Source organism: Vipera berus (assembly GCF_964194415.1).
Source record: "Vipera berus genome assembly, chromosome: 5".
Taxonomy (NCBI): Eukaryota; Metazoa; Chordata; class Lepidosauria; order Squamata; family Viperidae; genus Vipera; species Vipera berus.
The window spans coordinates 29,824,032-29,896,120 of record NC_138207.1 but is presented as its reverse complement, the minus strand read 5'-3'; the positions used below and the strand labels follow the sequence as shown (position 1 = coordinate 29,896,120).

The following is a 72,089-nucleotide window of genomic DNA, read 5'->3' as shown; positions in this document are numbered from 1 at the left end:
ATGCCATGTTATAACTTCATATAGCTTCATAAGTGAGTGCTAACACCATGTCTAGGACTGACATTCCTTGTTCTAGCCAACAAAATTTCCTTTTCAATCCACCCATTTTTGTCATTTTTACCACTGATTTATCACTCTAAAAACAGCTGAGAGGAGTGGGTGGAATTGCTAGAAGCAGAGGATCTTTCCCACTTCATCTGACAATCCTTCTGTGCCTGTCTATTGCATTTGAGTTACTGTGAAGTTTAGGGCTGTACAGAATCGTGCCCTTCCAGAGTTAAACAACAACAATAAAAATGAACTATTACAGTTAAGCAATTTCGACAGCATAGTGTATAACAGTATTTATGTCCTTGAAATGTTCACTTAATATAGGAAGGCAGCAACAATTTTGTTAAAAAATTTGATTTCACTTCTCAATAGCAATGACTATGCCAAATTTTTAAAGGGACTGAATATCAATGACAATGCATTTTGTTAAAAAGTGATGGCACTGGGGAGGTAATACTATCAAAGTTATAATTCTATTCTTTTACATATAAAACTTCAATGAGGAAGAAGCCAAAGTTTCACAAATTCTGAAATGCCTAACTCTTTATTTGTGGAGTGTACCAGTGGGAAATTGATAGCAAGTGACAAAAACTGTTGGCAATTTATTTTCCCTTCCTGAGAAAAGGGTTTGGCTCACTGTGATTTGTCTGTCTCTGTGAAAAGCCAGTTCTTGACATCCTATAATTAGCACTAAACAGCACTTGAGGCAGAAAGAATGTAATCGGCAATAATTACTTACAGGAGAACTGAGAAAGCCTTCCTATGGTTATTACTGCCATTAAGTCTTATTGAGTCATTTAAAAGCAGGTTTGACTTTAAGCAACACAATAACAAGGGAAGGCAAGGGGAAGGGGATGCAACCAGGGAATGAAAATAAGTCAAACCTCAAATACTGCTAGCAATTTCCTCAAGCCCTTTTAAAGGGGAAAAGCTGCCTTTAGATTAAAGGATAAATGTTAGAAGGCAGGATAAGCCAAAGTGGAGCCTATCTATGGACAACAGAGTCTATATGGCTTATCTTAGCAATTTGGGTATTCTTGAATGTTTTCTCAGCAATATTGAGATGTGTGGACACAGGCATTAGTCAAATTCTAGGAGTTGAAGTTCATGTATCTGAAGGGTGCTTAGGTTGAAGAAGGTATTTATTTAAAAAATGCTCAAGCAAACTGGGATGTAATGTGATGGGCTGTAAAATTTCCCAACTAATAATTATGTAGGTGCTCTCCCCTATGTATTTAGAAAGTGCAAAGAGAAAAACCACTTACACTTACAGCATAACTGTATACATGACATTATTTCATAAAATTGTTTTCAACTCTTAGTGACCACATACACAGGTAGAATACATGATTATTTAGAAATAAATTGTAATGAATTCTATGGGATATACTGTAATTCAGGTTAACTGCTCATTCATTCAATTCCTATAGGTGCCAATCTTAGTCAATGACTCTGGGTGGCTAACAGCTCAAAAATAAATTATAGTTAAAAGGGAAGGCAATTTGGAACAAGGGTGAAAAAAGATTTGATACCCATCTTTTTCCAATGGTGCTTCTAGTTTAATTGTTCTGCCAGCAGAAATGGCCTTTCCTGTTTGAAAATTACCTGCCTCTTTAACTTTACTTGCATTTATCTGGAATAATTTGCTTGGCATCTTACTAAATGTGATGAATGGGCAAAAGACCAAGAGCCTTTCAGGAAAATCTCCTCAGCTCATAATGAAGTGATGTGTGAAGTTTGGAATAACAGGAATCACCTAGGTTGAAGGGTAGAAAATTAAAAATCTATTCTCAGGAATGTTCTGGATGAACTGAAATTGGCAAGAGTAAATATTAATTTGGGGGCATTGAATCTGTGCTAGGAAGAATGCTGACATTTATTTGGACATTTTTTTGGTTTTGCGTGCTGCCTGCATCCCATGGATAGGGCTTCACTTGTTTGTGTGGCCCAGTTTCTGGCATGCGACAGTTCTCAGACTGGGAGTTGGGGACCCCTGTTATAGAGAAACAATCTACTCTGGTATAGCAAGTAAAGAAAAAATACAGTAAAATGTTGCTACCTGGAGAGAAGCTGTGATAAAAGATCTGAATGAATTGCTAGTATTAAATTCTGTTTAGCTGCTACTCTGTCTTATCTGTCAAGTGTCACTTCATGCTTTCAGAGCAATGTGGTTGCTCAGCACAGTAAGACTCACCACAGAGTAAGTTTTAATTAATCCAGTGGGAATTATATATCTGGTGAAAATCACATAACATCTTTCTCAATTGTGATATTTTTGATTCTTAGAGCTAACACACAAAAGAAGTGAGTGTGAAATATGAATATTTTCCTTAAGTGCTGTGAATATGACTTTAAAAAAATTGATAGCAAAGCTAACATAGTCTGAACTTTTTCTTTACTTCTCTAATGTTCAAGCTTTTATAAGACACTTCGAGTTTTTAATTACTTTTTAATGAATCATTATTAGAATTTTGAATAAAAATAAAATAAAAGCCAATTACATACAGTTTTTTTTAAAAAACTTGATTCAACATTATTTCCCCCAAACATATAAGATGGCTACACTTTTGCCTCCTAGCTTGTATTAAAACAAAATAATCAAGTCACTGGAATTATCACTAGGGATTTCATCACCTTCTGTGAGAAAGGAAAGCAACAACAAAAGGAAAAATAAAATCAGTTTCAGAGAAATAGGAAGGGCATTCCCCCTTAGGGAGAGGGGCGTTATATAAATCCAAATAGTAAATAAATATATTTCTGCATGGGGGATGGGGGAGGAAGAAAAATCATTCTCCAAAATGGGGATAGAAGGAAAACTTATTTTGTGAATCATTTCAGCTGGTATCTACAGTATACTGGTTGGGTGCATATATCTTATTCTAATTTGATACCAGCCAAGTTACATGATGTCTTATTACAATGTGTGAATCCACCAACTGGCTCTAGGAAAGCAGGAAACACTGCCTGATAACCATCTACGGTAATTAGCAAGACCAGGCTAATTGCTTCAATGAGTCCTTTATTTTCTGTTGGAAGGGCATTGCATGAAACTGCCTTCTTATACCACTTAGAAAAAGTTAAAGAAATCAGCTGTTTCTTTTCCAAGCCAAAAATCTGTCAAAACTGCATTTTTCTTCTTCACTTTTGAGAATACAATCATCTCCAGGTTCCTGGATGTTGTCTAATATTATTCAGGATTCATCAGGCCACTTTATATCCTGTTATGTATTAGGAAATTCAGCATATCTAGCATTCTCATCAGCTTGAATTACATGCAGATCATTTCAGAAATTCTACAAAAATTATTGTAGGGTAGCCAACAAACCACTCAGTAGACTTTCTTATTGATCTATAATTTAAACATACCTATGATTTCACATACTGTTTTCATTTGTAGTTTTCACTATTCAATATTTAAGTGCTAACTTTGTAAACAAGGAATGTGACAATTTAAAATTGTCTGAAATTTCTGTCTGCTCATTGCATACTTATGGTGGGACTGATGTCCAGTAATTGGCTTTGGTTTGTGCAAGGGCATGATTTCTGCAATGATTTTGGCAACCCATTTTACATGTATCTTAAGGTTCATTTGTTATAAGCAAATTGATGATTGACATTATTGAAGTTCAATTTTGTTGTTGTTGTTAGCTGCGAAGTTGTGTCCGACCCATCGCAACCCTATGGACAACGTTCTTCCAGGCCTTCCTGCCCTCTACCATCTTCTGGAGTCCATTTAAGCTCACGCCTACTGCTTCAGTGACTCCATCCAGCCACCTCATTCTCTGTCGTCCCCTTCTTCTATTGCCCTCAATCTTTCCCAGCATTAGGCTCTTCTCCAGTGAGTCCTTCCTTCTCATTAGGTGGCCAAAGTATTTGAGTTTTAGCTTCAGGATCTGGCCTTCTAAAGAGCAGTCAGGGTTGATCTCCTCTAGGACTGACCAGTTTGATCGCCTTGCAGTCCAAGGGACTCACAGGAGTCTTCTCCAGCACCATAGTTCAAAGGCCTCAATTCTTTGGCGCTCAGCCTTTTTTATGGTCCAGCTTTCACTGCCATACATTGCAACTGGGAAGACCATAGCCTTGACTATATGCACTGTTGTTGACAGGGTGATGTCTCTGCTTTTTAGTGTGCTGTCTAGATTTGCCATGGTTTTCCTCCCGAGGAGCAAGTGTCTTTTAATTTCTTGGCTACAGTCCCCATCTGCAGTGATCTTGGAGCCCAGGAAAATAAAATCTGTCACTACCTCCATTTCCTCCCCATCTATTTGCCAGGAATTGAGAGGGCCAGATGCCATGATCTTGGTTTTCTTAATGTTAAGTTTCAACCCAGGTTTTGCACTCTCCTTCTTCACCCGCAACAAGAGGCTCTTTAGTTCTTCTTCACTTTCTGCCATTAGAGTGGTATCATCTGCATATCTTAGGTTGTTGATATTTCTTCCGGCAATCTTAATTCCAACTTTTGATTCATCTAGCCCTGCCTTTCTCATGATGTGCTCTGCATATAAGTTAAATAGGCAGGGTGACAGTATACAGCCTTGCCGGACTCCTTTCCCAATTTTCAACCAATCAGTGGTTCCGTGTCAAGTTCTCACTGTTGCTTCTTGACCCACATATAGGTTTCTCAAGAGACAAATAAGATGGTCTGGTATGCCCATCTCTTTAAGAACTTGCCACAGTTTGTTATGATCCACACAATCAAAGGCTTTAGCATAGTCAATGAAGCAGAAGTAGATGTTTTTCTGGAACTTTCTAGCTTTCTCCATGGTCTAGCGTACGTTGGCAATTTGATCTCTAGTTCCTCTGCCTCTTTGAAATCCTGCCTGTACTTCTGGTAGTTCTCGATCCACATACTGCTGGAGTCTAGCTTGTAGGATTTTAAGCATAACTTTACTAGCATGAGAAATGAGTGCAATGGTGAGATAGTTTGAACATTCCTTGGCACTGCCTTTCTTTGGAATTGGAATGTAAACTGATCTTTTCCAATCCTGTGGCCACTGTTGAGTTTCCCAAATTTGCTGGCAAATTGAGTGTAGTACTTTATTGCATTGTCTTTTAAGATTTTGAATAGCTCAGCTGGAATACTGTCACCTCCACTAGCTTTGTTGTTGCTCAGCTTTTCTAAGGCCCACTTCACATTCTAGGATGTCTGGCTCAAGGTCAGTGACCACCTCATTGTGATTATCAGGGATATTAAGCTCATTCTTGTATAGTTCTTCTGTGTAATTTTGCCACCTCTTCTTAATCTCTTCTGCCTCTGTTAGGTCCCTGCCATTTTGGTCCTTTATCATGCCCATTTTTGCATGAAACGTTCCCTTCATCTCTCCACTTTTCTTGAAAAGATCTCTGGTCCTCCCTATTCTATTGTCTTCTTCTATTTCTTTACACTGTTCATTTAAGAAGGCATTCTTATCTCTTCTAGCTATTCTCTGGAATTCTGAATTCAATTGGGCATATCTTTCTTTTTCTCCCTTGCTTTTCACTTCCCTCCTTTCCTTAGCTATTTGCAAAGCTTCCTCAGAGAGCCATTTTGCTTTCTTGCATTTCTTTTTCTTTGGGATGGTTTTGGTTGCTACCTGTTGTACAATGTTGCGAACCTCTGTCCATAGTTCTTCAGGCACTCTGTCTATCAGATCTAATTCCTTAAATCTATTAGTCACCTCTACTGTATATTCAACAGGAATATGATTTAATTCATACCTGAGTGTCCTAGTGCTTTTCCTTACTTTCTTCAGTTTAAGACTAAACTTTGCAACGAGAAGCTCATGGTCTGAGCCACAGTCAGCTCCTGGTCTTGTTTTTACTGACTGTATAGAGCTTCTCCATCTTTGGCTGCAGAGCACATAGTCAATCTGATTTCTGTGTTGACCGTCTGGTGATGTCCATGTGTAGAGCCATCTCTTGGGTTGTTGGAAAACAGTGTTTGCTATGACCATCATATTCTCTTGACAAAATTCTATCAGCCTGTGCCCTGCTTCATTTTTTACTCCAATGCCAAACTTGCCTGTTATTCCAGTTATCCTTTGGCTTCCTACTTTAGCATTCCAATCTCCCATGATGATGAGGACATCATTTTTTGGTGTTAGTTCTATAAGGCGCTGTAGGGCTTCATAGAACCGGTCAATTTCATCCTCTTCAGCACTGGTGGTTGGGGCATAGACTTGGACTACTGCGATATTGAATGGTTTGCCTTGGATTCGAACTGAAATCATTCTGTCATTTTGAGGATTGTATCCCAGTATTGCTTTTCTTACTTTTTTATTGACTATGAAGGCTACTCCAATTCTTCTGAGGGATTCTTGCCCGCAGTAGTATACCTGATGGTCATCTGAATTAAATTTACCCATTCCTGTCCATTTTAGTTCGCTGATACCTAAGATGTTGATGTTCACTCTTGTCATCTCTTGTTTGACCATGTCCAGCTTTCCTTGATTCATGGATCTTACATTCCAGGTTCCTATGCAGAAAAAAGCATCGGACTTTCCTTTCACCACCAGACACATCCACAGCTGAGCGTCCTTTCGGCTTTGGCCTAGTCGCTTCATTCTTTCTGGCGCTACTAGTACTAGCCCTCTGCTCTTCCCCAGTAGCATATTGGACACCTTCCGACCTGAGGGGCTCATCTTCCAGCATCATATCGTTTTGCCTTTTGGTATTGTCCATAGGGTTTTCATGGGAAAGATACTGGAGTGGGTTGCCATTTCCTCCAGTGGATCACGTTTTGTCAGAACTCTCTGCTATGACCTTTCTGTCTTGGGTGGCCCTGCACGGCATAGCTCATAGCTTCATTGAATTACGCAAGCCCCTTTGCCATGACAAGGCAGTAATCCACGAAGGGGTTGAAATTCATACTATTCTCTAAATTTTAGCATTACCAATTATAATACTGTACTTCTACTATGAAACATAGTCCAAAAATGTATCTGCCAATTAAACAACAAACTGTCCCATACTGATGATATTAATCTTGTATGCATGCATATCACTAATTTAAGTCATTTTGCACATGTTCATAGAAACAATTTGCTTTTTCTTGGAAAGTAACTGAAGGTCCTCAACTTGATCAAGGGCCTCATAAGGCAGTGCCTTTTTGACAACCTCAGTAATGAATTGCAGTCTTCACTTCTATTCATAACTAAATTTTGAGAAGAAAATACTGATAGTGACTGTATAAATTGCTATCTGGGAAAGACAAATCCAAGAACTGAACTGAACTGAACTGGCCTAAGGATAGGGAAAAAAAAGGAACACCATTATCTTTAGTTGCTTCAATCAGTCAGAAGGGAGAGACAAATATTTCCATTTGACAAAGTTTCCTTATTTATTTTGTTTCCCTTTTCACTGAAAGTAAGGAATGTTAAAACAGCTTCACCAGTGACTGGACTAGTATTGTGTTTCAACTTTCTGGTTAATATTTGAATTCATTTCAGCAAATTCCATATTACACCACTGTCAGAAGTCTGGTAGGGTGTGTATAACTTCTCTCACTTTTCACAACATTCTACAGCTTAGCTACAGTTGTTTTAGTTACATTATTTGCATACTATCCATTAACAACATTCTTTAACTAGAACTGTTGTACATCATAAACAACCCAACCATAAGTAAGTAAAAAAGTAAAGTAAACAGTTCATATATAAAGTTTAAATAAATAAAATCAGCATTAGAGAAATATTTATAGGTAACTTTATGGGTAACTTTTATAGGTAAATTAAAAATATATATGAGGAAGTGAAAAGATTTTGATGCTAAAATTAACATCATGTAGGGCAGGCAATTGTTTAGGTAATTTGCATTTAATTTAGGTAACTTAAATTTGTTGTCCTATAATTAGAACTAAATGTAAACTAAACCTGAATAGATGTTGGTCTAGGTTGCCAAAGATTAGGGGGCACCAATACCACCCGTCCTTCAAAATAATGTTAAAAATGCAAATTTTCACATCGATAGAAGGTGACACCACTAGTCATATAGCCTAGGACAGCACTGCCAGTAATTTACAATGCAATATGGCAAACTTCACTATGCCCTTAGCACACAGTTTGTTGATTTAGCCAACATTTGTTGAGTAAGTCATAAATGATTACATTCACACAGGTACTGAAATATAACAGCTAAACCATAAATTATGATTTAAAAATCACAGTGACCCAGTATACATAATATGCAGTAGTAAGCCACAATCAAATAAATCACATTAAGGTAAGTGTTGAATGTGAACTTGTAGTTTTTAAAAATGCTCTTAAAAATGCTTATTGATAATATTATACTTGTTCTTATACAGGCTAATTTTGGTACTACGTATATGATCTAAAATTTGTGACTTCTATACAACCTGCCAAAGAGCAATCTCAAAGTTTTCTAATAAGTTTAAGGTTTTGGGTAAAACTTCAGTTTAGCCTCAAGGGAGTTTACAACTGATCAATGTGCCATGGTTCCAACTAATGAAACACTTCAAAGAACTTTCAGGCATTTTTGCTTTGACACAATGCAGCTGCATGTGGTTATATCTACTATAGTGAGACTCAGGCCTGGATTAAATCAATTTGTGTAGTGAATATTGTCTAGGTTTGTTTTTGACCAATTTTGCAAAAAACAGATTATGACAAAAAAACATTGTGCATTTGGTAGATAAATTTATATCCACATTAAAATTTGTGATTTCCACTGACTAATATAGAGAAAACATAAGAGTTATTTTATATCTATAAACAAATCCTTCAAACTTTATCAAACTTAATCAAGAAAAAATTCCATTAACAGCTACTACAAACAACATACTAAAAATTTAATCTTTAATCCCTTCAAATGATATTCCACAAATTAATTTCTTATCATCTGCTCTTCATCTCCTTTGAATGTTAATACTTTCTCTGAAAATGCAACAGAAACTCTCTTCTCCCTATATCTTATATATATAAAAAATATTTAAAGCCTTATCATTCTAATCAAGAAAAAGCCATTGAAAGCTGATACAAAAAAGAGAATCATATACATTGGAACCTTGATCAAATAAGTCAACTTTGTAACCTTTGATTTACTTTCAGAGTTCTTACTCTTTATTCTTTTTAAGTAATGTCTGAAAGGTTAATTTCTTTTCTTTCTTTATCTCCAGAATTCCTTCATAAGAATATGCTGTCATGGTTCCGATTAATGAGAGAGTTCAAACAACATTCAGGCATTGTTTTATCTAAAAAGTCTATAATAATGAAATGAAGCATTGGCACTCATGGATGGATGCCAGAATCTGAATTCTCCTGCCCTTCACCCCCACATCATACAGAATTTCCCTCCCTTATTTACACATCATGAATCACATTTACCAATTAATTCAACACATGAAGTTTCACTTCCCTTCTGAAGCAGTTCCCTTATCTTGTTAAAACATCTGGGTTGCATTTCTCCTGTGTTTTAGTGATTCAAAACCCAACAGTTAAAGCAAAAGGCTGCCTCTTATACTGGCAGTGCAAAATCATGCCAATGTTTGCAGTATTGACATCTGCATTATGTCATTCTTGTATCCTTATCATTTTGATTTTTTTAAAAAAGTATAAAAGAAACCCAGACATAAAACAATAAAAATGTATCAAGTAATAAAAGATAAACTTATCAAGCCACACTAATATAAAAGCAAAGGAAAACATTTGCTTGGTGATTAGTGATCCAAAATAATCAAATTGTTTTTTAAGCTTGCGGAGCAGATTTATATTATAGAGTAAGTTGAGCTGAACCCAGAACAACTGTAAGCAAACCACAAATGGAAGTTTGTAAAATTTAGTAACTTCAACAAATATGCAGGCAACCCACCCACCCAAAAATCTTAGAACCCAATGTAACAATATGATTTTGATATTAATTAGGTAATTAATAAATAAACAAAATAATAATAAATAAAATGATATAGACTACTTTGGGGGAAAGGTTAACTTCTGACATTTATTTTTTAGAAGTTTGTTTGGGATGCAGAATTCAGAAGAACATTTCATGTACATGTGTTGGCATGTCTTAAACCCCTTACACATAAGCAATCAACAAATTTAATCTAGAGTATAAGTATCACTGTATTATTACATATAATTATTCTACATATAACTTTAAATTGTATTTTATAATGTGATACTTGCTTTATCTTATTTTGTAGTCCTGCCATTTCCTGCCCTTGGGACTGCTGGACAATGCAATAAAAGTGTGAAGCACACCAACATGGCCTCTTTGAGAGGGAGTAGAGGAAGGTTGTCTTGGTTAACAAAACTGGTCAGGTCTGAAAAGGTTCTTGGTGTCAAACAAAGCAAAGTGCCCCTTTGAAACTTTACATAGATATAGTCATAAGTCATTTCCTAAATTTATCTTCCTCATATATAGGTCTGTTTAATCTGCTAAAAAGAAACAATAAATTAGAAGAAATCAAGATAAGACATTGACAACTAGACTTGCTAGCCTGTGCAGTTACTCAAAATGGCATGTTATTTGTCAGATACAGAATTGGCCTACTAATGATAAATAGACTTGGTTGAAGTTCAGCCTTTTGAAAGTGCATAATCACCCTAATTTGCTATAGGTAGTTTCAATGTGCATTTCCTTAAATATCCTACTGCTAATTTTTCTTCTCATTTGTTAACAGGTTGGTAAGATACTTACAAATATATCCTTTCTCAAATCTTGAAGGCAGCATAGCAATTATCTCTGCTAAACATCTATAATTATCATGGCATAAGCATGCTTTTTCTTAACATCTCTCACAGTACATTACACTTCCTTTAAGAGTCATTTCATGTTTCTTCATCATTCCACCAATCTCACAGTGCAACATTTCTAAGGATGTTAATGATGTCCATAGGATATGAGATACACACTAAATGAGCCTTTTTATGACTTGTAAAATAACTAAAGAAAAACATTGACTCCCACAAGTCAGTGCTTATCCAGAAATTTTTAGGCTGATTCTGGACAAAATGATTCCCTAAAGTATCACTTAATTTGTTTTATGTATGTATGTGTGTGTATGTATGTATGATACATGTATGTATGTACTTACTACTTACTTACTTATCAAGATAATTACTTTACTGCCTAAGATGCTGAAAACTGTAGTGGGGTTCTGCAGTTTGCTTGGAATAGCTGTTTTTACACATGCTGAAAGTATTAGCATCTCTTTGTGGATTTCTACTGTTTCTGCCTACAAATTATTCTAAATTTACAAGATCCTTGTAAACCTAAACATGCATCAGTTCATCTTTTTAAATAATCACAAAATGCTTTAGACTGATTAGATAATGGGCTCTATCCAGTCTTACCATTGCAAGCTTGCGTCTTGAAGTTGATTATTTTTTAAAAAAATGAATGGATGCATTTTCTCATATTGTTGAATGGAATATATTTGGTAGAAAGCTGATTGTATATCTACCCTATCATTAAAGCTCAAATAGATAACAAATGCTGTAATTTATGTCTTACTTCGAAATGTATCACCAGAATTTAAGAAAACAAAAACCAGGTAACAATCTGCTAAAAGAGAAGTAAATAAAGGCTAAACTGATTGGCTCTTCATGCTATGAATCAACAATGAAGACCTGTATTTGAAAACATATAAAATACTGGCAAATCTGTTGTCAATCCATATTCATGTAACTAAACAGTATATCTATATGAGCTTTTAAAGATCTTGAATACAAACAATCTTTTTGAAAATGAAGCTATGTCAAGCTTCATGCTTATGCATACTTAATTGGAACCAAGTTCTGAATAAACAGATATGGGATGGTGACATTGCAAACTTCATTAACTTTACCATAGGCTTCCAAGTCCAGCAATACTTCATATATTTTAAATAATGTTCAGTATAAATTTATCTGCATTGATAGATAATTTCCTGCAGAATATAAGGAAAATATTTTTCACTGAATTTGTTGCATTCATACAACACGCTAAGGCACAATGAAGCAGATTACATTGAATTGAGTCTGAAAGCTGTGGCATTTCTAGAAGATAGCACAGTTTGTGTATGCCATTTGATTGAAAAAACAACCCTTAGTTCTTAATCTTCTAACACAGGACTTTTCAACCCGTGGTACATGTATCACTGGTGGTACTTTAGCACCTGGCTGGTGGCATGTGAGCCCTAGATAATTGTAGTGGGGGAGGGAACCAGTTAAAGCAGAACTGCACAGACCTGGAGGAGATCAGCTGGAGCTGCAAAGCTTGGCAGAATCCCCAGGATCTGCGCATGTGGCAACATGATAATTGGAGCTTCTGGTGCACCCAGAAAGAAGAGGAGGAGGGCAGAGAGAAGGTATAAAAGGGGCAGACCGAGAAGAGAAGCTTTTCTTACTGAAACAGTGAGGAGAGACAGAGCGAGTGGTCTGTTTTTGGAGGAAGGGTGAGTGAGTGAGCGGCGTGTTTTGGGGGGAAGGGCGAGCAAGCAAGCTGGGCCTTTATTTGATATAGAGCAGGCATGTCAAACTGCCGGCCCATGGGCTGGATGCGTCACACTGAAACCACGTCCACCCGATTGCCAGCAATGGGGAAAAAGTCATGATACATTGTGTGACATCACATGACATCACGAGTTTGATATGTCTGATATAGAGTATTCTTTTTTTGGTGTAGATAAAGCAAATTCAATTCCTAGTATAGAACGGGTAAAGTGAGAGGATAAGAAAAAAAGTATTGACAGGGGGAGGAATCAATGATACATTTATCTCATTTAATCAATTGAAGCACTAAACTATCACATTGCCAACTTAGCATAATTCTGATAATATTTTAAGGCCTTTTTAAAAGACACCGATCAGTGGGAATATTACAGACCCTTTTTTAGTTACTGACTTATGGATAATTTAAATAAGTTTCCAATGCTCTTTCATTGATATGTGTATGAGTTCATACTCATGTTTGGTTAGTCTTTGTTTTCATCTTTATCTTCTGAGGCTTCCTATCCCAGAACTCTTTGGAAATCCAAGCAACTCATGGGATCAGCATAAATATGGAGGTTGCTTAGCAATCCTATGCAAGGCTTCCAATGTTCCCTCATTCCCTCATTTCAGGAAGCAAATACTGAACAGTCCACATGAGATTCAAGAACCTTTCCACGAACCCGCAGGAAACAAAATAGATGCATTGAGCATAAATAATAGGACCTACTTCTCTGCAATGAGGAGCAACACTTTTTTTAAAAATCCCATTTATATCCCACCCTTCTCCGAAGACTCAGGGCGGCTTACAATCTAAGCACAAATCAATGTGCTTAGCAAGTTCCAGAACTACCAGGGAACGATCCAACCACAAAAAGGGTCAAATTTTACAGTACATCTGCTCTGAGACAAAAACCAGACTCAATACATGAACTCCTCCCCTGTATGTGCTAGGTTCCAGTAATCTGGGACAGGTCCATTGCTCTTGCCCCATAAACTCTTAACTGCTTCAGTCCCCTAAGAGAAGAGACTGAAATACCATAGAAACATCAGTATAGGGGACTCAATTGCCAACCAGTCAATGTGATAAAGCAGATCAGGCAAGGAAGTTGCTGCGCAGCATGGAGGCCAGTATAATTTCAGCAAGCCCAAGTACTCCCTAGTACCCTGTTTCACAAATAAGATGTAACAAGCAATTATCTGTGGTGCAGTGCCTGTGCCTGCCATCAGAGCTTTCCAAATAAAGTAGCTACTAACCTTGTGCCCTGATGCTGCTGCTAATGCCAAACCTAAACTCAGGCCTATGTTAAGAAAGCAACAGCCCTTCTGAGCTCAACCAGGTTTTGGTAATATATTATGATAAACTCATGTGTAAGAGAGGGCTTAGTACAGACTGACCTGACATTAAGCAGCAATAAGTGAGGACCAGACCACTGAGAATCCATAGATTGGCTTAACAAAGTAGTTCTTTCATTACTGTTGGACTTCCCTTGGAAGGTTTAGTTATAGGAGAGTCAGGGGATCTCTGGAGCACATTCCTCTTTAAAAAGTCATATACTTGCTTTTTATTTTTTTTAAAAATAAATTTTACTTTGCAACCACCTTACAGCTGCACAAAGAGGCAGCACAGAGTGTGTTGAAAGGCATGAATGATTTTGTCACCCAGTAGGCCAGATAAACAATTTATCATAGTAATGATTAATTTCACAATTCAATGAGCACTTTCTCAAAGGACCTCAGTAACATGTTTCCCTTCCCCAGCATAAACACACACACGCACACACAACACATTTTCCCCTTGTTTTGATTAATCCAGCATTTTCATTTCTACCAATCTCCTTTGAGTCCTTCATACAATAACATGTTTCTATATGGCTGATATCCCCAGTTTATCATCCAGAGTTGCCAACATGCAATATTCCTAAAGGTACCAGGCTTCCTGTCCCCTTTAACATTTTATATTTTAAAAATATTTTTAAATTTATTTAGATAGCATAAAGTCAATATAGAGAAAAAGGCAATCCCTGGTATCTGTTTACTCCTCTTACACATGGTCTCAACTCTCTATTTCCAGCTTCAAAATTGGGAAAAGGGGAGATATATTCCAATAATGCTTGATGCTTGGCGTTCTCTAATTTATCTTTTATACTTTTAACCAGTGATATCACACTTGTTCATGATACGGTTTAAACAATAGTTTATCCAAAAACTACAAGTTCACACTCAGTGAATCAACCCTTTGTTAATCCAATTAAATTGCTCTAGTTTGTGGAGATTCTCAGTCATCCAGGTCATAGTTATCTCAAAGGTGCCTTTTCAAAAAACAGCTGGACTGTTTTTTTTCCTGAGGAAGAAGGTTTCTCATTCATGAAGCTTCATGAATGAGGCAGGATGGTGAGGGTGATGGATGGGCACCATCCTGCCAGAACTGATGAAGCTTCTTGGTTGAGAAACAAAATGTCTTCTTCTTTCTCAGGGAGAAAAAACAACAGTCCAGTTGCATACGTGTTACCTGTAACTTTCCATTTTATTAAATTACAATTTCAAGCATTCCTATTCAAGGCAAAAGTGATTGGATTTATTTATAAGGTTGGTGTGGTCACTCATTGTGGAGCCACAAATCTGGGTTGCTCACAATAGTTATATAAAGCCAATCATCATAAAAACATAAAGCAAAAAACAATAAAATAAAGTAACCTGGCAGCACAACCAAATTTTCTTTGCTTTTCCCAACTGTATTTTAACCTTTTGCTTGGGGGAAGAGACAGCTATTTATAGACTTCTGTAAGGGGGAACCATGTTTTACAGAGCAGGGGCTACCATGAAAAAGGCAAGCTGCCTAGATCTCTCTAGGTGGCAATATTTAAGGGAAGTGATCTGAACTTTCCACATCTTATTAAGCATAGCACCTTATCAAAGTCAATAACTGCTTAATATGCTGAAATACAGTTGTATGGACAAGCTTTCAGGTGGATCTAAATATGTAAATTTGCCAGGATTTATTAACACTAAAGACCAGACATCATTATGTCAATAATATTGAGGTCAGACATTTCCCAATAGCATAATTGCAATTAATTGCATAATTGCAATTAACTTGTCTAATTCTGGAAAAGTAGAACAGCTGTATAAAGGCAAGAGGAAAGACTGGGATTAGGACTATGACATTCAAGAAGCATTATTTTAATTTTTCCAACCTACAATGGTCTCATTTTCATTGAATAAGAATGCACTTTAGAGGGGACAACTAAGTAACATTCTTCCCCATCTGCTACTTTGCTAATCCTGATCTGTACCATACCAGACAGCTGTTATTTTCATTTTATAAATTGAAAGTATCATTTGCAGATACACAATCAGATCTGAATGCATGGCATTAAATGTATTAAGAATACACATGTATCAATGAATTTTAATAGTGAGTGCCCTACCAATGCACTAATCAAACAGGTGGTAAGGAAATACCAGGCAGCACACAGGTTATGTAGAAAATAAATCCAGGGACAGTGATAAAGGACTCAAGTGTCTATATACCAATGCACAGAGTATGAGCAATAAACAGTGTGAATTAGAAATTTAAGTAAATGAGGGCAGATATGATATTGTTGCCATTATGGAAGCTTGGAACATACAGCTAGAGGGATTTAGATTATTTAAAAGGAACAGACCAAGTAAAAGAGGAGGTAGATATAAGAAATATAAGAATATATAAGAAATAACTATATATCTACAGAAATAGAGCACAACAATGATGAAAACTGTCTTGAATGCATTTGGGTCAATGTAAAAAGGATTACCTTCATGGATTACTACCTTGTCGTGGTGAAGGGGCTTGTGTAATTCAATGAAGCTATGAGCTATGCCGTGCAGGGCCACCCAAAATGGAAAGGTCATAGCAGAGAGTTCTGACAAAACGTGATCCACTGGAGAAGGAAATGGCAAACCACTCCAGTATCTTTGCCATGAAAACCCTATGGACAGTACCAAAAGGCAAAAAGATATGACACTGGAAGATGAGCCCCTCAGGTTGGAGGGCATCCAATATGCTACTGGGGAAGAGCAGAGGGCTAGTACTAGTAGCGCCAGAAAGAATGAAGCGACTGGGTCAAAGCCGAAAGGACGCTCAGCTGTGGATGTGTCTGGTGGTGAAAGGAAAGTCCGATGCTGTAAAGATTTTTTCTCCATAGGAACCTGGAATGTAAGATCCATGAATCAAGGAAAGCTGGATGTGGTCAAATAAGAGATGACAAGACTGAATATCGACATCTTAGGTATCAGCGAACTAAAATGGACAGGAATGGGTGAATTTAATTCAGATGACCATCAGGTATACTCAGTGCTTTTTTTGTAAAAGAAAAAGGTGCCGGAACTCACACATGCCATACAACCCGCCTTGCCTATCCTACAAGGTTCCATCCAAAAAAGGTGCCGGAACTCCGTTCTGAGCGTTCTATGAGAAAAAAAGCCCTGGGTATACTACTGCGGGCAAGAATCCCTCAGAAGAAATGGAGTAGCCTTCATAGTCAATAAAAGAGTAGGAAAAGCAATACTGGGATACAATCCTCAAAATGACAGAATGATTTCAGTTCGAATCCAAGTCAAACCATTCAATATTACAGTAGTCCAAGTCTATGCCCCAACCACCAGTGCTGAAGAGGATGAAATTGACCAGTTCTATGAAGCCCTACAGCACCTTATAGAACTAACACCAAAAAATGATGTGCTTCTCATCATGGGGGATTGGAATGCTATAACCGGAATAACAGGCAGGTTTGGCCTTGGAGTGCAAAATGAAGCAGGGCACAGGCTGATAGAATTTTTTCAAGAGAATACGATGGTCATAGCAAACACTCTTTTCCAACAACCCAAGAGATGGCTCTACACGTGGATATCACCAGACGGTCAACACAGAAATCAGATTGACTATGTGCTCTGCAGCCAAAAATGGAGAAGCTCTATACAGTCCGTAAAAACAAGATCAGGAGCTGACTGTGGCTCAGACCATGAGCTTCTTGTTGCAAAATTTAGGCTTAAACTAAAGAAAATAAGGAAAAGCACTAGGACACTCAGGAATGAATTAAATCATATCCCTGTTGAATATACAGTAGAGGTAACAAATAGATTTAAGGAATTAGATCTGATAGACAGAGTGCCTGAAGAACTATGGACAGAGATTCGCAACATTGTACAAGAGGTAGCAATTAAAACCATCTCAAAGAAAAAGAAATGCAAGAAAGCAAAATGGCTGTCTGAGGAAGCTTTGCAAATAGCTGAGGAAAGGAGAGAAGTGAAAGGCAAGGGAGAAAAAGAAAGATACGCCCAATTGAATGCAAAATTCCAGAGAATAACGAGAAGAGATAAGAATGCCTTCTTAAATGAACAGTGCAAAGAAATAGAAGAAAACAATAGAATAGGGAGGACCAGAGATCTTTTCAAGAAAATTGGAGAGATGAAGGGAACGTTTCATGCAAAAATGGGCATGATAATGGACCAAAATGGCAGGGTCCTAACAGAGTCAGAAGAGATTAAGAAGAGGTGGCAAAATTACACAGAGGAACTATACAAGAATGAGCTTAATGTCCCTGATAATCACAGTGAGGTGGTCACTGACCTCGAGCCAGACATCCTAGAATGTGAAGTGAAGTGGGCCTTAGAAAAGCTGAGCAACAACAAAGCTAGTGGAGGTGACAGTATTCCAGCTGAGCTATTCAAAATCTTAAAAGACGATGCAGTAAAAGTGCTGCACTCAATTTGCCGGCAAATTTGGAAAACTCAACAGTGGCCACAGGATTGGAAAAGATCAGTTTACATTCCAATTCCAAAGAAAGGCAGTGCCAAAGAATGTTCAAACTATCGCACCATTGCACTCATTTCTCATGCTAGTAAAGTCATGTTTAAAATCCTACAAGCTAGACTCCAGCAGTATGTGGATCAAGAACTACCAGAAGTACAGGCAGGATTTCAAAGAGGCAGAGGAACTAGAGATCAAATTTCCAACATACGCTGGATCATGGAGAAAGCTAGGTGTTCTGAACCAGCCCTCCTCTGGCCTTGTAAAGGCAAACCCCTATTTAGAAAGAAGAGACTGGAGAGCGTCCAAGGCTAAAAGGCATCCGCCAAGATTTATTACGCAGTTAACAAAAACACTAGAGCTTGTCTTCTCAAGCGGAAAAGTTGCTTTCAGCAACCAGCCCCTCCCCAAACACTCCTTTTATAGAGAGCTCAGGGCGTGGTCTCCCTGTGCCTCCTCCCGAGGAGTCCCACATTCTTTCTTTGTTTGTTCCTGCTCGACTGCCTCCTGCGTCGGGCGTCCTTGAACAGGGCCAGCTGTGGGTCATCATCTTCCGCACTATCGGGCTCACGCAGCTGAGAAGAGGGCCCCGGCTGGGAACTCTGCCAAGCCTCCACGCCATCATCAACCGGTTCGTCTCCCACACGGTCCTCCTCCCCCTCATCTGAGTCATCCGACACATCTGAGCCGGCTGCCGAAACCACAGGCTGGCCCTGAGTCACAACACTAGGGAGTTCCAGAAAAACATCTACTTCTGCTTCATTGACTATGCTAAAGCCTTTGATCGTGTGGATCATAACATGGTTTCGCATCCCACCAGGCTCAAGGTTGACTCAGCCTTCCATCCTTCCGAGGTAGGTAAAATGAGGACCCAGATTGTTGGGGCCAATAAGCTGACTTTGTAATAATGCCGCTTGGGGGCCCCCAAAAGCCCTAATAAGCAGGCATATGCATAGAATGAAGGCTATTGCTAAGCACAATGATTTGTGCTTAGAGTGTAAGCCACCCTGAGTCTTTGGAGAAGGGCGGGATATAAATGGGATTAAAAAAACACCTGTGGCAAGTTCTTAAAGAGATGGGAGTACCAGACCATCTTATTTGTCTCTTGAGAAACCTATATGTGGGCCAAGAAGCAACAGTGAGAACTTGACACGGAACCACTGATTGGTTCAAAATTGGGAAAGGAGTCCAGCAAGGCTGTGTACTGTCGCCCTGCCTATTTAACCTATATGCAGAGCACATCATGAGAAAGGCAGGGCTAGATGAATCAAAAGTTGGAATTAAGATTGCTGGAAGAAATATCAACAACCTAAGATATGCAGATGATACCACTCTAATGGCAGAAAGTGAAGAAGAACTAAAGAGCCTCTTGTTGCGGGTGAAGAAGGAGAGTGCAAAGGTTGGGTTGAAAATTAACATTAAGAAAACCAAGATCATGGCATCCAGCCCTCTCAATTCCTGGAAAATAGATGGGGACGAAATGGAGGTAGTGACAGATTTTATTTTCCTGGGCTCCAAGATCACTGCAGATGGGGACTGCAGCCAAGAAATTAAAAGACGCTTGCTCCTCAGGAGGAAAGCCATGGCAAATCTAGACAGCACACTAAAAAGCAGAGACATCACCCTGTCAACAAAAGTGTGTATAGTCAAGGCTATGGTCTTCCCAGTTGCAATGTATGGCAGTGAAAGTTGGACCATAAGAAAGGCTGAGCACCAAAGAATTGAGGCCTTTGAACTATGGTGCTGGAGAAGACTCCTGCGAGTCCTTTGGACTGCAAGGCGATCAAACTGGTCAGTCCTAGAGGAGATCAACCCTGACTGCTCTTTAGAAGGCCAGATCCTGAAGCTAAAACTCAAATACTTTGGCCACCTAATGAGAAGGAAGGACTCACTGGAGAAGAGCCTAATGCTGGGAAAGATTGAGGGCAATAGAAGAAGGGGATGACAGAGAATGAGGTGGCTGGATGGAGTCACTGAAGCAGTAGGTGTGAGCTTAAATGGACTCCAGAAGATGGTAGAGGACAGGAAGGCCTGGAGGAACGTTGTCCATAGGGTCATGATGGGTCGGATATGACTTCGCAGCTAACAACAACAAAAGGGGAAAAAAACTGACATTGCCATAGGTATATACTGTAGGCCACCCCAAAAAACAGAGGAAATAGATGGACCTTTTGCCAGTCAGTTAATTAAGGCATATAGGAAACACATCACAATATTAATGGGGGGCTTTAACTACCCTGATATCAACTGGGAGACAAAGTGGAAGATCAAAAACGTTCCTGACAAACATAGCAGAAAACTTTGTAACCCAAAAAGTAGAAAAGGGAACTAGGGGATCAGCGATATTGGACTTAATTCTAACTAACAGAGATGAAATAATAGAAGGTGTTGAAGCTACAGTAACCTTGTGGGGGGAGTAATTATGCAATATTGGAATTCAACATTATGCAAGCACAAGCATAGTCAAAATAGGGTCTTGGACTTTATGAGAACTAATTTCAATAAACAGAGAGAGCTTAGGAAGGATGAGAATCCTCAAGGGGAAAACAACTGAAGAAGCTTAAGAAATTTTGAAAACTGAGATTATAAAAGCCCAGTCTAGCACAATACAATGGAAGAATAAATATAACAATTGTCAAAAGAAACCAGCATGGCTGCATAAAGAACTCTCTGATAAATTGAAAAACAAAAAGGACAAGTATAAAAAGTGGAAAGAGGGGCACGTAATTAAGGCAGAGTATCAGCAAATAGCCTGATATGCAAAGATCAGGTGAGGAAAGCTAAGACTCAAAAGCTAAGGTTTTCAACAAAAATAAAAAATAACCAAAAAAGCTTGTTTCAATATGTAAAAAACAGGAAAAAAAGTCAAGGAAATGATTGTTCCATTAGTGAGTGAAAGTGGCAAGAAGGTGACAAGCAACAAGGAGAAAGTAGACCTACTTAACTCGTGTTTTGCATCTATCGTTACATAAAGAGAGAAAACAGTCCAACCTATCAAAAACAGTACCATAAAAAACAGATTAGAAGCACAAGTTAAAATAGGCAAAAAAATGGTAAGTGAGCACCTTTCCACCCTAGACAAGTTCAAACCACCAGGACCAAATGGATTACATCCCAAAGTTCTGAAGGAACTGGCAGATGTGATCTCAGAACCACTGAACTATATCTTTCAAAGATCCTGGAGCACTGGGGAACTACCAGAGGACTGGAAAAGAGCTGAAGTAGTTCTCATCTTCAAAAAAGGAAAACAAAATAGATCCAGGAAACTACAGACCTATCAGCCTGACCTCAATACCTGGGAAGATCTTGGAAAAGATAATCAAGCAACGAATCAGTGAACACCTAGAGGCAAACAAAGTCATTACCAAAAGCCAACATGGGTTTGTCAAAAACAGATCATGCCAGACAAATCTTATTGCATTCTTTGACCAAGTGACAAAATTAGTGGACAAGATGAATGCTGTGAATATAATTTACTTGGGCTTCAGTAAGGCATTTGATAAAGTAGACCACAACCTACTACTTGATAAGATAGAAAAATGTGGGTTAGACAGGATCACCACCAGATGGATTCGTAACTGGCTGACCAGCCATACTCAGCATGTGGTCCTCAATGGAACCGTATCTACATGGAGGGAAGTGTGTGTGGGATGCCCCAGGGCTCTGTTCTGGGCCCAGTGCTCTTCAACATCTTCATCAATGATTTGGATGAGGAGATAGATGGGGAACTCATCAAATTTGCAGACAACACCAAGCTGGCAGGAATAGCCAACACTCCAGAAGATAGGCTTAAGATACAGAAGGATCTTGACAGACTTGAACATTGGGTGTTATCTAACAAAATCAAACTCGCTGGTGAAAAAAGTAGGGTTCTACATTTAGGTGTTAGTTCTATAAGGTGCTGTAGGGCTTCATAGAACTGGTCAATTTCATCCTCTTCAGCACTGGTGGCTGAGGCATAGACTTGGACTACTGTGATATTGAATGGTTTCCTTGAATTCGAACTGAGATCATTCTGTCATTTTGGGGATTGTATCCCAGTATTGCTTTTCCTACTCTTTTATTGACTATGAAGGCTACTCCATTTCTTCTGAGGGATTCTTGCCCGCAGTAGTATACCTGATGGTCATCTGAATTAAATTCACCCATTCCTGTCCATTTTAGTTCGCTGATTCCTTAGATGTTGATGTTCACTCTTGTCATCTCTTGTTTGACCACGTCCAGCTTTCCTTGATTCATGGATCTTACATTCCAGGTTCCTATGGAGAAAAAATCTTTACAGCATCGGACTTTCCTTTCACCACCAGACACATCCACAGCTGAGCGTCCTTTCGGCTTTGGCCCAGTCGCTTCATTCTTTCTGGCGCTACTAGAACTAGCCATCTGCTCTTCCCCAGTAGCATATTTGACAACTTCTGACCTGAGGGGCTAATCTTCCAGCGTCATATCATTTTGCCTTTTGGTACTGTCCATAGGGTTTTCATGGCAAATATACTGGAGTGGTTTGCCATTTCCTTCTCCAGTGGATCACGTTTTGTCAGAACTCTCTGCTATTACCTGTCTATCTTGGGTGGCCCTGCATGGCATAGCTCATAGCTTCATTGAATTATGCAAAACCCTTCACCACAACAAGGCAGTTATCCATGAAGCGGTATTTTGCTTATACTCTTCTAAATCTATCCCTGTTCTGGTGACATTACTCTATCACTATTGTAACTTTGAGGTTCAGAGGGTGGCCTCTGATCACAAAAAGATGATCCCTGAGTTAAAAATATCAAATGAGAGGAATAAATATGGCTTGTGGTTAACACTGGGAAGAACGACTACGTCACTTGAACTGCATCAGCATAATATATGGATCAGAGTAGTAAGTGAGAAAGAAGAATAATTTTTTTCCAGAAATGTATAGAAAGTGCCAAAGAATTCTGGAAATAAAAACAAAGTACTGTAGTTTTAAAGGGGTGTTCTTTAGTTAGTATTGCCATATTTGTGCTGCCAATATCCAGGTACAAGTTATAAGGTAGTACAGAGATATAGATAGCCTCCTCTTTCTTTCCATCTAGTGACTTCCCTGATTTTTTTTACCTGTAAATGTCTGCTAAATACATTCAGGTGAAAAACAAAAAAGACACTACTAAGCTAAGAAAATCAGGAACAACTCAAACAGGCATATTGAAGGAAAAGAGAAAGCTGATGTTTCCCATTAATCCACAAACATAAGCTTTAGCAACTATATTTATGAATGTTTTATCTGCAACCATTTTAGGCTGACAAAAAAATAGTGAAATTTAACTACCAAGCGCGTCTACAGTCCAAAATATACTTCATTTTCAAGAAACGTTTTTCAGAATAAGTTTGTTCATAACATTTCAAAGTGGCAGGACTGAGAACAGGGAGTGGATTAAGGATATTCTCTAAATCTTCATGTTCGGAAGAATGACATTCAAATAGTATACTCCAGATTGCCTGTGACCAGTTTCATTTACCACAGAAATTTTCCTCAACCTTCCTTCCCATTAAGCCTTTCTACTCTGCAAAAAATTATAATGTGAAAGGGGAGAAATTCCATTTTATTGAAGGAAATATTAGTTGGAAGCACAAATAAAATAATCCAAGAAGGTACATACTTGAACCAGCAACACCTGTGTGGTACAGGATTAAAACATTGGATGAAAACCCAAGCCCCAGCCATTTATGAGCTCATACAATCTCCATACCTCTGTTCAATCTAATCATAAGCATGTTGGATAAAATGAAGAGTGATTCCTTTGATCTCCTTAGGAAAAAGGTCAGCAGCAAATTTAAGAAACACATAATTTGACAGTAATATGAAAACTGTTTATATACATAATTGTTAGAATATAACATTATATACATAGAATAGAATAGGAACCTATTCTATTCAGTGAGATTTAAGTCAGATATATTTAGGATCTTATGTTCTAGTTCAGTTTGGTAGTCATATGGGTTAAAACGGCCATAGTTTTCTTGTTTTGAGAAAGCTTAACACCTCTTTTTAAAAATGCCTGAATTAGAAACAGTTTGCCCTTCACTCTCGGCCAACCAGAAAAATCAACCTCTGAGGGAATGTGAAATTGCCGTCATAACCATTTAGGATTTGAACAGTGCTATAATAAACAGAATAAAAAAACTGAATAGTAAAAAAAAAGTAATGTCAAGGAGAACAGTACTAAGCACCATAGTTCCCTTAATTCTCTGAAAGTTTAGATATGGCTTATTTAATATCAATATTTAGATTTCTACTCAAGTGCACATGAATTCATGAATGTTTTCATCAAAGGACACTGGTATCATTATTTCAGTGGATTTCTCCATAGAAGAGTAAGTTTTTCAGATATGCGACTTACCATCATCAGCAGAGCAACTTCTCTCTCCTACAACATCTGGAGTCTTCTGGTGTTATACAGGACCAAGTGGTATTGGTTGCTTAGATACCATCTTGCATTCTCCTGAATATAACTTTGTTCCAGAGGATTACTAGACACTATAAAGAAATAATGCAGAACATTCAGAAAAAAGGTTAAGGTGCACTCTTTCAGATAGGAGAGTGAAAACAAGTCAATGCTACAGACTTTTCTGTTTCTTTTAAAATACTTTATCTCATACGTATTTTAAATTAAGTGCAGCTTGGCCAGAACAATTGGTTATTTCTTTGCTATTTTGGATTTTCAATAGAAGGCCCATATGAGGATAGTTATTGTTATTCTAGATAATAAGTAGTTGTCAAAATAGAACACATTTTGAAGATTTCCTAAGATAGTCCCTAGTAGGAAAAAGTGATGAAAAGAAATTACCAAGAGTAATTTTGAAAGTGGAAGTTCATACTCAAACACAAAATGTTTTTGTGTAACCATTCTAAAAACCAGAAATTATGGGAAGAGGATAGTGGCTCCTAATGATTACAGAATCCAGGAATTACTAGTCTTAAACTATGTATCTTTCTTGTTAACAATGAAGAATGGGGGAGAAGGAACATATAAAGTCATTCAGAAAGTTCTCACAGAACTTTGGGTAGAAACGTAAAATTCTTGGCTCCAATATTAATACTGATTGTGGAATTGTAGAATTGAGCAGCATAGCATGAGGTGTGGATGATTAGTTGGGCCTGCAAGGTCTTTGTTGTGTAGTTGGTTCTTTGCAGGCATTGAGCAAGACAGAGAGTTCAAACAGCAACAGGCTTTATTGAAGGTCAGAACATAACAGAAGCAACATAGGAGCTGCTGTGCAGCTATTTATACGGTTAAAGCAGTAGTTTCCCACCCAAAAACCTACTTAGCCAGCTGGAGACAGCCAGTCTAGGCCGGCCCAGCAACCATTACAAACATACACATGAACTTAAACAATTAGCAAACGGTACAAGCAAACAAGTACTTTCAGCATATAGAAGGCCAGTACATTACACCACTTCCCCCTGGATAGCACACACATTCATTTGGTTACAAAATCTTTTTTTTTATTGAAAAGTTTTAAAATACATTTTATCTTTAACCATCCCCCCTCCCCCCACCCCTACCTATCCCTCCCTACCCCTCCCCCCCCGACTTCCCAGAGCTAAGTACAAGGTATAAAAACAAAGAACAATAATAAACATCCATATGCTACCAACAATAAATTCTTAAATCTATCACTCTCTAGCTCAGATAAGATAACTACAAGCAATACTAATATACATATAAAAAGAAAAGAAAATAGAAAGGAAGACTTATTCAAATGCTAAATGAAACTTTTTAGTCCCATATTTGTTCTGGATATATTCAATCCATTTTTTCCACTCCATAATATAACGTTCTTGCGAATGATCTTTCAAATAAGCCGAGATCTTTGCCATTTCCGCCAGGTCAGAAACCTTTAAAGTCCATTCTTCTATAGTCGGCAGTTCCTCCTTCTTCCAATATTGACCTATTAAAAGTCTTGCTGCTGTAATTAAATTCTGGGCCCATTTTATCATACAATCTTTAACAAGTTCTGTTTCTGAGTCAATTTCTATCAATGCAAGATATATCCGTTTGATATGTGCTGGACCCTGGTTTCTAATTTGCTTTATCAAATTTTCGTCAGTCATTGCAAAACCAATTTTCTGATCTTCTTTCCACCTGGCCCGTAACTGAGTATATTGAAACCAAGTTTGAACAATCTTCTCATCTCGCAAGAGATTATACGGCTTTAAACACCAAACACTTCTTTCCAAGCTTAAAATCTCCTTATACGTAGTCACATCATGCTTGAAACCAACGTTTATGTTTTCTATTGCGTGTTTTGGAATTGCCCACAATGGCATCTTGCAGTCTAACTTATGTCGATACTTCTTATTTGGTTACAAAATCTTGTAGGTACTTGGGGGGACTTCGTGCTCTTTTGGAACATTGTTTGGCAACTCCCGGTCTACCTGTTTGCCTGCTGTGCTGGGTAGACCCGAGCTCTGCGGTTCGGTGGAGTCAAAATGACTCGAGTCCCTATGGCTGGCCTGTCCCGGTTAGCCCAAACTAAAGTCTAAAGGTGCCGTGAAATTGGCAGGGCTGCAACTGGGTGTCAGATGACTGTCCATCTCCTGTGGTCCAGCCTGTGTCCCCAGGGGAAGCACTTTTACAGCCCTGTCCCCATTCTCTTGTGCATGAAATGTCTCAGATTGTATAGACTGCTCTGCTGGAATGTGGGCTTGTGAACTCAAGGTCTGTCCCTCATGGGAGTCCTGAGCCAGCGACTGCTCTGTTAGTCGCTGGCGCAACTGATCAACATGTCGGCAAATGACTCACCCATCTTCCAGCACCACCTCATAGGAGAGTGGTCCTGACACCTTAACAACCTTCACTGCCACTCACAACTGCCCTTGCCTGTAATTCTGGGTCCAAACCCAGTCCCCCACTTGTAAGTTCCAAGGTGCCTTCAGACGTGCCATGTTGGAGGCTACTCTGTCGGGGTGCAGCCTGTCCAGTTTGGTTATTAGCCTCTTGCCCCAGCGAAGCTCTGTGTGGCTCTTGCCTGTAGCTGTGCAAGGCATTGTATGTTTGGCATAACAAGAAATCTGCCAGCCTGTGGTGCCAGTCCCCTGTAGTAATGTGTTTGAGGGACTCTTTGGTTGTATGAACCATCCATTCTGCCTGCCCATTTGACAACAGGTGAAAGGGAGCCGATATGGCATGCCTTATGAGGTTGGCCCTGAGAAAGGCCTAGAATTCTGACACAGTGAACTGGGCTCTGTTGTCGGAGACTACGACGTCCAGAAGCCCGTGCATGCCCAGTTAATGGTACACATATTTCTATCTTTCCATTGGCCTTGAGTGGCATCACAATGGGGGTCTCCCACTCCCCACTGTTTAAAGGCTGCAAAACTCCCTGACTAACAAGTTTGTCCAGCTCTGCATCAATTTTATGCTTTAACGCAAATGGCACTGAGGGGCTTAACCTGGATTGGCACAACCTGGGGATCAAGTTTAAAAGCTATCAGAGGGCCCTTGTACTCTCCAAAATTTGAGCCAAAAACATTTTTGAATTCCTTGCAGATGGAAGACAAGTCTGTCGTTTGTGTCCGGTGAATGCCGGTTACTTGGATGCCCAATGCATTGAACCAATCAAGCTCTATGAGGCTCGTACATTGGCCATCTACCACAATAACATCTAGTGGGCCTGAAAACCCCTTGAATTTCACCACAAGTGTGGCCTCGCCTTTGACCATCACTCTGGAATTCTGGAAATAGGTAAGTAGAATATTAGATGGTCATAGCTTGACCCATCTGTTACTACGGCTGCAAACGTGCCGAAAAGTTCTGATGGAGATGATGGACACAGCGGAGCCTGTGTCCAGTTCCATTTTACATGGAACTCCTTGAAGTTCGACCTGCAGTTGCAACGTCTGTTTAAGAGGTTGGTGGGTGCCCATGTGGAAAATGCTCTGGCAGCTGGAGCAGAACCCTACTCAGTGTTGCCCCAGGGCCCCGGTACCTCTCCTGAATGGCTCGTCCAGCTGGCGGTCCCTCTGGTGACCTCAACAGATGGTGGCAATGTGGCCTGGTTTTCCACACGCCCAGCATGTGGCTGTTCTGAAACAGCAATCCATGCATTGAAGGTGGCCTCCGCAGCCCAAGCACCTCAGGAACAGAACTACCTTGTCAGATGGCCTCGTTCCCCTTTTGTGGTGCTGCTGGATCTTGTCAACTTTGTGATTGGAGTCGGTGTCTTCCAACCATTCGGTGTCCTCGTGGTGGACGGTTTCTGTAGTTGGCGCGCTTTTGGAGGGTCACAATGCCTTCACGGCCCCTCTGGTGGCTTTGTCCACCATGATTTCCTTTAAGGCCTCTTGTAGTGAGAGAGTCTCCTTAGCAAGGAGTTTTTGTTGGAGCTCTCAGTTCTTGAGTCCACAGACTCAGGTCTCTTTGTCACTCCTCTAAGTCGGAGAAATTGCAGAGTCGCGATGCTTGATGAAGCGCTGCGATGAATTCTGTTGCTGACTCGCCAGGGTGATGTTCGCATTGTTCAAAGCATGCCTCCATGCTATCACTGATACCTTTGGCTCAAAATGGTTGCACAGCTTCTTCTTTAGGTCTGCATATGTGATGGTTTCCAACAGTACCAGGGCAACCAAGTTCTTAGCAATATCAAAGGTAGCTGGGCTGCACACGCAGAGGAGGGTCATGGCCTTCAGCCCATCTTCGTTGACTTGATTTGCACACAGATAGTTGTCTGCATGGGAAATGTAGGACCATCTCTCCGGGTGCGTCACGTCGAACTCTTTGAGCTTTCCAACCTTCGCCATGGTGAGAAGTCACGGCTCGTGTCTCATATTGCCTCATGCTGCTAGCTTCTGGGTAGGCCCTTGGACGGATCCTCAGGGTGGTTTGGTCTCCAGCATGGTTTGCTAGGCAGACCGAGGGGGGGGGGAAACGCTGTTCCATACTAGGCTCTGTGCTGGTCTCACCCCTAGTGGCTTCAGGATCTTACGATGAAGCAGTACATCCCACCTTCATCGCCAGTGTTGTCTAGTCAGTTCTTTGCAGGCATTGAGTGAAACGGAGAGTCAAACAGCAACAGGCTTTATTGAAGGTCAGAACATAACAGAAGCAACATAGGAGCTGCTGTGCAGCTATTTATATGGTTGGCCGATAGGCAGCGACCAATAGGTTTAAAGCAGTAGTTTCCTACCCAAAGACCTACTTAGCCAGCTGGAGACAGCCAGGCTAGGCTGGCCCAGCAACCATTACAAACATACACGTGAACTTAAACAATTAGCAAACGGTACAAACAAGCACTTTCAGCATATACAAGGCCAGTACATTACACCCTTGTTAATTTATTGTTTGCTTCTAGTTTCCTTCCATGCATTTTACTGTATACCTTCAGTTATTGCTGCTATTTCTTATTGTATTGGTGCTTTTAAGTTGTTTTAATTGCTCAGAGTTGGCATATTATATAAATGGAAACACCAAGCGAACAAACAAAATGAGCTCACTCAAGATAAATAGTTGTCACTTGCTGCAGAGTGTGGGGTATATGAGGCCTTGTAGGTTATGAATCTTATATTGAATTGGTATATGGGAATGACCTTAGGAGATAGGACAATAAGATGAAAGCCAGGCAACAGGTGTGAGGGGGAGGGAGTTCCTAGATTCTGTTAATGTAAACTTACAGTAAAATAGAAATAGCTTATATGGTCATGCTTCCTTTTTTGTCTACCTTGTCTTTCAAATCTGAAAATAAATCCTCTGCCCATCTCTCTTACAGTACAAAAAGCTAGAAATGGTCTCTTCTGAGCCTCTGTTTTTGCTGCAGGTTAAGCTGCCTTTTATCTGACTATCCCCCTGGCTGCCTCTCCTTGCCCTGTCTCCCAAGGTCATTTCCACATACCACTGCATTGCATACTTTGGGGAATCAAAGGTGGCCCAAATGAACATGAACGTTGTAACCATTTTGTTTCAAAGTCAGTTAGGACATGTAATGGATGCCTTATTTCATACAGTGGTGAACTGTATAAGTTCTTCATGTTCTGTGATGTGGTTTGAATATAAGAACCAGCCATTAACAGTCTCAGCAATAGTACAATGCCAAACATTCTGAGCAGGCAGAGTGTGTTTGTGACCGAAGATTTAATGAAGTTACCTGTGACATCAGAAAGTACTATGGCCTGTAGTTGTATTTCAAAGATAGTCTGGGTCTGTAGGGCAACAAGAATGAGTAAGTGTCTGTCAGCCCTCCAAAGTAGGTCAATTCAGGAATCAGTCACCACAAGGCTATTACTGAATCTTGAAAGCTTCCCAAGTTTCCTTTGGTCTTTTCTTATATCATGCAGAATCAAGGCAGAGTTGTTCTCTATCTGACCTGCTATCTTTCGAAACTCCCGCACATACTCTAGGACAGGCTGACCAGCTTGCTTTTTCTTATGGATTTGTTCTTCCGCTTTGAGGGCAATGGATGGGTCCTCAAATCTTTCCCTAAGGCCCAGGAGGAAAAGGTGGGGGTCCTCCAATTCAGGGGCCTGCTCATTATATAAATTGTTCAACCATTCAGATGCTTCTCCCTCTAGGTTGGATGCAAACACATCGATCATCACACCCGGGTCCGGGTAAAAGTGACCCCAGCGATTCAAGTGAGAGCGTACTTGGTTGAGGAAAAAAATCAGTTTCCCTGGGTCCCCATTGAAGGTTGCTCTGAAGGGTGGGATCATCATTGCTTGCTGGGGGCCCCATTGCTGCTGGCCCCACCCTAGTTGTTGGTTCAATGGCTGCTGGGGCCACCATTGCTGCTGTCCCCCCCTTGGTTGTTGATTCACTGGCTGCCAGAGCTCCCCCTGTTGTTGTTGTGTCTCCAGTTGCTGCTGGGCCCACTCTGGTTGCTGATTTAATGGCTGCCAGGGCCCCCCCTGCTGCTGGCCCGACTGGTCCTGCTGTATGTTCAGGGGTTGCACGTTTGGGTCCTGCTGCTGCCACCCTTGCTGTTGTCCTCCCACCAGCTCCTAATCTCCAGGCTTCTGCATCACCCCCAGCGGTTGCAAGGCTTCTATTAGCTGGGGCAAGCTCAGAGGTTGTTGGCCTTTCACTTGTGGGGCTTCCCAACCTCCCATTGCTGCAGAGGCCCCAGGCTGGGGTCCTCTGTCTCTATGGGTTTGAAGGGCTTGGCAGGGGACTCCTGGGTCTGGCAGGCAGTCTGATCTGCAGACAGGATTTTCCACTCACCCAAGTATTCAATCTCAGCTGGCCTGGCTGCTCCGAGGCACCTGGAGTCTCCGCTGGGCTTAATCCACTCTGATGACCAGACCAATTCTCCTGGTTGTTTGGGTCTAGTTCCCAGCTGGGAGGATTGCTGAAACTCTTTCCCTGTCAGCTTCTTCACTTGCCCTTCCCCCCCTGGGGTGGCTGCTGATGCCGGGGAGCTGGCTTCAGGCAATTTTTCTCCCTCCATTATGGGACCTTCCCCAACTCTTTGCCAGACTGCCTCCCAAACTTGGAGACAGCGATGGGAGGTCGGAACTCCCTAATTAGTTTAAAAAGTAGTGTGGATTCCAGCTTGATGTCAAGTTTCCGACGTATGGGCTTTTCAAGTGAATCAATAAGAACTAACAGCTGAAATGCAACTGATAATTTTATACCAATTGCTTATTGTATTGGAAGCAATAGATTTCACATTTGGCAGCTGGTTCCTTGACTGGATTCCATAGCATGTCACAAAGTTAACTGAGTTGTTTTTTGCTGAAATCAGAATGGGAGGTGCCCAGTCTAAACTTCCCTTGTTATTAACCTACATGTGTTTGGTTGCTGAGGAAGTAATTTACTGATGGGGGATGTATGCTTCTTATGGAAAGAGGGGAAAAAATGCCGTTGTTAGAAGGCTGCCAACGTGGCAACTATCACAGCAATTAATGCATGGTCTTGATTTGGGATTGGTATGGGGATTTCCAGTTATTTTAGATTTTGTCCTATCAGTTGATTTTTATTCACTGACTGAGTGAATTGATAATTAGCAAATTATTACTGATACTTACAGTGAGGCATGGCATGATGATTAAAGAGTCTGATGGATGGGTGCTTTTAGTAGCAGCCATCACTAAGTGAGGATCCCCACATGAAATAATGTTGTTTGCTTGGATTTGAAAACTCGATATGTCTACTAGCCAAGAAGAGTAGAACTCTTTTACCCAAGGAAATATCTATATTCTAGCAGAGATGTAGATGTAGATGGCTAGTAGGGTATTAATAACATATTATCTCCATCTTATTATATCTCCAAATTAATAACATTTATTAACAAGGTAAATGGTAGTAATCTCAATACAGATCCTTGAGAAACTTGTTTTAATTGTTTTATCTTCAATTTTGAAGATCATATAGGAGCCGTGACCAGGGGGGCTTTTGCCCAGGTTCGCCTGGTGCGCCAGTTGCGACCCTACCTGGACCGAGATGACCTACGCACAGTCACTCATGTGCTCGTGACCTCCCGTTTAGACTACTGCAACACTCTCTACATGGGGCTGCCCTTGAGGACCACTCGGAGGCTTCAACTGGTGCAGAATGCGGCCGCGTGAGTTGTGATGGGGGTTTCCCGATACTCCCATGTAACACCTCTACTCCGCGAGCTGCATTGGCTTCCGGTTGCCCTCCAGGTGAGATTCAAGGTGCTGGTGATGACCTATAAAGCCCTGAATGGCTTGGGTACGGGATATTTGAGGGAACACCTGCTGCCAGCATCAAGTTCCCTTTGTCCAGTGCGCTCACACAGGGAGGGTCTTCTCAGGGTGCCGCCGGTAAAAGATTGCCGGCGGATAACACCCAGGGGGAGGGCCTTCTCTGTGGGTGCGCCTGCCCTCTGGAACCAGCTGCCCGTGGAGCTCAGGACTGCCCCTGACCTGCGTTCATTCCACCGGGACCTGAAGACTTGGCTCTTTGAGCTCTCCGGCCCAGGCTGAGAATTTTTAACTGGGGTTTTTATTTTCAGGGATAATTTAATCTTTTTAATTGTCTTTTAACTTTTGTATTTTGTATTGGTGTGATTTTAAAATGCCCTGTAAACCGCCCTGAGTCCTTCGGGAAAGGGCGGTATATAAATCTAATAAAATTAAATTAAAATTATAATTTTAGAATTGTAAGCTGCCCAGAGGCACTTGATTGAGTTGGGGGTCTATAGATGTTGAATAAATAAATATACTCCACTTCTTCCTTTTTCTTCACTGAGAAGGACATTCATTACAGGTAGTTCTCAACTTATGACCACAACTGAGTCCAAAATTTATGTTGCTGAATGAGAAATTTGTTAAGTAAGTTTTGCCCACATTTGTGGCAAGAATCACTGCAGTTGTTAAATTAGTAACACTGTTGTTAAATGAATCTGGCTTTCCCATTGACTTTGCTTATCAGAAGTTCATGAAGGGTGATCACATGACCCTGGGACTCTGTGACCATTATAAATATGAACCAGTTGTCAAACATCCAAATGTAAATCACATGACCATGGGGATGCTGCAACGGCCATAAAGTGTGAAAAATGACTGTAAGTTACTTTTTCAGTGTAACTTCAAATGTGACTGAATTGTTGTAAGTTGAGGACTACCTATATTCCTACTCCTTCTATTTCTTAACAGTTCAATTACTTAATCAAAGTTTCTTTAACAGAATTGATACTGATTTGTGTCCACAAGGCTTGTTTCTTTGTGTGCTTAATTGTTTTCTTTGATTTCCATTTTTTAATTTGGCCCAGAACCAATACTAAGATGATCAACTTATAATTTCCAAGGTCTGCTTAGAATTTCTTTTTTTAAAATTGGTGCACATTTCTTTTATTCTGTTGCTTTAACACTGAACCTAATTTGTGAGACAAGTTATATATTTTTGCGTAGAAGGCCCTTTGAGTATATTTTTTTCTGCAATTTTTGTATTAATGTTAAGCACAGTTTTTACTTCTTATCTTATTGTTTCCTCTGATTTCTTAAATTTTCTGTCTTCATATGTTCTTGATATTCTTGTTCTGCTCCTTGGGACATTTTTTTTCAGAGCATATGCTCCTTTTAATTCTCCTCATTAGGAAAAACTCTCCATTCCCACTGGAAGATTTCTTAACTTTTATAGCTTCTTGGACATGGCTGAAACCAGTTCGTTCATTCATTCATTCATTCATTCATTCATTCATTCATTCATTCATTCATTCATTCATTCATCTTATAAAAAAGGTAAAGGTTCCCCCGCACATGCGTGCTAGTCGTTTCCGACTCTAGGGGCCGGTGCTCATCTCCGTTTCAAAGCCGAAGAGCCAGCGCTTGTCCGAGGACATCTCCATGGTCATGTGGCCGGCATGACTAGACGCCAAAGGCGCACGGAACGCTGTTACCTTCCCACCGTAGTGGTCCCTATTTTTCTACTTGCATTTTTACGTGCTTTCGAACTGCTAGGTTGGCAGAAGCTGGGACGAGTAACAGGCGCTCACTCTGTTACGCGGCACTCGGGATTCGACCCGCCAAACTGCTGACCTTCCGATCGACAAGCTCAGTGTCCTAACCCACTGAGCCGCCCATTTTACATCAGTATCTCTAGACAGGATACAATAAAATAGATAAAACACACTATCAAGAATAAAACAAATATCAGACAAGCATCAACAAATAATTATGAGCCTGGTCAAGAGATGGCTTTTTTCATACACCCTGTACTGCACTAATAAAAACAAAAGTTGGCTACTATCATTTTTTTATACAGAGAACATTGTTTGTACAGCAAGGATCCTTAACTTTCCAAAAGATGCTCTTGGCAGAGGAAGCTGCCTCATGAAAACTGAAGCGCTACAAAACTGAATTCTGAATTCTGAATTCTAGCAAAGTGAAAGCTGCTTGGCTTCAACTACTTGGTATGGGGGATGCAAAGGACTTGACTATTTATCGCTGCTTGCAAAGGCCAATTCCCTGCTAGAACAAAGCTTACCTTGGAGCCACGTGTTTTACAAATTCATTGATCTCTGGATTGGACCCTGACAGCTGCAGCCATCTCCTTTCTTGAACCTGACTGTGGAGAGCTTGCTGGAAAATTGAGTACTGTAACTTTCTGTATACTAATTCTTACTATTTTGTGACCCCTTGCAACTCTGATAAAAATGTGAGAACTGATTTATGATTTTATAATCAAGCATCAAAGTAAGTGTATTTATTGATTTATGTTTGCTCTGTTTATTGTGTGCTAGAGCCTGAGTAATATCATAAATCAAATTTAGATATTCAGTCTGATGCTGGCATCCATAGAGATTCTGGGAGGAATGTATTAGATTTTACATTCTGTTTTTGATATAAAAAACAGCATCTTTCCAATTGCCTTACCCTTTCTAAAATGTTTCTATCCAGGAATGATTCATGCTATTGGATTTCTGATGTATCTACTGTAATAAAGTTTTCATTCACAATCAAGCAATTTTGTTCCTCTACTCTAATCCTAGCCCTAGCCTTAACCCTACCCCTACCGCTATTATTTCCGTAGGAATGCAAAAAAACGGTGTCGGTGTGAACATTTTTCATACTTATCATTTTTTCCTCTGTCATCTCCACTGTTGAACTCATTCTAAAATTGACCATATTATTTATAGTATTTTCTAAAGCTTATACACTATTTCATACTGGCTGCTTCCCATCGGCCGTGGGCTCTGATGATCAGTATAAAAGCTACCATTTTTTATATTGCTTAGCAGCAGCCAGTTTTTATTTTAATTCTTGTATAACTTGGCTTATCCTAAAAGTATCCTAGTGCAGCTCAATTATTGAACTGAGGGGTCTGAGCTGCTGCAACAGCTCTACAATCTTAGAAAAGACATATTTGGTTTAAGAAATTGCAAACAAATCCCATGTTCATACTTTCCTCTTCCCTGAAGCACATTTTTGCCTTTGAAGTGCTATACTACCCAGCATGTGTACAAACAATATTTCTTTATGGTTACCTCTTAAGCCAGACATGTCAAACGTGACGTTACGTGACATCATGCAACATATTGGTACAGTTTTGCCATTGCCGGTAATGCTGTGGGTGCGGCTTCCACGTGACGCGTCTGGCCCACAGGCCGGCAGTTTGACACCCCTGTGTTAAGTCAATGCTGTGTAGAGCTTCTTTCTCTATGCAGCTTCCTTATCTCTCTCTTGAGAAACTAGTGGAACAGCAAGGTGACATGCTGGGGAAAAAGCCTGTTTTGACACATTCTGCATGCTGATTCCTCCACAGAGGAATACAGGTTATACAGAGACTGCTCATAATCTGCATTTATTGACCTGTTTCTGGAGAAAAATAATAATGGAATTTTCGTACAAGTGGATTCCACAACTAAAGCATTATCTTATATTGATTTTTAAAGAAATCTTTGAAAGAGAACGTCTTCAATAAATCTCCTATTTTTTCTAATAAGCCTGACTGAAATTTGCTTTCTTTTGATTTATTAATATTTTCTGCTGTAGTATATAATCTCAGTGCTACAATCCTCTTCCTAGGACACATTAGCTGATGAGGTTATTTTTTAAATGTTAAAAATGACTAAAATAAATGGCAGACCAAATCGCAGTTAGAGTCATAATAACCACAGTCCATTATTTTTCCAAGTTGTCTCCTGCAGCTAGAGTTGAAGAAAGTTGCCTGACAAGTCTTTAATCTGCCCCACTGTCTTCTGTTACTGTCTTTGACACTGTTTTTCTTTCATCAACTTAGCAAGTACTTTTCAAACCTTTGCACAGGAGGTTTGGCAGATAGGTTCAACAGCAGAAATTACTGCAAAACATAAAACTGGAGTTGTCTTCAAACTTGCCTTTATTATCAAGATTGGCTACCTGGATGAAACTATCAAAGAATCAAGAGACAAGACCTGTTTGTCAATGTTCTGTACCAGCCTGCTACCGGCCCTGCAGAAAAGGCAGGGACAACCCCTCTACAAACGGTAAGAGGCTGGAATTACGCCTGCCAAATTTATTCACATAAAACAGAGCAAGACAAGACACCAACCATAAAACACGAGCTAAGAAGCAGGAACAATCCAAGCGGTTGCCTTCAGCAAACCAGCCCTCCCACACATTCCCCTTAAATACAGTTCAGGGCGTGGCCTCTCTGTGCCTCCTTCCGAGGTGCCCCATTGCCTTCCTCTGTTTACTCCTGACTGACTGCCTCCTGCGTCGGGCGTCCTTGAACAGGGCCAGCTGTGGGTCATCTTCATCCACGCTGTCAGGCTCACACAGCTGGGTCTGCATCGTGACCAGATGAGAGGGGCCTTGCTGGGGGCTCTCATCAAGCTGTCCAATCCCCTCAGCAAGCTCTTCAACACCCCCCTCCTCCTCCTCTGAGTCATCCGACCCAACTGCCGAACCCACAGGCTGACCCTGAATCACAACAGTCAAAATCATCTCATATTGATGACAAAGCACAAAATACCTAATGGAAATTTACAATAAACCAGTAGGAGGCAAGAATCTCTTGTAGCTGAAAATAGCGTTCAGTATTAAATTCTACAGCTTCTTAGAGAATTACCTTTCTGATAAAGTAATTCCTTCCCAAAGAACTTTTACTCTCTATTTGTTAAATACAAATTGTTAAAGAGGATTCTGCCTGCTCTTTCTTGACTCTTGGCTTTTTAAGCCAACAACCATTCTTTCTTGCTGCATTTAAAACTATTCTGTAAAATTATTGAGCTTTTCTAGGCCATTGCAAATATATGATTATTTATTTTTGTTTTTATTTTTTTTCCAGTGCTCTCTCTTGTTAAACATCAATTTAGCGGGAGCAGCACAAATGACATTTAATGTGTACTTAAAGTTTAAACTGATAAAGTGCTCTCTCTTTACAAAAAGCCAGCCATGTTTAGGAGATTTTGCAGTATAATAAAAAGGCTCATCCTACTCAGCATTTTTTCTGGGTACTTAGAGAACATTCATTTCCTTCCGATCAACACATTCTTTTTTAATATTCTGAAAGCTCTCATTCAGACTGAAATAATTTATAATCTGCTTGGAAGTATTTTTTTTCTTAAAAAGGGATGGTAGCAAACTAACAAGAAAATACATATTATGTTCTTTTTAGTGAAAAACTGAAGACACGGGCCACCAAGGGCCTTTTGTAATTTGAATGGGATACAATTTTGATTTGGCTTTTAGTCTTAGATCAAATCCTTTGGGTTTAGCAGTTCAGTGATATACTTCTGCTGTCATGAAATCTATTTCTTCATGCATCCTGGCACATTCTATTTACATTTTTTGAACAAGTCTTTTACTTTTTATCTGATATCCAAGAGAACAGGATAGTCTCTTATCTGTAAGGTTAGCATTAAAACAGTTTGTTCCTTAGAATTGCAACTCTTAGATGAAGCAACTCTGATCCTTTCAGAGCTTGAACTTCTGCCAGTACTTGCAGCATAATCTTGATTCATTTAGGCAAAATTTCCCACACTTTCCTTTTCCTAAAAGACAGCAGTGCTATTGGTTATATTATATACAGCCCAGGTCAGATAGGAATCAAATGGTACCTAAATTGACTTTTGGCATATGTCTGAGTGGGGTGTGCATGTACAACAAAGTATCTACTGTACATATAAACATTTTATCTATATAGCTTCAAAATTATTTGGGCCAAACTCAATTTTAATGCTTAATGGGGAAGTGATTAAACATATTTAATAATCACACTTAACTTCATTTAATCTAATCTAATTTTATTTTAAATTGGATTAAATAAAAGCTGCTCCATTCATTTATGACATGAGATGTATCATTCATTGAATAGCTGCACCCCCTTAGATTAAGGTGATATCATTGTTCAGTAGCGGAATGCAGTCTTAGCTTGTGGGATTCCAAGTATGGCCTCTCCAAATAGGCTTATGAAATATCATAGTTTGAAATTCTGGAGAGCTACAGCCAATTGGTTTGGCCGCTACTGTGGCAGACAAACCAGTAACCTGACTTCATATAAGGCAGTGGACTATGTTTTTACATCAGGTTAATGAGAGCTGCCGCTGAATTGACCTTACGTTCTTAGTGTATAAATCCTAAACATTTGATAAAATTACCAGTGCCCCACCCTTGAAACTTCAGGTAGACCAAACTCCAAATTCAGAATACTTTATAAGTTCAGATTCAGCATTTGCCAAGAAAAAAAAATACCTTGAGAGATTGTTTTTTTTATCAAATAATTGCTGATAAAAACGAACACCCAAAGGTGTCAAGGGCAATGTATGATGGCTATTAATATCCAATGGATTGCTCGTAAATGTAAAATTGTGATAGTTTTGACTGTGTTATTTTGGCCTATTGTATGTGTAAAATCCCTCTATAGATTTTATAACTGTAAGGCATATTATGGCATAACATTAAGAGCTATGCATTCCAACAGTGTATTTTATAGAAATCTTTCCCTGTGCAGTAATTACTAGAGTATCATTGATATTAAATATTGTATTTTGGGAAGCAATATAGAGAGCTAAAGGAATTGTTTGTATTCAACCTACATTAATGGTTTCATAAGGAAAAAAAGACATACAGCATTGCTGATGACAATATTTTTGTGTCTGTTTTGCATTGGTACTTAATTATATGTTCCATATCTTATTGAAGGGATGGATGGTTACCTTTTTTAGGTTGTACACTTGACAAACTAATTTGGAACTAATTATATTCTGAAAAGAGGAACACAAATCTCAGTGACATTATCATCCATAAGCAAAGCAAATATAAAATGGAAACAAGGTAGAATGTGTACATAATTAATTATAAATCCATTCCTACAGTAAAAATGTTAATTCTTCAGATATTTTATTACATTATAAGGGCTTGATTGGAGCTCATCTAAAAGAGTTCATTTTTTATGACCTCATGTCAGAGTAAAACCATCATCCAGTGATGGGACAATGGCTCCTGAGTTTCAGATAAACTTTAAGTCCCTAATTGTTCCCCCATTTATCTCTTTGAAACTCACACCTGAATAGAAAATAGAAGAGAGATGCAAATCATATACTATATTTATTTCTACAAATACAACAAAATGTCCATTATGCAAACATTCATAAGCTAAAATGTATATTCCTTTCTCTCTCCCCCCTCTCCCCCTCCCCCCTCTCTCTGTGTGTGTGTCTTTGTATGCCTTCAAATCTGTGTTGGCTCCTGTTGACTGCCTTAAGAAGTCCCTACAGATTTCTCAACAAGATTTCAGAAATGTGGTCTTCGAGTTTGGTTGTTTTCTTGCAGATGTTTCATTATCAAACTAGGAAACTTCATTATTACTAGAGTTTATGGTGTTACCCAGTTTGGTAATGAAATGTCTGCAAGAAAACAACCAAGCTTAGAGAGCACCAGGGACCTGTAACTCAACCTTGAGCTACAAATATTCTCTTCTATCAGTATTTCCAAAATGGGTTGCCACTGCACCCTTACTAGGGCTGAGAGAGGGTGACTGGCCCAAAGTCACCCAGTTGGCTTTGTATCTAATATGAACTCACTGTCTCCTAAATTGTAGCCCAGAGACTTAGCTCTCTTCTATATTTCCATAGATTTATGGGAGGGGGGTTGAAGTCAGGCAAAATGCATATACATATTTACAAGATCAAAATGCACATGAAAACAGCATATTTGTAACAAATATGCAAACAGCCAATTCACACAGAAACCATAATAAATATTTAAATGTGTATACAATACAGGACAATCTCCAGGACAATTCTCTCTGAAATCTCTACTCTCAAACCTCAAAAGTTTTTCTGTCACCCCCCAATATATATCCTTTCCTCCTTTTCCCTCACCTCCCAGCCCTTATACGTAGACGAACAATGGGATCCAGTCACTCATCATTTTATTTATTTTTTAATAGGCAAAATGAGGCATGACATCTGCTGACTACATGCCTCAGAAAATATGTTTGAACAAGAGATGAAAGTTGTGCTGCTTTGTTAAAAAAAATCACCATACGTGTCTGGTGTGAAAATGAAGGATAGTGATTATTCAGAACAGCGCAAAACCTGATAAAAATACCCAGTGACAATCAAGCTGTTTTTAGCCATGAGAATATATGAATGGATTAACTATGTATTCGAATTTGGCCCTAGTGTTTATTGCACAGTTATTTTTAGTTAAATATGGACAAAAGCATTCCTGCCAGAAACTGGATCAGGCTGCATGCAATTTTCTTTAAAAGGTAAGAACATAACAAATGTAACGCTGTTTTCATTCTTTTCTTTTTAAAAGATGGCATGGAAATCATGTTATAGAAAATATTCCTCATAGGCATGCAATCATGACCTGGGCATTTGGCAACTGGCTTGCATTTTAGACGGTTGTAGCATTCCATGGTCACGTGACTGTGATTTGCTACTTTCTATGCTGTCTTCCCATAAGCAAAATCATTGGAAAAGCACCAGAGAAAGTTTCAAGTTGTTCATGTAATTCTCCCCCATTCACACATCCTCCACAAGCCCCTCTGTGCTCACACCAACCAGCTACCCACACACCCTCATGCATCTTACCTGAGCCTTGCCATGTTTATGCCACACCTTCCCTGCTCAGTCAAACATTCTTGTGACACTATCTGTATTATATGTAAATAGTTTCACTAAAGTGTTAACAATAGATTCACTAAAGTGTGGACAATAGAAAGCATGAGGTAAAGCGCTTGACAGCCAAACATGCGGGAGTTTTGACAGCTGTCAAAACTCCCCGACAAAGCGCAGGCGCAACCGGCTGACAGCTCTCAGCTGTCAGAACAACACAGAGCCGCCCAGCCACGAGGAGCCGAGCTGTCAGACAATCCGCGAAGCCGATTGGAGCGGAAAGCAAGGCAGGAAAAGACCGGCCGCTGATTGGACCAGCCGGCCAGCTGCAGACTATATAAAGCCGAACCTTCTGTAATTAGTTGCCCTGTTCTGAATAAAGCCTGTTGACGTTGCCAGCTGTCTATGAGTGGTCTGTCAGCCACTTCACTGGCGACGAAGGTGGGATGCGCTCCCCAGAGCTGAAGTCACGGCCAAGGAAGAGAGTTCCCGTCCGGCAGAGCTAGTCACTGGAAGTTTTAAGTTCCATAGCGGAGCGGACCATCGGACCCAGACAGCATGGCCAATTTTGGACGCGTGAGGGAGTTTGACACCCGCCATCCAGAGCGATGGGAGTCGCATCTGGGGCAGGTCGAGGGATTCCTCCTCGTCAGTAAAATTACGGACGACAGAGCCAAAGCCGCAGCGCTCCTCTACATCAGCGGTCCCCCGGTATACGATGCTGCTGTAGGGCTATTCAGCACAGTACCGATCACCGAGGTCCCGTACACCGAGCTCACCGACCGGCTCAACAAACACTACATGCCGGCCCTCTCGGAACTGTACTGGCGGGTACAGTTTGCCCAGCGAAGACAGCGGCCGGATGAAGCTGCAAACGACTTCATTGCAGGAGTCCGGCACGCCGCGCGAAGCTGCAACTTCCCTGACCTGGAAGATCGGATCCGGGACCAAGTGGTCATCGGGCTGAGGGACGAACGTCTCCAAAAAAAAATCACATCTAAACCTGACATGACCCTCGCCGAGGTCTCCCAGGAGATCTTGGCGTACGAAGACAATCACAGGAGAACCCTTGCCCGAACTACGGCCGAAACCCAAGGAAGCGTCCATCAGGATGAAGCATCCTTCAGTGACGACGAAGAATCCATAGATCTGACAGACACCGACGCGTTACAACGCCGGATGGAGAGGCGACAAAACCGACGGAGTGACAACAACGACCGTCCTAAACTTAGGAACCTCATCCCGGCTCGAAGGGAACAACGCAACAACTGTGCCAGCTGCGGGGGCAACCATGCCCGGGCCAACTGCCGGTTCTGGAATGCGAAATGCCACAATTGTGGTAAGACAGGCCACATCAAACCCGTTTGCCGAAGCCGGCCCCGCGACAACCTGCATGAAGTGGAGGCTAACCCCCCAGGTACGAACACCCACCGAGCCAGTAAGGGGATGACCCCAGAAGGGTTAGTGGAGGCGGTAGACAGGGTTCACCACTTAAGCCCTAAGGTAAAAATTAAAACTAAGCTTCAGGGAGTCACCTACGACATGGAGGTCGACTCTGGGTCGGCAGTAACCCTAATCTCTTTAAAAACGTACAGGGAAATCTGCCGGCGCAGTAAAAAAGCAATACTTTTAGAAACCCCGCATGTACAGCTAGCTGACTACCAGAAAACCCCTATACAGCTTAAGGGTAAAGCCCAAGTCTGGGTAGAGTATAAAAAATTCAGGGGCCCCCTAGAAGTGTTAGTTACCCAAGGGGATCGCACAAATTTAATAGGGCTAAACTGGTTTAGCCCCTTAGGCATAGCCATTACAGGCGTCAATACAGTGCAAGCCTCGAACCTCGAAGCCGTCTGCAGAAAATATGCAGACGTCTTCGATGGCTCGTTGGGAAAATATACAGGTCCTCCCATCTCCCTCAACCTAAACCCCACCATTCAACCTATCAGAATTAGGGCCAGGAGGGTTCCATTTGCCCTCAAACAAAAAATCGAGGACGAACTGGAACGCCTTGTTAAGCTAGGGGTTTTAGAACCTACCGACGGGGGAAGCTGGGAGACCCCTATCGTAACCCCCGTAAAACCTAATGGGCAAATAAGATTATGCGCTGATTATAAAGCTACCCTAAACTTAGCGCTCAATGCCCACTCTTACCCAATTCCAGCGGTGAGAGACGTCCTTGCCTCCATCCGCTCAGGCGCCATCTTCGCGAAATTGGATCTCACGCAGGCGTACTTGCAATTGCCTGTAACCAATGAAACCGCGGTCGCCCAGACAATTGTCACACACCGCGGAGCATTTAAAGTGCAAAGATTGCAATTCGGCATTTCGGCAGCCCCGGGAATATTTCAAAGCATTATGGAAAAGACTTTGAAAGGAATCCCCGGGGTTTGCCCCTACTTCGACGATGTGCTCATCGCCGGGGAAACAGAAGCCATTCTAGCTGACAGGTTGTCAGCTGTGTTAGATCGGTTCAGAACAGCCGGGTTTAAACTAAAAAGGGAAAAGTGCTCCATAGGAGTTCCCTCTACGGAATTCCTAGGGTACAGAATTGACGCCCAGGGCATCCATCCCACGAACGAAAAACTCAAAGCCATCCAATCAGCCCCCAGCCCCAAGAATAAACAAGAACTTCAGGCGTTCTTGGGGCTATTAAATTTCTATCACGCCTTCCTCCCTCATAAGGCTACAATTGCAGAACCGTTACACAGACTATTAGATAAAGGCATGCCGTGGTCCTGGACAAGGACACACGAAAATAGCTTCAAGTCACTTAAGAATATCATTTGCAAGAGCTCCACAGTCACCCTGTTTAAAGAGGACGTCCCCATCTGCATCGCTTGCGATGCTTCCCCGTATGGGATAGGAGCCGTCTTAAGCCACCTGAGCCAGGATGGCACGCAAAGACCTATCGCTTTTTATTCCCGGACCCTCACCAAAGCTGAAAGGAATTATGCGCAAATTGACAGGGAGGCACTGGCCATTGTCGCCGGTGTAAAAAAGTTTCACGACTACCTGTATGGCAGACCCTTCACAATCTTCACCAACCACAGACCCCTATTAGGCATATTCACCAGGGACAAAACAACCCCTCAAATATTGTCCCCTAGAATCCTATGATGGTCCACCTTTTTATCAGCATACTCCTACAAACTGATACACAAGCCAGGAAGAGAACTAGGACATGCAGATTGCCTAAGCAGACTTCCTATACAACGAGAGGACCCTGACCCAGCCCCTGCAGGCAACATTCTAGCTATCTCTGAGTTACCAGAGTGCCCTCTCACAGCAAAAATCATTGCTGTCAACACCACTAAGGATAAAATCCTCAGCAGAGTCCTGCGGTGGGTCACGGCAGGTTGGCCACATAAGTGCCCGGAAGAAGCCTTCCGGCCCTTCTTCACCAAACACCTAGAACTGACATCACATCTAGGCTGCCTCCTATGGGGAAACAGGGTGGTGATACCAAACAAAAACACACAACAAACACTCGAAACCCTTCACGAAGGACACCCAGGAATGGTAAAAATGAAGTCACTCGCTAGAAGCTATGTATGGTGGCCAGGCATTGATAAGGACATAGAGGACCACGTAGGGGGATGCTACTCATGCCAGTTAACCAGAGGTGAGCCACCCCACGCCCCAGTCCATAAATGGGAAACTACAAAAAACCCATGGTCCCGCATCCATTTAGATTTCGCAGGACCAATACGGGGGCAGAATTTCTTAATAATTGTAGACAGTTACTCAAAATGGCTCGAGGTGGTACCCCTCAATAAAACAACAACGAACTCTACCATACAAGCACTTAGGAGGGTTTTCACTTCACACGGCCTCCCAGACGTCATAGTTTCCGATAACGGACCACAATTCACTTCTCGTGAATTTCAGATGTTCGCTATGAGGAACTCTATTAGACTGGTGACATCAGCGCCATTCCACCCATCGACGAATGGCATGGCAGAGATAATGGTAAGATCCACCAAAGAGGCACTTAAAAAGTTCATAAAAGGAGATTGGCACCGGCGGCTCAGCCAATTCCTCCTGGCCCAGCACACCACACCGTGCACCACCACGGGCAAGTCGCCGGCATAACTAAGGTGGGGAAGGAGACTAATAACAAGATTAGATCGATTGCACCCGAACAGAGCAACAGCTGACCTAGAACCACCCCCCCCATCACCGCGAACCTTTTTACCGGGCCAAACCATCTGGGCCAGGAGCTATTCCAGCAACCAGAAATGGATACAAGGGATTATAATAAAACAAATGGGACCCATTTCATACCTAATTCATACAGACACAGAAGGACAGCTACGACAACACGTCGACCAGCTCCGAACCCGGAAACCACAAAACGCACCCCCACCACCACCGCCAAGAGAACAACAACCCTGCATACCACCCTCCATACCAGACGACTCGAACCCACCCCACGATGAGGCAATACCACCACTACCGCAGGGGGAAGGAGAGCCTGAAAATGAGACAACCCCACGATGATCCAACCGAACCAGGAGATCACCTGCCTACCTCCGGGACTATGAATGGGGAGGCAGCAACAGACAAATACAAGGGGGTGGAAACAATCCAGGGGAAGGGTAAGGGGTGTATTATATGTAAATAGTTTCACTAAATTGTTAACAATAGATTCACTAAAGTGTGGACAATAGAAAGCATGAGGTAAAGCGCTTGACAGCCGAACACGCGGGAGTTTTGACAGCTGTCAAAACTCCCCGACAAAGCGCAGGCGCAACCGGCTGACAGCTCTCAGCTGTCAGAAGAACACAGAGCCGCCCAGCCACGAGGAGCCGAGCTGTCAGACAATCTGTGAAGCCGATTGGAGTGGAAAGCAAGGCGGGAAAAGACCGGCCGCTGATTGGACCAGCCGGCCGGCTGCAGACTATATAAAGCCGAACCTTCTGTAATTAGTTGCCCTGTTCTGAATAAAGCCTGTTGACATTGCCAGCTGTCTATGAGTGGTCTGTCAGCCACTTCACTATCCTACCTGACAACAGCCACCTCAAATCCTGCTGTGCTGTATTACCTCTACCACTCACTCACTCACTCACTCAAGAAGCCACTTACCTGACTCCCAGTCTGCTTGCCACTTAACTGCCTCCCACCTGGGACTTGGCAACTATTTGCCAGCTTCCCTACTGACTTTGGTTGTTGGAAGCTGGCAGTAAATTGTGAAGAAGTGCTCATTTGATGGCCTACTTAATTACGGCAATGGTACTGCAGAGTTTGCTGTTACTCAGTGATTCAGTCACATGACATCATGCTTTATGACTACATTATTTAGCCATGGAAATTCTGGTCCCAAATGCCATTGTAACTCGAGGTCTACCTGTAGTTTGTTTTGAAATCTGGCTTGCTTTCATCGAATACATCCATAGAATAAGTTAATGGTTTACATAGATAATATCCCCTTCTTGAGGCTGAACAAGCCGAAAATGTTTGCATGAAAAATAAAACAAACAAAAGCAATAACAGAAATAAAATGGAAGGATGTTATTCATAGCAAATAAGAATCAACTGCTGTTTGTTACCACTTTTTCCCCAAAGTATCATGGCTCCAATAAAACAAAACCATGACACATTCTCTTTTCCTTTTCAGTTATTTTTTAACTAAAAAAAATTCCAGGATAAAACTTCTTTCCACCCTCCCTCCTTTCCTCCTTTCCTCCCTCCCTCCCTCCCTCCCTCCCTCTTCCTCCTCTTCTTCCTCCTCTTTTTATTTATGGGGGGGGGAGTTGCAGAGCTTCCGTTTTCTGGGAAGTGTTTTCTTAATTTACTGCTGAGTAAAGAAGTATCCCTACATTTTTAATGAAGAAGTATTTCTTTTCTAATTTATTCCAAGGAAGATGAGAATTTCAGAATATCAATAGAGCAAGGCATAATCACTCAGGTTCTGCCAGACAACTCTTTCCGCTCACTGCAGCCTTTTAATCTTTATCTAAACTGACTTAAATATAATGTGTATACTGGATGCAAATTTTTTATGTCAGTAAAAATAGCAAGGATAGCCTTTGTGTATTTGTCCTTAACAATGCTTCACAACTAATATTTTACAAGCAATTCTTATACAGTATAATTTATTATTTTGTTGAGAAGATATTTATATCTGTATTGCTGTGTGATAGATTTTGACTCTGTACTTGCTATATGGTCCATTGCTTGTACACCTGCTCCATTACCTATTAGATGAAAATCATTACCCACATAAATTGGTCTGGAAAACTCAAGGATCTTGTTTTCCCCTTGAAAACAATACAATAATAGTCACAAGGTGAAAAAGTATCTTAGGGATTGGTGATTTTCAGCCTGCAGACCTTGTTTGGTTCCTAAGCTCTTGTTTCTGGCAATTGTCCTGGAAGTTTTACAGCAGAACATTGAATGACGGGTTTTTCAATGTCTGGTTTTCCTCACAAGGAAGCAAGTATAATAGTGTATTAAGTCACCCAAAGTTTTAATATACCTGTAACTGTTAAACTATTGGAATACTCCAAGGGTTGAATATTCTAATTCTGTCTCTTCAGTAGCATTATTGGTGTTCAGATTAGATGTTCTTTGTGAATTGTGCCAGATGTTCAGTACTAACATTTACTAATCCAATAGCATTCTTAATTAAGAACTCAGATAAAGGTGTTTTCTTTTTTGCTATTCAAGTTCCTACATAATCGAGAGATAATACATTGAATCAAAACAAAACTGGCAACTGAGCCCCATCCCTATATTCAGAACAAGAAAGAAGTTTTTAAAATATGTGCCCAGAATTGATTCCATCGATTGCCTTTAACTGCATGAAAAATAAATTAAGAGGCTGGAAAAAAGCAACTCTAGCTTTTCCATCCCACACTGAACACAATGTCATGCAACACATCAAAGAAATGCTGGTATGTATCAGCATGCCCCATTGTGCCTCAACAATTGTAAAACTAAAAATCTAAATGGAATCTTTTTAAAAAAGCCCTTTGATTCTTTGGTATGCTTCTCTGTTAATATTTAAACTCCAATACATAAATTGGGGATACAAGAAAGAATTCATAGTGATGGGTTCTGAGAATTACCATTTTTTTTAAATAACATCATTATCTTCTTCATCATCATTTATAATTCTACATTTAAGTGAAATTTCTTTCCATACAGTATTACTCTCACATAAATAAAAACAACTGTCTCATGGAGTTGCCTGAAAGACATATATTACAAGGATTTCTTATGAGAGTTTTCAACATATTGATTTCTTTTTTTACCTGGGATTTTAGTTTTAGTGTGGTTTAAAAATGAGTTATCAGATTCCTAAGAGAACAAATATTGCACAGGACATTAGCCTAGCCCTAGTCTGTACTGAGCATGGAAGGAGAATGAGCAGTGGCTTGGGACTTTGCTAATTTCTATTCAAGTCTTTTTCATAACCTCTGTGAATATGCTTTGAAATTTTCTATTGCTGTTCTTTTTGTTATTGTTGTACTAGAAACAAGGCAAACAACAATCCTCTTACTTCAGAAGCCTTACAGGGCAGTATCTGCTAAAAGCTGTATTTTTTTTTCTCAGAATGAATAGTGCTGGCTCATTAAAAATTAAAATCTTTATTATATGTAGCCTCAGGTGTAATACAGAAGCTGGTCCTTTGTTCTCCAGGCAGGATCACCTCCAGCTTCTATTCCAATTCATTTGCAACAAACCAGCTGTCACGTCTTCCACTGGTATAGACTGAAGAAAATGCTCTAAGGGTAGGAGCTTTAACTAATTACCCTCTATTTTGCAGCATCCAATAATAAAAGATCCATCCTATAAATATGAGTATACAAGTATAACTAGTACTGGCAGTAGAAAAGCAATCATCATACAGTATAAAGACACAAGTACAAGAATGCTTTTTAAACAACAAGCTATTGCTGTGTTGAATCTCTGTGTATCCTGAAGGAGGCCTGCTTAGAGTTACCAGTTCATCTCTGTCACACACATTAAAAATACATGGAACAGTTTTCTTAAAGATGCAGTATATCTGAAATATGCAGTACATATTTAATCAAAACAATTCTTTCTCCCACCCTTTGGCAAAGTGCTCACTACAACTACAAAATCACCCTACAAAAACTCATCTTGTCAGTTTTCTGGTTGCTGGATCCATCTTTCTGGATTAGAAATCTGATTTGCTTCTCTTCCTGGCATTCCCTTCTTATCTGCAGATGCCTCAGTCCTCCCCTCAACCTATTTCACAGGAAGATTTCTTCATAAATTTAATTTACCTGCCTCTTTATTCCCATGTGTTAGCTGAGAGCATCAACCATGTTCCTGAATCTTATGCACCACCTAAGCTGTTAGAGGGAGTGTAATTCTAGCCTTGTACATTTTTTTGAAAAACCTTGTGCATTTTCTCTTTAATGCTTGTTTCCTTGTGAGTAATTTTCCTCACCCCCTTTTTAAAGCTTTATCTCTTACTCTCTTAATCTCCTTATGCTACCTTTCTAAAATAAGCTCTTCCTTTTTATCTATTTCCTACTGTAGCTTTACTACCAGATTAGAGAGCCAATTTTGTATAGTGGTCAAGGATAGAATTTAAGAGACTGTGAATTCTAGTCCCATTTCAGGGACAAAAGTTTGAGTAACCTTGGGACACTCATTCTTTCTCACCTTTAGGAAGAACCAGGCAATGGCAAACTACTTCTGCAAACCTTGTCATGAAAACTGCAGAAACTTGTCCAGGCAATCACCAGGAATCAACACTGCCTTGAAGGCACAAAAAAGAAAAGAAAAGTAAACAAAACAAAAACACCACCCACACTCAAACTAAACTTCTGCTTTTGATCTTTCTGCTCTCTGCATATATGTATCTTTCTATAGTGACTTAAAAACGGAATAAAAGGTGGCAAAATTATTTTTGGACACGAGCAGTGCACAGCAGGCAGAGAGCACATCTTGAACTTGCCAATGAATTCACAGTAAAGAGTTCCTTCATATGCCACCTGCCAACCTCTTAATTAATATCAGTCCCCAAACTTCCTAAAAGCAAGGATTAAATCTTCAGATGCCATCATTTCAGAAGTAGCAAACATAAAGGCGAGGAAGGAAAAAATATGTAAAAACAGCATCTATTTTTTACTGTGAAATTTATTTGCCACCTATCTCATATCGAACGACTCTATTACACCTCTATAAAGTATCCCTTTAACAAGCAGTTCTGCAATATAGCATCACACTCTCTATTTTTACAAGTTAAGACTAGAAAGTTTGCTTTTCACACTAGTCTGTGTCAGTGCATAATATTTCATATTAGGCCAAAGTGTGTGTGTTGGTGTTCTGAACCAGCCAACTACCGGCCTTGTAATAAGGCAAACCCCTGTTCAAGTAGTAGAGACTGGAGAGCGTCTGAGGCTGCAAAGTGTCTGCCAAGTTTAATTCACAAGCAAAACAACAGAACAAGAAACACAAGAACTTGAATCCTCAAGCGGAAGGGTTGCTTTCAGCAACCAGCCCCTCCCCAAACACTCCTTTTATTTAGAGTTCAGGGCGTGGTCTCCCTGTGCCTCCTCCCAAGGAGTCCCACAGCCTTTCTTTGTTTGTTCCTGCTCGACTGCCTCCTGCGTCGGGCGTCCTTGAACAGGGCCAGCTGTGGGTCATCATCCTCCGCACTATCGGGCTCACGCAGCTGAGAAGAGGGCCCCGGCTGAGGGCTCTGCCAAGCCTGCAAGCCATCATCAGCCGGTTCGTCTTCCACACCCTCCTCCTCCCCCTCATCTGAGTCATCCGATACATCCGAGCCGGCTGCCGGGCCCACAGGCTGGCCCTGAGTCACAACAGTTGGTATTTAAATCAGATTTTTCCCTCTCTGCACATTTAGTTTGGCAATGTCTCTAATGTCAGTTAATAATCATTTGAATTCTAGGCCTGCATGAGTGGTTTAGCTCGCCATTTTTTCATTCCTCTATTCAATGTTCCTCTTGTCAATGTCATTAATAATTTTTATAAATAAATAGAATTATGCTACTGTGAAAGAACACTATTGCTCTTACTTATTTATTTCAGTGGGGGTTTGCCAGGCTGGGAAAATTAACTGCTTCAGATAACAGTGGCTGTGATGGGAGAATGTGATGGATGGAAACCCACAAAAGCCAATCTAAACCAACATTTAATTGCTAGTTTGTGATTATAGATTTAGCTCCTTTTCAATATAATGGTTAGAAGTGTGATGCAAAGCAGCGTTATAGTTTCTTTTCTTTTATGAGTTGTAGGTAAGGCCTCACCTTTTTTTTTCATTTTGATTGCTGAGAAGCTGAGAAAATGTGCACAAAGGCTCCTTATAAGTTAGAGTGTCTTCTTTTATTGGTGCAATAATTGTAATAAAAATACTCTTGAGAAGCTGCCTGGGTCTGAAGGATAATCATTAAAAAACAGATTGTAAGCACTTGATCATACCCATTGATTGCCATAGGAAAGGGCTTTAGGCACTGCAAAAAAGGCAATCTGTGGCTTATATGTAGTTTTAGGATCAAAAAATTGCCAGTATCTGAGCTAATGAATGGAACAGTTTATGACCAGCAATTACACTCATTAATTAGGGGGAAGAGAAAGGCTTTGACAGAAATACCCACCACGAAGGATTGGAACCATGCCATACACTGTACATTATACACTGTTATCAACATTTTCCTTTTTTTTTCTCCTTCAGTTTTGTGCTGTAGATCAAAATGTTTTACACATTTACTACATCTAAGAAACATGCCTCTCAATTTTTGGCAATATGGCTAAAATGGAATTAGAGGCTACAAAAGGAGAAAAAAGTAATTATTTGCCTGTGATGAACCAGCATTTCTCATCCCATTCCCTTTTCACTAATCAAATTGACAGCGTAGTTGATGAATCTCTGTTTAAAACTTTCCTGCACATCTGTGTATTTAATGGATTTGGTAGATATGGGATACTTTGATACAAAAACCATATATTCCTGCAGAATATGTGTGGTTAACTTACATACCAACTTATTTTATGTATTTATTAATTAAATTTATTTGCCACCCATCACACTACCCAAAGTGACTCTGGCCAGCTTTTTATTGTAGTGATTGTGAGAATTTACAGGAAAAAGTCACTTGGTATCTGGAGGCTATTATTTCTATGCTGTAGTGAAACATCGAAAGCTGCCATTTAGATATACATCTTTGTCTTACAGGTGACAGCTTATTATGAATAAAACTTTGCTCTGTGGATATGTTCAAGCACAAAAATTCTTGTAGGTGCCAGTGGACCCTGGCAGCATTGCTTTGAGTTGTTTTGCTGGTAAACTAAAAATAAATAAATAATGCATTTTCTAGCAACAGCAGAGGTTCCTTTTTATTTAATGTTTATCCAGAAAACTTCAAGCCTTCTGCTGGTTCGAAGCTGACAGATTCTCTGTGCCATTCAAGTATTGCCAGAGGCAGCTGTTCTCTCTAAGAACTTGCTGTTGACAAGTTGTTTATTCTTGGCTGTTCAGTTGTTGGGCATATCACTGCACCATAGGATTTGTACTCTTCCATTTTTGCAACAGGTGTTCCAAAAAACAGAGCAGGGCAAACGTAATTGAAGAATTCAATTCCAGGCAGAAATGCAGATTTTTGGGAGGAATTTACATCCTACCCTGAATAAGATATAATAATAATAATAATAATAATAATAATAATAATAATAATAATAATAATAATAATAATAATAATAATAATAATAATAAGAAGAAGAAGAAGAAGAAGAAGAAGAAGAAGAAGAAGAAGAAGAAGAAGTTGGAAGGGACCTTGAAGGTCATCTAGTCCAACCCCCTGCTCAGGCAGGAAACCCTATACCATTTCAGGCAAATGGCTGTCCAGTCTCTTCTTAAAAACTTCCAGTGTTGGAGCATTCACCACTTCTGGAGGCAGGTTGTTCCACTGGTTAATTGTTCTAACTGTCAGGAAGTTTCTCCTTAGTTCTAGGTTGCTTTTCTCCTTGACTAGTTTCCATCCATTGTTTCTTGTCCCGCTTTCAGGTGCTTTGGAGAATAGCGTGCTGCAATTCCGTAGAAGAGGGGGAAAAATTCACATTCCTGTCCAGGTCTCTCTCATCCTAGAAGATACATGATGTAACAGTCTTACTGAAATTTGAGCATGTTCTTGTTTAACTTTGTATCATGAAGTGATTGTGACAATTTCTACCCACTTAAGGATTTATTGAAACAGTCTCACAAGCAGAGGAGGGGGAAGTGTATCTAAAATTTTGCATACAATTGTTGGACAAGATGTGAGAATTGTGTACATGTCCTTTAGGAAATTTTTACTTGAATTATTTTATATACTGAGAGAACCTATGATGGACTGTATAGCTTGCACTACATCGTCCTATCCAAAATCAGCTGAGCAATAGCTACACTCATATTTATATATCAAGAATCTTCCACTTGAGCAGGATCCCACCCACATCGTAAACATTCAATTGCATGGGCATAGGACTCATTTGCATGGCATTCCAATGTGTGTCTACTTGAAGAAACCCGAGCCAATAAGAGCCACATTTAAAAATGTGAGGACAACTAGGTTTTTCAAAGTTCCATGGGGGAAACGGATAGGACAGAGGTCCCCAACCCTTTGGGCAACCAGGGACCTGTTACGTAGAGACAGGTTTTTCTGCGGATTGGAGGGAGCATGGTTTTGTGTGCTGCCTGCATCCGATGAATGGGGCTTTGTTTGTTCGTGCGGACTGGTTGCTGGCATGCTGCGGCCCAGTACTGGTCCACGGACCAGGGGTTGGGGACCCCTGGGATAGGAAATAAGATGCAATAAATCAAACAAACAAATGGAAAACCATATTTAAAATATACCTCTTTACATATTGCCAAACAGCTGTATCCAACCAATTAATAGTCTGAAAAGTGAAGATCAAGCCTCCCACACTGATTCTTCTTAAAACATTAAACGTCAAAAATTTCCCTGCAGAAAGTAGGAATTAAAGCAACAACAACAAAAAAGTACTACACAGGATGATTCCTCTTTGGCCATCCCTGATTTAATCTTGCATGAAAGACTCTTGAGCAAGATTGGCTGCTAAAATAAGAGGAGCTATATTCTTTAAATACACCTATTTTGGCTTGTGTGGGGCAATTTTCCAGTGCTACACAGAAACGTTCTAATATAAATCTCTCTTCCTAAGTTCTTCTGTTATCCTTTTCCTTATTGCATTTTAGGAGTATTGGCATTTTAACATTCTCTATGGCTCAAAATATTAATAAACTTCATTTTACTGATGACTACATTGATTAAAGTAGATTACACATGTATTTGCAAGTACTGCATCTTTACCTCTAATGTAATAAATAAAGGGAAGGTGACAGGATGGAAAAATAATTCATTGCTGCTCATTGATGTGTTGGGTTCTTTAAAAGTTTTAAAAAGAGAAAACTAACTGGATCTGATTCCTTGGTGACCTGACACATTAAATGCAAAGAAAAGAAACATAATATCAGCCCCCAAAATAACATTTTTGTCACCCTACATAAATTGCATTGCAAAATGTTAGATACAAAAGTAAGCACCAGCATAAATCAGAATTTTTAGTATCTGCACATTTTACTTGCAGCTGCAATTGTTCTTGTCTCTTGAAAACAGATCCTGTCCTAGGTCCTGAAAAAAATTATCTTTATATAGAGTCTAGCATCATTTTGCTTCATCCTTGAAAGACAGCTACCATTTGTATACATAATCTAGAAATAAAGTAGCTGATTCAATGAGAAAGAGCAGATGCTGTGGTTGGCTCAGCTTTCCTAATGGCTGTATTAATCTTGGCTTGTTACCCTCTCTGAAGTAATAAAATAGCTTATTTTGTATCATATAGAAAGAATGGGTAAGGTGATAAAATATGGATGCCATTTGTTTCCTTGCTGTTTGTGATTTTTTTTCCATCTTTCTTTCCATCACCACTGCCTGAGCTGTTGCCCTTTTCTCCAGTTCAGGCAATATTAATATTTTAAACATCTCTGATTGCAGGTGATGGTTCGGGCCTCAAAAAATGTGCTAAGAAACTTCAAGTTTAAGCCATACTGTGTGGTAGCAAGAAGACATTAAATATTAAAACTGTACCAAGTTACTACTTTTGTAACCAGTTAAATGCTTGTTTTACAGAGAAATACTGTAATAATGTCAAGGGTGTTTTCATGATGAGTCAGATTATATTTATTTGATTATCTTTTTAAAAAAACTATCTCTGTTGGAGAACCACAGGTCATGCAAGAAAGGAATGCAAAACTCCATAAGATTTGTGCAATAGACGTTTCTTCAAATTTCTAACAGTTAAGAAGAAATTGTCCAACAATTTCTCAAAGAACTCCAGTGAGTGGTGAGACTAGCACTTCTACTAAGAAAAACTCAGTGAAAGAAACTTTCTTAATATATCCTCTAATTCAGGATTTTTCAACCTTAGTAACTTTAAAAAGTGTGGACTTCTATTCTCAGAATTTCCCAGCCAGCATGCTGGCTGGAGAATTTGGATGTTGAAGTCCACATATTTTAAAGTCACTAAGGTTGAGAAATAGTGATTTAATTAAATATAATAGACACCTGTTCCAATAGTGTGAAACTATAGACTACTGGATGGATGATTGTTCAGAGAATGAAAGGCCAAAGTAAGACAAACACTTCACAGTCAACTTTTGAAAATTTCTTTGATTTTTTTGGAAATAATTTCTAAAAATGAATGGAAATTTGGACAGCAAACACAACTCCTTCGAAACTATATCATGCTATCATATCAGACTCTTGCATTTGGCAGATGATTGGCTTAAATAATTTTCCAATCCTTACATTCTCAGATTTTATCTTCAAGTTGCCAAGACTAAAAAAAAGGCTGATTTTGTCCATGACCATGAGAAAGAGGACTGATAAAATCCCAGTGATATGTTAGCTTTCATTCTGATATAATCATGGTACAGAACTATGATGCAGAACAGACAATGTTGTAGTATAATAACAATCACACAAATTCTCAAACCTAATATACAATATTTATAAAGAGTTTATTTCTTTAAAAATGTACTTTGCGTGATTGTATAACTTGGTATTTAAATGGGCTCAAGATTTTTGTGTCTTAATTTTGATGTTCAGCTGGTATCTCCAGGAAAGATGAATGTGAAGGTGACTTTAAACAAGAGGAGCTTTCAAATGAAGGCACATGGATTTGGGCTGATGAAACAGGAAAACAATTATTTCAGTTCTATGAACAAACAAGTACTACATTGGTTTGGGACGTTTTGGGGGTTGAAGGCTCCATTAGAATTAACCGATTTTACATATGTCTCTGATTTTGATATTTTAATCTTAATGCTTTTATTATTGTAAACTGTCAGGTGACCATGGTAGATTCAGTGAGTAATAAATGTGATAAATAAATACAGGAAAGAAAGATGAATCAAGTCATATAAAGTCATATAAACTAAATAGTCTTGCATGCTTTGAAAGCAGAATACACATGAAGTTAATGAATCTGCTTACCTTTCATCCAGGCAATATTTTTGAGAGCCCCACTGTTGGTACCGCTGTTGTGCAACAAATAGGCATTCATTTGTTGCCTATATTTCCTATGTTGTCCTTGTGTGGGAATTGCCTGGCTTTAGTCTATCAAACTTAAATTGGAAACAATAAGGTCTGAATTGCTTTATTTTCCATCCAGCTATCCATCTCCTTCAAGCTTCCCATTCTGGAAGAGTTCCATTCAATCATCTCCAAGGTAAATGAATTCAATGGTATAGCAGCTGAAGCTGAACCTAGAATCCAAAGTCCATGGCCCTGCAGCCCAGGAGACACCAAACTGATCAGCCAGAGAGTGACGGATGGCATTGTTTGTAAAGAACAGCTCAGGTGTCACTTTCTGGGTTCACAGACATGCTGGTTAAATTAGAGCAGAAATTGCTCCAAGCACCTTGGTCCTTTTTTATTTTTGAAAAGTTTTGTAGTTACAGTGAGCATATTATAGCATATGCCCATTTAATTTTTGTACTTTTACACTGTACATGGTTAAGATTTTCCTTCTGTTAATAAGTATTATTTGGATTATCATTGCATTATTGTTTCCTTTTCTTGTTTTTCCTATATTTTCCTACAGCAAAATGGTGCTTTTAATCACGTTAAACAAATAAACCATTTAATCAGGAATCAAAACTGATCTAGCTGCACTTCTCAATGTATTCTTTTTTTCTTCCAATCAATCATGCCTGATTCTTGGATTCTCCCTGGACAAGTCCTGGTAGTTTTCTTGGCAAGGTTTTTCAGAAGTGCCTCTTTCCTAGGAATGAGAAAAAATTATTGCCCAAGGTCATCCAGCTGGCTTTGTGACTAAGAAAGGACTAGAATTTACAGTCTCCCAGTTTCTAGCTTGATGAGTTAACTACTACAGTAAATTGCCTCACTTTTTCATGTACACTGAACTGAACAAGTGAAAGCGCAAAGCATTTTCCTCTGGTGGTGAGCGATGACTTTGTATAATTAAATTATGGAATGAAAAAAGGTTTTCTGAGAAGGTATAAAGGAAAATAAGATGCAGAGAGAAAGCATTGCTCATAAACAGGATAGGAATTTATCTCTGTTTGGATCACATGTCCACTGTAATGATACTGTTAAGTAGCTTTACCACAAACAAAATTCTAAACCTTTTATATCTGATGAAATATTTAAAACTAAATATCTCCCAATCCCCAATATTTACTGATCTGGCTTAAACTAATTGGCTATGCCATTTATTTTAAGGATGAAATTATTTCTGAATCTGAAGTTCAAGTTACTATAGGGGCTGATAAAAGACAACCTATTTTCAGAATTAAAGTAACTATAATTCATATGAATCTGACAATTCTTAATTATTTTTATCACATTTTTTTAAAATCAGACTTTTCAGTTCAAAATGCAGATCATCAACAACAATATTAAGGATAATATATAACAACAATAAACAAACCCTAATAAACCAAATTGTTTTGTGGCTGAAAAAATAGTGTTCACCCAAGCTGTCAAAGAGCAGATTAATTAATTAACATCTACCCTACTTTTGCTTCATGGGTGATATTACCAATAAGCAATGCTGGAAATAAATATTAAAGAAGTATAATAAATAGTATTGTAAAAGATGAAACTAAACCACCAGCAAGAGCAATTCATATGAAACAAGCTACACCCATCCACCTAGCATATTTGAAGCACAATTAACTGCTAAATTAAATGGACCAATCCTGCCAGGCATGTATGTTCTTAAGGATCAAATGCCTGCTTAAATGAAACACATTTTTAATTTTGTTTGGTGGAAAGAGCTGCCTCATTTCAATGAAAAAGCATCTAAAAATAATCCACAAATGCTTCTTGTGCTGAGACTCATAAAGGCATTTTCAGACACAATCCATAACATATCTCAATATAGTAGTTTTTGAAATTTACATTAACCTTAACTTTATTGTACCATAGAAAACCATGGCATTCAAACCTGGAGTTGTGCTCTGACAATTTTAAATTCCTTTTTTTCTCAGCAGTACCCACTCTTTCATCTAAACCAAACAATAGGCTGCAAAATACAATTTAAAATAATGCAATCCTCCTTCATTCATTTCATATTGAACACTTGGGTTTTTCCCATGCAATACAATGCTAAATATATGTTTTCTGTGATTACTGAAATGGTACATCAGTGGTCAAAATAGGTGTTATTTGAAACATTATTCTAGGCAATGCATTCATTTCTAGCACAGAGGTTCTCCCAACAATTGTAATTTCTCTCAATTTAACATATCCTTCTTAATTTCATTCCATGTCTTAATAGACTTGTTCATTTTTAAAATTGAAAATGTTAACATGTGAATTTTTGAAAATTTGTGCTCTGCCACAAGGAGTAAAACATGAATAGCAGTTGTAATAATAGACAAGAAAAGAGTATAGAGAAAAATGTTTGCATACGTCAAGTGTCTTCTAGGCTTTCTCTAGGACTGAAGGCTTTTAACCAATTTCCTACTTGTGCCAGTGGTTTTTCTTGATGGGTGTTTGTGCTAGCAGAAGATGGACACTAATGGAAATGCTAATTCTATTTCTTAGACAGCTTCATAGTAATGCACTCAGGAGCACTGTAGAAATTAAATGGGAAATATCCAGACTCATTTGCCAGTGCAGTGTTTCTCAAATTTAGGAACATAAGATGTGTTGACTTCAATTCCCACAGTTGAAGTATGCTGCGTCGGAATTTCTGGGAGTTGAAGTCCACACAGAAAGACTGGTTTAGTATAAGAATTTGGTGGAAGACATGGCAGAGATTGATATTAGCCCTTATTGGGGTGCCAGGACTGATGAATGCCAGCGGCAGACAGATGTTTCTATATTTGTTAAGATTCTTTAATTGTACTGCTGGATTTTATCTGGTGAGGATTACAAAACAATAGATTCTTCATTTTATAAATCCATTCTGTAATTGAGATGCAAAGACTAAACATCTGAAATTTCATTATAATAGCAAATTTTTTGCACATGTGCCACAGAATCACTAAAGTGAGCTTTGGGAACAGGCCAGGCAAATTGTCTTGGTTATTTCCAAATCCATGCATCATAATATGTCAATATGTGGGTATTTTTCTTTTCGAATTGTTCCCATAGTTTAACAACAGAGAAACACTGTGACATGGGACTATTGAACAAGCAGAGGATAGTAATTAACATGACTATTTTCTCAGATGAAATTGATTATTTTACTTATTATTCAAACGGTGGAAATTGATTGGTTTGAGCAGGACAATAAATAAAAGGACAAAGAGAAGTATTTCATATTAGTGTGCACTGTAGTGTGACATCTTCATTTTATTTATAACAAATATCTGATACTGGTACCACAACTAAAATTTCAGAATATATAAATTGGTGTTTTAATCATTAGTCATGCCGATTATACAGATGTAGTTCAATTCATAATTAAATATAAGTGCATTTTTAATTACAAAATTGTTATAGTTTGTCTAGATAGGCTGTATATTTAGAAATGGTAAATTCACATTTGAAAATTATGAATTATGAACCAGCTATTTCTGAGTTTTGGCAACATCCTCATTTTAATAAAATCTTTTTGAGGTAACAAATTCTAGCACATTAAAAAGTATGTAGTATAAGTAATCTTCAACTACTAAAATTGAGCCCTAAATTTCTAAATTGCTAAGTGAGATATTTGTTAATTAAATTTTGCCTCATTTTATGACCTTTTTATGACCTAAGGATAGTAATCTTAGTTTTTGTTGCTATCACTGCTGAATAAACATTGTATTTTGGACAGTCAGGGTCAAATACGTCTTTCAAGAAAAAAACAATCTTATCAGTAGAATTCCATGCTGCCATTTTGTTAACTGACTTTCTCAAGAACATTAAAATGATGATGATTTACTGTTTAGAATCAAAATGAATCACAAAGTAATTTGAAATGACACTGCTGTGACAGGCATAAAGCAGATGGAGACATTATTTTTTTATTTAGGGCAATCAGTTCATAAGGTACAAATAATTGTGATCCAGAACTCTGAACACCACCAATCTATATTGAGGAACTGAAAAGGTGCCCTTTTGTGTTAGTTTGATGTGTATTTATGAAATATAATAAATATATCTGAAGAAGTTGGATATGGAGGAAGAGGAGGAGGGGGGGCAGCGCTAGATGAATATTAAGATGGTATGGTGGTTAAAAGGGTCCTGGGTTCAAATCTCCATTTGATTGTCAAACCTACTATGTGACTTTGTAGCAGAATACATTTCTCAGTTTATCCTCTCAAACAAATAAAATTCATCAGAAGACAGAACATGTGTTGCTCTTGATTCTCAGGAGAAAGAAATGGTATAATTCAATTAAATCTGTGGGAGGTTTCACCTGTCCCCATTTCAGTTCTTAATTTTGTGTAGACCATAGGATCAGCTGGTTCTGAATTGGATTGGATTCATCTGAAACATTCAAAAGCGCTTTTGGACATTTTTGTACCCTTTCTTCAGGTGTTAAATCTATTGATATGGGATAGAATGTTAAGAAAATTGCATCTATATTTAGCTAATACAATTAATAGATGATATAATTATCTGACATCAGAGATAGCATATTTTACAAATTTAGTTGGCTAGGAAATTGGATCAATAAATATAAACCATATGTTTCAAGTTTGCAAATTTCAGTCTCTAGAGATTGACTCAATGTAAAATGTGCTAGTGAATGAATGAACCTTTATTGTGAAAGTACAACCATATATACATTGAGATTGGCTGAGCCTCCCTTCGCGCCCCCCCACAACTTACAGTGACAACAAACCCACCATCTTGTTACACCATGTGAGCTAATTGCACAACACAATGGCCTCGCAAGTCAGTCATACATAAAATTATAAAATTATTTCCCGTTCAAGAGCCTAACAGCCCATGGATTAAAGCTGTTCTTCAGCCTGTTGGTTCAGCTGGCTATACTCCTGTATCTCCTACCCGATGGTAGGAGAGTAAAGAGATACCGACCAGTTGAGTTGTCCCTGAGAATTTTCCTCACTCTTCCAAGGCAGCGAGCCCTGGCGATGTCATCCAGTGGTGTCAGGGGACAGCCCACAATGTCTTGTGCTGTCTTGTGCCCTCTGTAATATTTTCCTACGTGCGGCTGTCAGGCCAGCATACCAAACCACAATACAGTGCGAGAGGATGCTCTCTATAGTAGACTGGTAAAAGAGGAAGTGGAGTCTCTGTTGGGCCTTTCTGGCCACCTGGGTTGTATTAACTTTCCAGGTAAGATCTTCACAGAGGTAGACTCCCAGAAATTTAAAGGAGGAAACTCTCTCCACACAGCCCCCCCAATGTAAAGTGGGGCAGGTTCCTCTCTTTTCCTCCGGAGGTCTAGCACCATCTATTTCATCTTGCCGATGTTCAGGTGCAAGTTGTTGTTGCAATACCATATGGATAGTTTTTGTACCTCCCCCCTGTATGCTGTTTCATCTCCACCTGTAATAAGACCCACTACGGTGGTATCATCTGCGAACTTAATTATCACAGTAGATGGGTCGGACGATACACAATCATATGTGTACAATGAGTACAGGTAGGGGCTAAGCACATAGCCCTGTGTTGAGCTGGTGCAAAGCTTCGGGGGGGTGGATGAAACAGACCCAACCCTCATTGTTTGTAGCTGGTCCCCAAGAAAGTCTTTAATCCAATAGCAGATGGAGGGGGAAAAATTCAAGTCAGTCAGCTTTTCAATGAGAGTGCTCGGCAAAATGGTGTTGAAAGCCGAGCTGTAATCAATGAAAAGCGTCCTGACATAGCTTCCAGGTTTCTCTAGATGGCTTCCTACAGAGTGTAGAGCAGTAGCTATGGCATCGTCTGTCGACCTGTTCCCCATGTAGGCAAATTGATGTTTATTGAAGTCCGGTGGGAGGCATGTCCTAAGATGTTGGAAGGTTTTAAATATTTATGGCCAACATGACACTTCTCTCAATTTGTTGTGAATATTCTACATTCAGCTGAGTGACTTTTCCCTTTTGGGAGCCATATTATGAAACTAAAATTATGACAAGGTTGAGTTTGAAGACCAGAGAGCACAGTAAGTAGTATAGACTTCTATAATCTTTCATTTTCATTCAAGATGATTATCTTTTCCCATGTCTTTCCTACTGATCTTTGACTGTTTCCTTCATAAAGTTCTCAGGGTAGCTCCAAAGTCTCACATGATTTTGTTTTTCTGCCTGCTGTAATTTCTGGCCACACAATTGGTTTAGATGTAACTACTATAGTTTATCAGCATGGTGGCTGTTGCAATAACAACCACCACCACTTTATAATTAGGAATTGCTATTGGCTGTCAAAAGCTGAAATTTATTGTTTAGAGTCTATTTAGATCTAGATGCATCTGAAAGAATGACTGGTTGTCATGACTGCTGGAAGCTCTTTTCATCTTCCTTTAATCTTCCAGTTTAGTTCATTAACAGGTTGCTAATTGGTATGTGATTTAGTTTAAATTCAACATGGATTGTGTGGCAGACCATAAATTATTATAATTCACAACCAGATCCTGGGGGGGGCTATTGTTTCAGGTTTGAAGCACATATCTGTTGAGGGGAGTTAAGAAAACAACAACAACAATATTAATTTCACCATTTTTTTAGAAACAAGAAGCAAAAGACAAACAGGCCATTTGTAAACAATGCTGATAGAAGATATACAATTTTCATTAATTTAATTTGCTAAGTCTGGGACATTTTATTGTACAAATAAATAGTAGAAATCATTTAAGATAAGGACCAATAATGATAAACAAATAATTCACAGAGACTTTTTATCACATTCTCCCCCCCTATCCGTACAGTTCTAGTTTTTCTGAATTCTGTGAATCATCAAGCATGACTTTGTGAAGCACTTTGCAACAATATTGGTAGAATTAAGTAGCACTAAATGTGTTAGTTGTTCCCAAACGATATAATGATTACTGAAAAAGCTACTTTCTGATTTGTATATGTGTTTGTGAAATAAACTAAGAGATACATCAATGGGTAGGTTCAATGTGGCTCCCCATGCTACATTGAATGACTAACATTTTTGATCAGTGGCTGTAGCAAAATCTGACTACAAGCAGCATCATGACTGACTTGCTAGAATTATTCATTAGAAACCTTGCCATACATTTGGATTTGAATGTAGTAAAAAGCTATAGAAACAATCAAGCTGAGAAGCTTTTGGAAAATGAGTGAGTTAAAATCTTATGGGACTTTAACTTCCAAAAAGGCAAGCATCTTATTCATAATATGCCTGATGTAACAGTTATTGAAAAGAAGAAAGTTGGTTCATTGATGTTGTTATTCTGGAAGTTGCTAGGATTGAGAAGAAGAATTGGGAAAAATTATGAAATACCAGGACTTGCAGATCAAAGTTGAATGCTTATGAAAAAAGAAATCCGTTGTTATATCAATTGTGAATGGAGGGCTTAGAATGATACCTAAAGGACTTTCTCATTATCTGTAATTGTTGAATTTATCAGACCTGTATACCTTAATTTAATTAAAATCCATCCTGCTTGGAACTGACTACATTCTTAGACATTACCTTAATAATTCTTAGGTCCTTGGTTAGGACATCAGTTATTATGTTTGATAACTCTCTTTGTGTAATCATGAAAAATAACTATAAAACACAAATCAGTTATGTTAGTTCCTAAATTCAATTAAAGGGTTAAATGCAGGAAAAAATACATAACAGAGATACTATTGTGAGGTGGGTGGCCATGTAAGTCATACAGCATAAGCAAGCAAACATCAAATAGCTCATTGCTCTTAGCACAGTTAATCTTGAGGGTACCTCTAATTCTTAACCAGCTGCAAGAAATCCCTAATATATTGTTGCTGTGCTTATCCTGTTTTGGGAAGTGTAATAAGAATTTAGTGGTTGGTAGAATTTGCTGTTAAAGAGGCAAATATCTGATAAAGAAACAAGAAGAGTGTGCTGTGCTGTACATTGTGAACAGAGGATATGTGGAACATTATGTGCTGGGACTTTGATGTATACTAGGGCACTGTGGACATACTGTAAACATTGCTTCAAGAATAATCTCTGATTGATGGGCATTGGTGAAGCTTCCAGACATACTTCGATTGGGGATGTGTGCCTGTTATGTCTCTGCTGTTTTTGTATTTTCTGCTTGAGTGTTTCCTTTTTCATTTCTCAGGCTGAACATCCATCCATTCTGCCACAGTGAAATGCTTGTTTAAAAGAGATATAATCCCCATTGGCAACAGGGAGGTTCATTGTCTTTGTATATTAAAAAAACTGTTAAGGAATTAATATTTGTTAATTTATTAAATTTATATTCGGTCCAATTTCCAATTATGCTGTCTCTGTATATGGAAGTCCCATTGAAAGTATATGAATAAATGCAAAAGGAATATAAAAAGCAACCGCACTGTGGGAGTTTATTGCAAACCACCTACTCAGGCAGAAGATATGGAGAATGCCATTAAATCAGTTTACGTTTGAGAAGTATTCTAGAACACAGGCTAGAGTAATAATAGGGGATTTCAATGACCTCAACATCTCCTGGAAAATATTTCAGCTGGAAGTGGGAGGTTCAACAAATTTATGATCAAAACCTGACAAGTTATTTTTCAGAAGACAGAAAAGGAAGCAAGAGTGTCAGTTTTCCTGGACCTAATTCTGCCCAAAGTAGAGGAAGTTGTTGGTAGGCTGAAGATGTTAAGGACCTTGAGGGAAGGCAATGATATTACGCTGCAGTTCAAGGAAATGAGTAAAAGGCTGAGAAAACTCAATCGCAGACAATGTGATTGTCTCAGAATCACAACATGAACTCTGCTTCTTTTGTAGATGTATTGTGACAATGTACTGTACAGGCAAGCAGAAGAACTTGTAGGGTGACATGTGATACTCATTTCATCATTCTGTTAAAAAAGAACAGAGTTGGACTTCAGGAAGGTATATTTTAATGAAGTCAGCTGAAAAATGGGCATTGCTATGTCTTGGAATCCTGAAAGAAAAACAAGGTAAAGAGGGACAGGAGATACTGAAAGCACACAATGAAAAATGAGAAGAAAACAGGGAAAATTTGTGTAGACAAATAATAAGCTCACTGACAAGGACAAAATCAAAAAGCAAATATTGTACATAGGAAATGAAAGCAGGGGCTGAAAATCTCTAGCTCTGTTAACTATAAGGGTAGAGTGAAGAAGATGAAAGCTAAGAATGAGGTGTCTTGAATCATCTATATAGTAAAAAAAGATGTGGTGGAGCATATATGAAATTAAAGAAGAGACAAAACAGCTGCTGTTGGTCTGAAACATACAAAAGTGAGAAAATAATAATGAGTTATAGACTAATGATGGAACTGTTGAACATCTTATGATGATTCTCAGAAGATGAAAAGGGTCGTTCCCAGGGCTTTTTTCCCTCATAGAACACTCAGAACGGAGTTCCGGTACCTTTTTTGGATAGAACCTTCTAGAGTAGGCAAGGTGGGTTGTATGACATGTGTGAGTTCCGGCACCTTTTTCTTTTACAAAAAAAGCACTGGTCCTTCCTACCATGGCTGAAGAATGGAATAAGGAAGAATACATGATTTAGTTATAGTAATAGCCTCTTTTCAAGTCTTCAAGACCAAACACATTTATTTATTTATTTATTCAATTTATTTATTCAATTTATTTATTTGATCAATTTGCGTGGCCAAGCACTTCCTAGAGTGAATCTGAGTGGCTAACTAAACATTAAAAACAGTAGTCAACAGTACTAATAATTTTTTTTAAAACTACCATTCAGACCTCATCAAGCCACAAAATTCAAAGATGAGCACTTTTAGCATCCTAACTTAACTTCTGAAAAGAAAGCCCATGTTTTGAATGCCTTATTAAAAGGCCAATCTATCATTCTAGAGGGCAGGAGCTGCCGCACATTAATAAAGGACCTGTCAGAAGTGATTCTCAGAATTGCTGACATGCAATTAACTTTAAGGCAAAAAACGACATAAAAGACAAGCTAAATATTTACTGGACAAAGGAGATATAGTGAAGAGATGGTGTGAATGTAGCCCCTGTTCTCTGGAATATTCTCCTTTCAGATTTGAAAAGTGAGATTATAAAAGCCCAATCTAGCACAATACCAACAAAGAAGAAAAATAACAGCTGTAAAAAAACCCAACATGGCTGCATAAATAACTCTGATAAATTGAAAGATAAAAAGAACAAGTATAAAAAGTGAAAAAGAGGGGCACATAACTAAGGCAGAATATCAGCAAATAGCCCAAGCCTGCAAAGATGAAGCGAGGAAAGCTAAGGCTCAAAATGAACTAAGGCTTCTGACAAAAGTCAAAAATAACAAAAAAAGCTTCTTTCAACATGTAAAAAACAAGAAAAAAGTTAAGAAAATGATTGGTCCATTAGTGGGAGAAAGAGGCAAGAAGGTGACAAGCAACAGGGAGAAAGCAGAACTATTTAACTCATTTTTTGCATCTGTCTTCACACAAAGGGAAAAAACAGTCCAACCTATCAAAAACAGTACCGTAAAAAACAGATTAGAAGCACAAGTTAAAATAGGCAAAAAAATGGTAAGTGAGCACTTGTCCATCCAATCCGAGTTCAAATCACCAGGACCAGATGGATTACACCCCAAGGTTCTGAAGAAGCTGGCAGATGTGATCTCAAAACCACTGAACTATATTTTTCAAAGATCCTGGAGCACTGTGGAACTACCAGAGGACTGGAAAAGAGCTGATATAGTTCCCATCTTCAAAAAAGGGAAAAAGATGCATCCAGGAAATGACAGACCTATCAGCCTGACCTCAATACCTGGGAAGAATCTGGGAAAAGATAATTAAGCAACGAATCAGTGAACACCTAGAGGCAAACAAAGTCATTACCAAACACCAACATGGGTTTGTCAAAAACAGATCATGCCAGACAAATCTTATTGCATTCTTTGACCGCAAAGAAATTAATGAAACTGGAATGCTGCGGATATAATTTACTTGGACTTCAGTAAGGCATTTGATAAAGTAGATCACAACCTACTACTTGATAAGATAGAAAAATGTGGGTTGGACAGCATCACCACCAGCTGGATTCGTAGCTGGCTGACCGGCCGTACTCAGCATGTGGTCCTCAATGGAACTGCATCTACATGGAGAGAAGTGTGTAGTGGGTGCCCCAGGGCTCTGTTCTGGGCCCAGTGCTCTTCAACATCTTCATCAATGATTTGGATGAGGGGAATCAAATTTGCAGATGACACCAAGCTGGCAGGAATAGCCAACACTCCAGAAGATAGGCTTAAGATACAGAAGCATCTTGACAGACTTGAACATCGGGTGCTATCTAACAAAATGAAATTCAATGGTGAAAAAAGTAAGGTTCTACATTTAGGCAAGAAAAAATAAATGCACAGGTATAGTATAGGTGATACCTTGCTCAATAGTAGTAACTGTGAAAGGGATCTCGGAATGCTAGTGAGCAATCACTTAAATATGAGCCAGTGTATGCTGCAGCTGCCAAAAAAGCCAACAAAGTGCTAGGCTGCTTTAACAGAGGGGTAGAATCAAGATCATGTGCAGTGTTAATACCACTTTATAATGCCTTGGTAAGGCCAATACTGCATCCAGTTTTGGTCACCATGATGTAAAAAAGATGTTGAGACTTTAGAAAGAGTATGGAGAAAAGCAATGATGATTAAGGGCCTGGAGGCTAAAACATATAAGGAACGGTTGCTGGAATTGGATATGTCTAGTTTAATGAAGAGAAGGACAAGGGGTGACATGATAGCAGTGTTCCAATATCTCGGGGGTTACCGCAAAGAAGAGGGAGTCAAGCTATTCTCCAAAGCACCTGGAAGCAGGACAAAAAGTTGCTGAGAACAACAAAACAAGGCTATGTACTATCATTGATGATACATCAGACATAAGCATATAACAACAGTTACTGGCAGACAAATATTTACTGGTGGACAATGATGTATGTACTTTGGATCACAAAAAAATCAGAAACAATGAAATGATTGAATAACAGATACAGTATCTGTCCTACCTCACTGTTAAACTCTTGGAATATGCTATTTGTGTTTTGTTTGTATAATTTAAACTCTAGTGGGTTTTTTTAGTAATGCTTTTATGGCAATTCTGTGGGAAATCCCAGGTAATTCAATCCCACTCTATCTGCCTAAGCTTTAAACTGGAAAATTGTGGCAGGATGCCTAAGAGAAGACACCTATCCTGATGATTAAATTTCTGTATCAATTTAAATAATTTGTCGAAATCCATTGTAGCAACAGCTTTAAAAGCAGATTTACTAGAAATTGGTATAGTATCATTATGTTTATGAACATCACAACTGGACTTTAGCACTTGCAGTTTATAAACCAGGAGTTTCTAGAATTTGTAGTATTGGAGCCAAGCTTTTCCCTAGAATGAATTTTTTTCACAGTAAACTTGTGGTACTTTCATGTTGGCACATTTGCATAGGCCATAATTTTGAAGAGAACAGTCTGAGAGAAGAAGTGCTAATATTTGCAATATAGAATTGTGCTTCTAAGGCATTTTACTTCTAAGAGAAGGCTTAGAATCTGGTAGACCAGGCATATCAAACTTGCGATGTCACGTGACGTCGCATGGCGTATCGTGACTTTTTCCCCATTGCCGGCAATGGGGTGGGTGCAGTTTCAGTACGATGCATCCGGCCTGCAGTTTGACATGCCTGTGTTAGAGGATGGATCTGTCCATAGAATTGGTTTTGGCTTGTGTCTGCCTTGTTTGTCAGCCTTGTGTATGCATGTCAGCAACAAACAAGACTATAGATTAATTAAAAGGAAACTTGAAAATGGATAGTGTCATGACATATTTCTGTTGTCCCAAAGGTGCTTTTTTCCCCAAAAGGCAACTGGACTTTGTTTTTCCTTGAAGACGATTCACTTCTCATCTAAGAAGTTTCTTCAGTTCTGACTGAAGTTTCTGTTATTTCAATATTAGCCTGATATTTTGGTGAAGGTGCTGGAATAAGATGACCTCAATTCTAATTCATTCTCCACCACAGAATTTACTGGATGACTTTGGGCTAGACCAGGGGTCGGCAACCTAAAAAAGAAAAAGAGCCACTGGGAACCGGTGCCGCTCTTTGAGGAAGCTGCCGCGGCCCGTCTGCTAAGCTGCCGCTTTCGGCAGCTTCACAGACGGGCCACGGCAGCTTCCTGAAAGAGCGGCACCGCTGCCCATTCGCGCGGAGGTGCGCGCGCACCTCCCCAAACCTTTGGAGAGGTGCGCGCGCACCTCTCGGAATGGGCAGGGGCGCCGCTCTTTGAGGAAGCTGCCGTGGCCCGTCTGCTAAGCTGCCGCTTTCGGCAGCTTCACAGACGGGCCACGGCAGCTTCCTGAAAGAGCGGCACCGCTGCCCATTCGCGCGGAGGTGCGCGCGCACCTCCCCAAACCTTTGGAGAGGTGCGCGCGCACCTCCCCAAACCTTTGGAGAGGTGCGCGCGCACCTCTCGGAATGGGCAGGGGCGCCGCTCTTTGAGGAAGCTGCCGCGCCCCGTCTGCGAAGCTGCCGAAAGCGGCAGCTTCGCAGACGGGCCGCAGCAGCTTCCTCAAAGAGCGGCACTGCTGCCCATTCGCGCGGAGGTACGCGCGCACCTCTCCAAAGGTTTGGGGAGGTGCGCGCGCACCTCCGCCCATTCGGGGAGGTGCGCGTGCACCTCTCCAAACGGGCGGTGCCACTCTCCATTTGGAGAGGTGCGCGCGCACCACTGCCCGTTGGAAGAGGTGCGCGCGCACCGGGCGGCTGGGAGCCGCAAGAGACGGCTCAAAGAGCCGCATGCGGCTCCGGAGCCGCAGGTTGCCGACCTGTGGGCTACACAGTTATTTCTCAAGCCAAACTGACAGGGATACCTTATAGGAAATGAAATAGGATTTGCTACATATGTTACTTGAATTCTGGAAGAAAAAAAATCTAACAAACAAATAAATAATACATGCAGAATGAAAGGGCACAATTTTGTTCTTTCTATTGAATATTACTATATGGAATGGAGGTAGAAGCATTCTAGCAGCACTGGGAAATCTACTGACATGATAGAATTGGATGGATTTGCCATGCTAGCTATTTGCATGGAAAATCAGTACAGCTTTGGAACAGCAGGGAAGAAATAACAGGATCTACAAACAGTGGGTGGTGCTTGAAGAATGGGATGAAATTGTAATTTGCAGACTGTGAATGTTACCCGTATGTATTACAAGAATATTTATAAGCTCTACTTGGGGTTTTAACACATGAGAAGTTTCAGTTTAGCAAATATATTAGTAATTTAACCATGTAAGATTATAGCTAGCTGCATGTTATAGATAGCTTACACAATAAAATAGTGACAGAATGAAAAATTGAAACTCTTGCTATATATCATTATGTGAGGCACTACTGAAATTTTATGATTGTTTTTATACACAAAGACAAATTTAGAGGTCCAAAAGATTAGCTTTGCCATTTCCACCATTAGATCATATACAAGATGTATTTTTTGAGATAAGTATTTTCCTACAATGATTAGCTAAAATCCACTAAGACAAGAAGGAACCTAATCACTACAATCATAAAAAATAATCAATTTCATATTAGGCAGAAAGGACTGGATTATCCATTACTTTATTATATAGACAACAACTTTATTGATTAGCCCTTGGGCCATATCAAAGTGCAAAGTTCCAGCAACAAACCGTCACCAAAACTTGATAAAAGCAATCCAAAATGGAATTTGATAAAATACAATTTAAAATGGAATTAAAATAAAATACAATTTAAGATGAAATAGTAATAAAATACAAATTTAAGATATAGATAAAATATGATAACATTATATTTC

The 72,089-nt window shown here is 39.5% G+C and overlaps 1 long non-coding RNA gene across 1 annotated transcript; it reads left to right on the top strand.

Annotated features, from left to right (window-relative positions):
* The first annotated feature begins 12,396 nt into the window (after positions 1-12,396).
* On the top strand, positions 12,397-50,872 carry LOC308668472. The gene is made up of 3 exons (XR_014026530.1): positions 12,397-12,424; positions 27,771-27,965; positions 50,374-50,872. It is a non-coding gene; the product is annotated as an uncharacterized lncRNA (long non-coding RNA).
* Positions 50,873-72,089: the final 21,217 nt, after the last annotated feature.